Source organism: Pleuronectes platessa, chromosome 17 (assembly GCF_947347685.1).
Source record: "Pleuronectes platessa chromosome 17, fPlePla1.1, whole genome shotgun sequence".
NCBI lineage: Eukaryota > Metazoa > Chordata > Actinopteri > Pleuronectiformes > Pleuronectidae > Pleuronectes > Pleuronectes platessa.
This window is the reverse complement of record NC_070642.1, coordinates 11,170,427-11,242,515: the sequence shown is the minus strand read 5'-3', so window position 1 is coordinate 11,242,515 and position 72,089 is coordinate 11,170,427. Positions and strand designations below refer to the sequence as shown.

At 41.8% G+C, this 72,089-nt stretch overlaps 1 protein-coding gene across 1 annotated transcript; it reads left to right on the top strand.

Annotated features, from left to right (window-relative positions):
- Positions 1-32,510: 32,510 nt before the first annotated feature.
- On the top strand, positions 32,511-60,662 carry syndig1l (synapse differentiation inducing 1-like). Its single transcript, XM_053445728.1, has 3 exons — positions 32,511-33,023; positions 52,812-52,949; positions 60,504-60,662. The coding sequence occupies exons 1-3, from the start codon at positions 32,511-32,513 to the stop codon at positions 60,660-60,662; spliced, it is 810 nt and encodes a 269-aa protein (XP_053301703.1).
- Positions 60,663-72,089: the final 11,427 nt, after the last annotated feature.

Genomic DNA, 72,089 nt, shown 5'->3' with positions numbered 1-72,089 from the left:
AACGCGGGGGAGATTCGGGTTTTTGAGAGAGGCTTTCTCTGAAAGTGGCAGTAGTCGTCTTCCTTCGCAGTTTTATTGATGTCTTTCAGTGAATCTCTGCTGAATTCTTATATAATATAACTGGAAATAGCGCATTGTCTACATTTGATACGGAAGAAGAGAGTTGCATAATGGGATGGAGGAAGATTTAATCTATTAGAAGACAGAGAGGTTTAAAAGACAAATAGCATGAGCAGCTGAAATAGATAAAAGGAGGTTTAGGAGCAAATGTATTAGCACACACTCCTCAGAAAGTTATGATGTGGGTATAAAAGGTGTTCAGGGTGGTGGGCAGCGAGTGACAAAGCTTCAAAGGGATGAAGAAAAGAGCAAAACCGGCTCTGGAACATTCAGTCAAAACTGACTGAAAAAGCGCTGATTTCCCTCCAAATGCACCAAAATGAATCAGCTGTCGAGCTGAACAAAATGTCCACCCAGAGGCTTTCATTTGCCTGAATTCAATTCTGTAAATCTGCTTTGTATTTTGAAGCACAGGAGGGAAAAAAACCCTCTGAGGTGGTGTCGCAGGATTAGTTCTTTGAAAGCCAGACATTTTTTTTCTTTTTCGAAACAGGTCTTAGGTGTTTCTGCAGCTCAATGAAAAGTTTTATATTTCTGCTGATATGGACGACACATCCACCGCTACAATGGAGCTGTGGTGTTTCTCAACTCATCCTTTATCACGGACCAACCAGGCAAAAGTCAAAAGCCTTAAAAACCAAGGGAATACAAAATGCACTGCAGTTTTGATGATCGGAGAATGAAAGAAGTGTCCCCAGACGCTGTTTCTATTTCAAATATCATTTCACCAGACATATGAAAAAAGGATTTAAAGGAATATTAGTCCATCTTTGAAGCGAGACAGATCCTTTAAACGAATAAACCAAAGGAATACTTAACTATTGATCTTTATCTTTCATTTTTAGTCTCTTTCTTTGGGTCCGTCCTCGAGATTATTTAAAGTTTCAGTGTGTGTAATTTAGTGACATCTAGTGGTATAGTTGCATATTGCAGTTGAATACCCCTCCTCGAATATGGTACTTGTTCAGTGTTTTATACATTGTAATGGCACTTGGAACACTGTGAACTACCTAAAACAACAGAGACTATCTTGAATATGTGTGTTTTATTTTAACTTAGACTTTTTTGTTGGTCTTTGTCTCATCCACTAACACAGAGGAGGCAGAAATTATGATAATGTTTTGGCTTCGCTTTTGGGGATGTCATCCATCTTTTTATCCAGCCTATATGTGGCCCTTTAATATACGTGTATATATAAGTATATATGTGTATTCGCTACAGATTCACATTATTGAATAATGTACAGAGTAAATTCACTACGTTCTCTAAAAACATGCCTCTTGGTCACAGAGCAGTACTAGACAAACCATGTAAAGGAAATGAAAACACTATGCAGAATATTCAGCAAATATATATAAAATAACAAAGAGAATACAACTTTCATATGACCTCCCCACTATTATCTGTCAGTCAGCGACTTTTAAACCAGTGACACGTTTCCACTCTTAAAGTACGTGTGCTGTGCTCCTCGGAGAATTCAAACGTCAGCCGGTTTGTGTGAACTCCATTTTCTCCTCTAAAACGGCTTGTTCACACCTCCAGAGCGTCCCTGAGGTTCTCGGTTTAAATGGGCACATCGAGGCAGGACAGAGAGGAAACAAGAGGACTGATGATGCTTCGTCTGAAGTCAGAGGGAACACCGGGTTTCAAAGGTGACGCAACCGTTAGGACGGATCGGTTTACGAATAAAACAAAATTAAATATGTTTGAATAATTTTGAGCCTAAAATATAATCAGTAATGTGTAAAGTCCTGATTTTACTTTGACCTTTTCACACAATTCTTTGAAGGAAAAAAATGTCCATCTTGTTTTACAGCACACCGAGGGACATATGGTTGAGATGCCATGTTTTTTCATGGCTTTTTTTATTGCTGGTCCTGAATTCTTTTACCTCTTTTCCACACATTCTTATAAGGAAACAGGGAAACTTCTGTCATTCCTTGTTTTACTAGTCTAAGTCAAAAGCATGCTTTCCTTTTTAACAGTACAAGAAGCAAACAGGGCTCCTGCTGAGTAGAAGCAATGCGACAACTTAAATTGTATTTTTGGTTCGAACAAGGGGTTTTCATGTCATGTGACCACATCATGTGACATCAGGTCTCAGTCTTTCTACTTCCAGCATGCTAAGGGGTCTCTCCTAGAATTCAATAAAATGTTGAGTAGGTCTGAATGATGACACAACATGGGTATTTTTAAAGATTGAGACATCTGTGAGTGTGATACATGCCAATTTACAGGTGGGCTGTATAGTCAGTGATAAAATAATCCTGTATTACTACGATTTTTATTTTATTCATGCTTATTTCTTTAAATTTTCCGGTAGTTCAGGGGCCTACTATGTTTATTTTGTCATAGCCGAGTGTAATCTCAAGTTTCAAGCAGCATCCGCACGACTTTGTTCATAACACGTTGAGGTAACTGATGTTTCCTTGACTTTCAGTAAAGTATCTATGTAGGTGTCCATCAATGAGCACATTAAAAATAAAATATAAAAACCTGTAAAGTAGTGACATGCTGTGAATTTGCACTTGAACCGCCAAGGTCAGAGAAATGTTGAGGGTCAGGATCAAAAGCAGAAAATAAATTTATGTTTTTCAGCGCACCTATTCATCAGCAGCAGAGAGGATTTGAAATACAAACCAGTGTTCATGTCCCTAATGAGGCTCATCTGCAGCTCGCAAAACATATCGCAGGGTTTGTACACGATGAAAAGACAGAAATGGAAACAGACCACTCTCCCTTTCTTCTTCGGTGTTTTGTTCCACTTCTCCCATGGGTGCAGGACATTTTGTGAGCAGGTGAGCCTCGGGGAAGATTCCAGGGGACGCTCGACTGTATGGCGGCTTCAAGGAGAAGTGAAAAGTGATTTTAAAGGCAAAGCAAACCACAGAATCAGTTTTCATTGTAGTGTTATCCTCTAGAGGTGGTACATTTGAAAGTAGACTAAAGGCCAAAGGTCATTCTCTAATTGAGACACATAACGGTAACGATGGTCTCTCAGCAGCTGAGAAGTAGCCACATGGTTGTTACTGTCTTGTTGTTACTCTTCCTCTGTGATGAGAGGTTCATATTGTTTATGAGTCATTTTCTTTCTTCGTGTGATTTCTGCTTCATTTTAGCTTGAAGTCCGTTTTTAGTTCCTTATTGGATGGATTTTTTTTTTTGTTATGATTATTTTTTTGGGGGTTATTTTTGCTTGATTTCTTTTCACTGGCTCCATTCTAGCTTGATTTTTTTGGCCTTTGGATTCATTGATCTTCAAACACCTTAGTTTGTCTTTTGGTTTGATTTCAGCCTGATTTTGGTTTGTCCTTTCACCTATTCTTTTGCTTTCTTGGTTCAATGTTAGCAAATTATTAATTCAATCCTAATCTTAGCAAAAAAGGTTTAACGATACAGTTGGTTCATTTCAACAAGAGTTTAGTTGTTGGCTCAGTTTTAGTTTGTTTTCTAACCTTTTTTCTTGATTAGATAGTTCATTATGCAGAAGCTTGTTTTGGGGCCTGCAAACAATTTTTCTCCCCTGATTCTATCATAATATTCAGCTTTATTAGTTTTTCAGTTCATTTTATTTTCAGTCTTATTTGTGCCTTAACTGCAGATTGCTTTTCCTCTTGATTTTAAATGCTAAAATATAAACATGTTCTTTATAAACTTTGGCTCTTGTATGATTTGCTATTTCTTGAGTGCAGAACATTTAAGAGTAATTTAAACCTCTGTAATTCATAGTAATATCTGAGAGATGAATATCTTCTGCAGGGCATTTACAGTAATCCGCAGCGAGATAATTTATTCATGCTTGTTTTTCACCGCGATCACATTTACACGGCATTTGCTTCTTTCCCTGAAGTAATGTTGTCATACTGTGTAATTATCTTTCTTGCAGAAACGCTTACTAATTCATTTTTCAAATATAAATAAATCACCAGCTTACGTTCAATGTTTGACTTTTTCCTTAGTCGTCACATTTGTTCGTGTGTTCATCTGTCAACGTCAATGACACAAGTTCAGAAGCAAAAGCGTTTTGCAGCTGGATGCCAGTTGTAACGTTCCTCCCGATGAAAGCAAAGGGCCCCAGTGGCTCAATTTGCAGTCGCCTGTGAAGATGAAAAAAGTACAAGTCAAGAGGGAAGAATAACTTCTGATTTGCTGAGTGTGTCTGGATTCAAAATGTCACACTGCCGCCGGCTGCCAGCATCCCATTTCATTCCCTGCACTGCATGTGGTCACCAGGGTGGCTTTAGGGGCCGGCTAAAATAGTGTGGACACTTTTAAGAGCAGTCAAAGAACTATAAAAATTGTGTTATACATGCATCAGTGCCGGCGCTGGTGTTTTTTAAGCCCTTTCTGAAAGGATGCTCCAAGGTTACGCAGTTCAGTTAGAAATCCAGCTCTGACATCTGAGGATGGTTTTCCTCGAGCCCTTCAAAGGTGATGATTGACGTAAGCAGAAGCTTTTAACGTAATAGAAGACCTACTTTTCCTCTCGGCAAGCATTTTTCCAACAATGAAACTTTAACAGGGTGCAGGTCACAGTGATCCTCCATCGTTACTTTCTGCATGAAATGTTCCAATTGTCGCAATGACGAAAACCTCATTGTTCCCTATTATCATCTGTTCCGAGGAAGAGATGTTTGCGGCTCTGTTTGTTTGTTGTTCAGCAGAACATCTGAGGTCAACACAATGCAATGACATTTCCGGGAAGCCTCTGAATTACTTTTTTAGGGTAATGTAACCAGTATTTCCTGAATAAATGCCTGCTTAATTTTAAGTCTTTGTGTAGAGCACTCCGTCGGTTCATGAAGTCAGCGTCTCCTGTTTGTGTGACAGAAAATGTTAATATGGTCCAGGGGTTTTCTCTTTGAATAAGCATTATCATATTTACTTTTTGCTGATGCCACTTACTGTCCGGCTGTTTTATCTGTTTCTTATTTAAACACTGACTTCCTACATCTTCTAGAATATTATAGTGTTGGTATTGTATCTTGCCCAAGGACACTAAGGCATGCTGAAGTGGAACACATGGGATCAAACCGCTGACCTTCTGGTTGGAGGACAAACGCTCTGTGATTTTCGACGGCACTACTATGGCACTGGGCGACTTTTGGAGACACGTCTGCATTTGCTCAAATCCATTTCAGGTCTCACTTGACGCAAGAGGCTAGACACCACTCGGTACCTCTCTGTGAGACGTGAGGCCCACACTGAGATGGGAATTACTCGTGGCCCGAAATCAGAGCTCTGGAGGCTGCTCCTCGTGGAGAAGCATCAGGACAGTAAACGAACCACGCAGCAGGCGTCACATTCGAGATCGCACTCCGATTCTGGGATGTCATGAGCAACATCAGCTCCCGCAGAACGAGACGAGCTGCCGTCGCTCAGGCTCAGACATCTTATTTCCCCTCTACAGACGTCAGCCCCTTTTCACATCTTCTCCCTTTGGCCTCTGATGGAGATTTGATGAGGGAATTACAACTGTGAAGTGTTCCACGCGGCTCTGGACACTCTCAGTGAAAAGAACATTTGCTTAAGTACTGCGCTTAAGTACAATCAGTGATAACTTCTACTTTACTTGAGGATACTTTTTTTTATGCTGCTTTATACCTATTTTCTTTTATATTGTTTTTTCTACTTAGAATGCAATACATTATTATACATTGAATCTAACCTCTCACCAGAATGTAGAATTTGTCAAACTTGCTGTAACGCGGGTACCTATAAGAATTAAATGCACCAATACCTTATTAAATTGTTAAACTACATTATTTCATTAGTGTATTATTGTATTATATAAATAACCCAATAATATAACGGGGTTCATTCAAGATTCAAGATTCAAGATTTTTATTATCAAATGCACAACAATAACATTAAGCAGTCGCTGGCAGTGAAATGCTTGAGTCACAGGCTCTCTTCTAGCAATGCTCAAGTAATTACAACCTAAAAAATAAAATAGAAATAGTATAAAATAGAATATCAAAATTTAAAATAGAAAATAAAGTATATATATCTAAATATATATAAAAAAAGCTGAGGAGAAAATAAAACAACAAAAGTGCAAATTGTGCAATGGTGCAAATATGCAAATATGTCACAGTGCTAGTTTGGTGGAGTCATTGCAGTTCAGAGGAGTTTAAAACTTGTATGACCTGGGGGAAGAAACTGTCATAAAATAATACCAAAACATAGAAACCATTACAGAGCCTGGAGTGTTTCAAGTAGCCTAAACAACTCACTGCGAGATGTGTTTTTAAGTAATTTACTCATTTGTGTCAAGCGTCAGTCAACACTAGATGTTTTTAAGCGGTGACTCATATGTCCAGGTTCACTCGACTCATTCATCCACGACTTGACCACAGTAGGTAGCTCTGCTCGTTTCGTTGTCAACATCCATGGTCGCTCCCTTCCATCGTGGTCGTGTTTCCTCTCAGAATCAAGAGAACACAGTGGTGAACATTTTCACATCAATTCTCCAACAGCTATTAAGTATGTGCTGAAGAAACATTGCATCATTAAGCTGTGGGGGTTAACCATTAAAATAAGAAAGGAACAAAAAGAAACCCAGAAAGTCTAAGTACATAACAAATTGTTTTGAAAAATGAAAATCTTTTATCTTCTTTCCTGTGAGTGCACGCCACATTCCCTGAATAATAATGAATCAGTAGTAAAAATAAGAGCTCACACAGTTATGCACATGTTCAGTAAAGCATATGTCACTGCCAACTGATTCATTGTGGCTCCTAGTGGATAAGAGTGAGCGATTGGAAGACTGAAGAGCCCGTCACTTACAGTAGGTAACACTTTCAACCGAGCCCTGAAGTGTTTTCCTATCTACAACCTCCCTGCAGAACAAAATATGCTACAGACCCATGTGACCTCTGATAGTATAGGAGTACTTAACGGTTTTCTGTCAGAGTGCACGTTTATCCAAATCTATTACTGCTACACAGACATGTCCCTCACCTGGGAAGCTCTGACGACCTTAGAAGTGGACGGGAAGCTCTCTCCTCAACTATAAAAAGATTCCGGCGAGGCTACACTTGTTTGGCCGAGATAGCAGAATGCAAAGGGGGGGGGGGTCACAGCTGTGCGCCCTGACTACGCACGCTCCACCAGGGGGTCAGGCAGCAGCCGCCGAATCCATTAGCACATTACACGGCCCTCTCAGCCAGGAAACGAGAAAAAGCCATTGAACATCCCATTTCGCCGTGCCACACGGACCAGAGTGGCCCCCTAATGCAGCTGCGATAAGGTGGGCTCCCCGTGAGAGAGGGAGAGGAGAACAAGAGCGACGGAGTGAGTGAGTGAGTGAGTGAGGGGGGGGGAGGACGGCAAAGAGAATATAAGAAAGAGAAATGAGGAAGCAAATGAAGCGTGCTCCACTGATGATCATTCTCTTTGATGGCGTATGGGTACGGCCTCCAATAGAGCGCGCATTCATTAGGGAGAGAGAACAGAGTGTAGCTCTCCCTCGCACGCCCTCTGAAAACAGGCCGAAAGTTAAGATAACAAAACCTAAAGGGGGCCGGCATCACTGTTCATCCTGCTCCATCAGCACTATACTCCGTATTCCATCCTCGTCCCTTTTTTTGTATTTATAGTCCCTCTGAGTCTGTGGGGGGGAAAGTAAAGGTGCTTCCCCCCATGGGAGAACCCTGTTGAGAACGTGCCCTGTATGCTTGAGTTGAATGAGGACACATATTGTATCCTCTGAGAATTTTTTTTGTGGATCTTTGTGGGTTTCTGGGTCATTGCGGGTGCATGTGTTAATGCATTTGTTGTGTACGGTGAAATGTCTGACTCCCCGCGCTCCTTCGCGTGATGATTCTAATAGGTTCATGCTAAAGGAGCGGCCTCTCGATGAAGTGCCTCATCCACTTGCCTCCGCTGACGTGTTCTCCTCTTTCATCCACCCGGCTCGGTTTGGCTTTCGATTTGTTGTCGCTCCGCACGCTGTGACGAACATTTGTGTGAATACGTAAAAGGCTTGATGTTATCGCGCCAACAATAATCCGAATGGCCTCTGAGGCAAATGAAAGCAATCCAATTAATCAACTTTTTGTTAATTCATGTTTGTGTGTGTGTGTGTGCTCCTCTGTGTGTGTGTGTGTCTGCCAATGGTTCATCAAAAGACAGGCTTACAAAAGCTTCCACAATGTGTGCCTCTTTTATAATTTGCTTGAAATCATTAAAATAATATCACTTGCTCATCTCGCTCCTCGTCTGGCGCTCGTATCAGATGGTGCTGATGGAGGGGGGGGGGGGGGGGGGGGGGCAGTGGGAGCCGGCAGGGTAAGGGGGGTGGGGGGGGGGGGAGTATTTGGGGGCTGGAAATACTAGTGGAAACATCTCACTTGCATCTATTTTTGAAAAGCATTTTTTTCAAAGAGCGGGAGAGTGAACCCATTGAAAGCGGCAGGGGTGCGGGCGCGCTCAGCGATTCATTAAAAGTGATTTGAAAGCTTAGACAAATTCCCTGCTATCTGCCCCTGCAGACGTGAAATTCCTTTGGGCATATTACATTCACTTTGGGCGGATGTAATATATTGGATGCCTCGTCCAATAGATCCGCAGATGGACAAAGAGATGGAGGGAAGCAGCAACAAACTGTAATCGCTTTTAATATACCCCTGCCCGTGATACGAAAAGCCTGGCGTGCGAGCAGAGGTGTGAAAATGTCCATTGAGCAACACAACCATCAAACAGGACCTTTTTTGTGGCCCAGCCTCTAATGAATAATCCCTTTCGGTGTTATGCTAAAACATTTTTAATCATTATGTTTGTCTCTCCAGTGAGACCTTGCGATTTAATCATAGCAGAAAACATATTTGGCCACTGTGTCACGCCCGTTAATTTTCATCCAGGGACGCCGCCACAGTTTTATGCTAATATTCCATTAAATGAATCAGTGGGCTGCACTGTGTGTGAGCAAGACTCCTGTCACAACATGTTGCTATAGTTACGAGCTTGTCTTACCTCCATATGGATATTTTCTAAATGGTTGCTTTGTACGAGCAATTAGAATCGTGCTCTAGTTAGGTGGGCTAACTGATTGATGAGATATTCAGCATTTTTTCATTATTTAATTAAATTAAATGAATAAGTAGTAAGTGTACGGTCTTGAACTGGATTGTATCAAAACTGCAAATATGAGCTGCTCTCTTGAGAATTTCCACAATTCTTTCAAATCTATTCAGATAAACGTGGGCATCATTTTAAGAATTATTACAGAATGAACAAAGGTTTGAAATAAACGGCGAGGCGAGATTCTTTCTTCCCAACACTGCCGGAAGAGTGAAACACTGAAAACCCTTGTAGAAGGTTGTTGTTGGTATGTGGACGTGTGTGTGAGTGTGTGTGAGTGTGTGTGTGTGTCTGCCTAACAAACAGACGCTGCTCCAGCCTCACCTTCACATCTCAAACGCGGCACACAACAGAAGCTGACATTTTCTCTCCTAAATTTATCTCAGTGCACAGAGACTCCCGCCTCTTGTTCCAGACACCGAACACCGGCGGCTCACTCATTTCTGCAGAAGTCTGTCAGTTCCCATAACATGCCCCCTGTGGTTCCGTTGAAATGCCAAGTAATTGCAAAGGTACACTGCAATTACAACGCCTCCTTTGTCTTAATCACACACTTGTCAGACGGAGACAATTAAAATTAAACTTTAAAGGCTCTCTCGGTTATCGGGTGTCCAGCTGGACTGAACAGGACATAACAAGAAAATCTGTTTCACCTGATGAGGCTTGTGAACAGGAATCTATAATATTCTCCTGCATCATATTCATAAGCATCTGTGTAAAGTGGAAAATTAAAGCTGTATTAAAATGTATGGTGCTGCCACAGATAATATACACCCAGAATCAATTTGGAAGTGTGTTGGCAGCTGTAAAGTATCTGCAGTTTTATTTCCTGCAATTACCCCTGATTTATCGCTTAAATTACAATTCATGAAATACCTCCCCTTATTATTTTTTCCATTCATCTGTGAGCACTGGTTTCATGCCGACAAACATGTAGCGTTCAATATTTAATACATGCTATTAGCGTTGTAATGTGCTGAACTGTGCTCGAGCACAAACAAGCGAAGGCTTCAATCACTCTAAAGCTATTTCAAGTTATCGATTCCATTATTCATTAACTCGCCCTGCGTAACATCAACATGGGAATTCAGACTGTGAACAGGAGGATGCAGATTATTGTGAGGAACAAAGGGAGAGGGAGACATGTGACACCGCTGTCAGGTGAGTGACTCGCGTCAGTGGCAGCTCCTGTGAGAAATGTGCGTTTGTAATGAAAAGGCATGTCTTAAAGGCAGCGAAGTCACAAAGACGACCCAGACAAGAAAACAAAACACTTCAAACCCCTGACGATACAAACGCTCCCTCTCATAACAACTCATTCTAAACAGATTCTAATAGACCCTGTCAATCTCCCCATCCGTCACTCAGAGACGCCTGCAGGAAATGTGCCTTCCACTGGAGGGAAGCTGCATTAGAGACAAAGGTGTGCTGACGTCCCCATGCGCCTTTGCGGTCTTTATAAACGCTGCTGAGGAGATAACAAGCTGATTCAAACAGTCAATTTGGTTGACAATGTTGTTCTATTTTAAAACCGCCTCACATGTAAAGCCATATAAATGGATCGGCCTGTTCCGGGCTTGTTCGTTTAGCCTGCTCGGCTTTGCACAGCATAATGGAGCCAAAATTGCCTCTGCCTGCTCAGGGATGAGGATTTTTTTTTTTTTTTTGGAAGACAGCAGCAGAATGGGATGGTGTTAACGAAAACAAACAAATAGACAAACATTGTGTTATTTTTGGCCCTGGTGTCTTTCATTACCAATATTGTGCTGATTTGGGAGAATAACTGAACAAATATGATGCAAACCCATAAAAAGCCTCAGCCCAAAGTGTTTTTCGCAAGCACGGCACAAGAAACGCAGAGTGGTAGAAAAGGTTTATCCAAAAACGTTTATTCAAAAAGCAGAATGTTGTAATTTCAACAGATGAACCCAAGTTGTTTTACGTATTGGGCAAAGTGGAAGTGGAAGCCGCTTGTAATGGTTCTTCCTCCAACTATCCAGAAAATATTGGCAGATAGAAACCCTAACATCTTGTGCATTTGGACATGGATTCTATAAAGTAGTGATGAAGGGATGGAGCCTTGGTATCAAGGTCCCGCCTCCAAACGCCCTTGACCAATCAGAAATCAGTCTGAGCTGCCAATCATGCAATAACATCCCATTTAAGTAATTTAAACGTATTAAAACTTTATTTGGTAAGTATTTTGACTTTTTAATTTTCTCCATTTCCCATCTGCTAACATGGCGGAGTAAGAGTTTATGACCTAAACAGCAGACAACCACCAAGGGGTGATCAAGGCGCTTTCGCTTCACTACACTACATAGAGACTATGCGTAATGCTAACATCAACATGCTAACCTGCTCACAGTGACAATGCTAACGAGCTGATGCTAAGCTGTGTAAAGGTTACCATGTTCAGATCTCAGTTTAGCGTGCTAGCTATGCGATCCTCATGGCGAGAGTAGATAAAGAGTCAGGAGATCATTAGGACTTATTGTCCGAACACATAAAGCCTGAAACTCTTCCTAGTTGCCTTAGTTTCAGCCATTGGATGAGAAATATCAACCTTAATTTGTATTTTCTCTCAGTGCAATTCCACAGAAGGCTATTTGTGTATTGTACATCACTGCTGCTGGCTATATTAGCATGAGATTTGGTGCTAATAGTCAGAAAAGGATGACTGATACTGATATAAACATTATTATTACCTAGAATATAAATTCCTATGTTCTTATATCCTGACTCAGGCTCTTTTAAACGCCGGTGAAAATTTCCAGTTACGCACAAGAAACATATCAAATCTGAAGATCTATTGGAAACTTACAGCAACTATTCTTGCTTCCTAGAGGATATACCGTTTCCGTTTTGGATTCCCCTATATTTGTGTATGTGTGCAGCAGATTCGTAAAGGACAAGAGTCCCAAGAGTTAGTAATGGATGGAACTTTTATTCTTTGTTTCTGCGTACCTTGGAAACTACTCTGGACACATTTGGAAAGGTGGTCTCAAACTTTCTACGTCTATCCAGGTCCTGCACACCAAATTAGTCGGGGGGTGTGGAGTTGCAGCACTCAACTTCATTTCAGTGATTATCTTTGACATACCTGCAGTGGAGTGGTGAAGGAATACTGATAACCTCTGACTGTTATTACACAGGAAAAAAACAACACGCATGAATAAATCTCCCCGTGACAGGACTAATGGTACAGCTGTATTAATCAATCTCCCTCTGTTAAAAACAAACGGCAGATTTATAATTTTCACACAGAGCGGCGGCCTGTCTGTCTGTCTGCTGAGGCAAAGGTGATATGAAAATTACTGCAATTGATGTGCATTCGTACACAACGTACAGACTTCCTAAATACCCTGTGCTCGGTCTGATGTGTTTTCTATTCAACAATTAAACAAAGTGTTCAGTATTGTCTTCTTGTCTCTCTGCCTATTTCTCTTTGTGTACAGCAGAGGAACAAAACTGCATTTCAAATGGAAAAACCTGCAGCACTGATTAGATCCAAATACCTGAAAGGGCAGCTGCACACTAGGGGATTTTCAAGTTTTGAACACACACACTGGAAGATTTAGCCACTTTATAGGAAACGATTTCCCATTGTCAATTCCAGAGACTTTAAATCTCAGACTCGCAATGTCTTTTTCTTCTACTTCAGGTTTTTATTGCAGTTGGCATAACTGAGTGTTCCCGCCAAATTCTGAACTGGAGCTTGGCTCAATCGCATGATTAAAAGTGACTTCGGAAGATAAAAACAAACATGGAGGAGGACAGACGGTGTGTGTTCTGTTTTTCAAACTATGGATCTTGTCATGGCTTAGAATGCGTGTACATTTTGCTGCATGAGCTTGAGGTGAGTTGGAAATGTGTTGTTGTTTTTAGTCACAGCTGTACAAGGTCAGGTTGTTGGCGCTATCAGATCAGCTCGCTCTATCGCTCTGTCTCACTATTATGTCTCACTGTGACAGAGCCGATTAACTATATTAATATATTGTATATAATCAGAAATATTCAACCCCCTCACCTCAATAGACATTATAGTGATGTGGATGACAGATAATGACAATAAATGACCTCATCAAACAACAAAGGATATTTATTGATACGTATTTTAGTTATTTTGACAACAGAAGTTGACTTAACTTGGAAGTTCAAATGAAAAATGTAACTCTTTCAACACATGTGCATGTGCAGTATTATTCAACCCCCCAGCTTCAGTACTTTGTGGCGCATCCTCTAGCTTTTATGACTTCTAAAAAATGTTTTCGGTAAGTGCGGACAAGCTTCTTACACCTCTCAATTGGAATCTTTGCCCATTTTTCAACTGCAAAAGCCTCTAGATCAGTGATGTTTGATGGCTTCCATGCTGCAACAGCCTTCTTTAAATCCCACCAAAGATTTTTAATCAAATTTGAATCTGGTGACTGTGAATGCCACTCCAGGACGTTCCAGGATCGTTTTCTCAACCAAGCTTTGGTGGACTTGGAGGTTTTGCTTTGGATCATTGTCTTGCTGGAAAGTCCAATGATCACCAAGGTTTAATTTGTCAACAGAAGGCATCACATTCCTCTTTAAAATGGCCTGGTATTTCTGTGAATCCATGATGCCATGTACACAATAAAGATTGCTAGTTCCTGCCGCAGAAAAACAGCCCAACATCATCTTTGACCAACCTCCATGCTGGACTGTGGGGATGGTATTCTTCTGGTCCTAAGCCTGGCCTTTCACACGCCAGACATACCGCTGGTCCATACGTCCAAACAGTTCCAGTTTGGTTTCATCAGTCCATTGAACTGTCACCCAAAACTCAGTAGTCTTATCCAAATTCCTCCTGGCATATTCTAGTCGACTTTTGATGTTCCTTGTGGTCGAGAGCTGAGTGTTTCTTGAAGCCGGCCATGAAGTCCTTTTTTATTCAGTGCACGTCTTATAGTTGCCACTGACGCACTTGTACCAGCCTTCATCAGGTCATCCTGTAGGTGTCTTGCAGTCACACAGGGGTTTATCTGAGTTGTTCTGACTAAGTTGCTGAGGGTCCTTGATGAAATGTTGGGCTTTCTTCCACAGCCAGGCAGGTTTGAAGCTGCTCCATCAGTTTTAAACTTCCTTATAATGTTCCCAATTGTGTCTCTTGGAATATAATTTTTGGGGGAAATCTTCTTCTACCCAAGGCCTTTCAGGTGTGATGAAATAATCCTCTCTCTCAGCTTTTGTGGAAGCTCCTTTGTCTTTCCCTTGATTGCAACTCACCTTGAATACCTTCATGGGTGGGGTTTATATATGCATCACAGCTGAAGCAAATGAAGGATCTGTATAGAGTTCCCAAAGGCTTAATAATGTTTCAACTCAAGTTTAGGACAAAATAACTGTCAGACAGCTTTAAAAACAACAATATTATATAGGGGTTGAATAATTGTGACATGGCTATCTTAACAAAATATACTGCTACACACAAATACTACATCATGCATTTTCCGTGTTGATTTTCTGTATCACTCAACTCATAAAGAAGTCATCCGAAGCAGAATCTTGCTCAAAGAGCAAGATTCTTGGGGGAAATCTTGCTCAAAGAGCAAGATTCTGTCAACTTTAATTGATAAATCCTTAAAATCTTTGGGGGGTTGAATATTTCTGATTGGAACTGAATATATATATATATGGAATGCAGTTACAGACACTGAAAAGAAAGAAATGTTCCATGCTAAATTATTATGAGCTCTTTCATATAAAAAAAGATTTTCCTGCAGAGCAACCACATGACTCTTCAACCTTCCACCAGCTTGTGCTTCCCCCGCCTTTCCAGAAAAGGTATAATACATTCTGCGTTATGCATGGACAATCACAAAGTCTGACAATTTAATTGAATTTATATGAAAGGCCCTGACAGCCAGATGCTCTGATCATGGAATAGCAGATCCAAGTTAAGGATTTTTTCCAATACCCACTACCAGCTGAGTCAGGCATTGACCGTCTCTGTAGCGAAAGGGTGTCATCATCCTGCAAAGTGGGAGGAAATTCATTCCTCCGTATAACCACCTGTACTCGTCCATATATTTTACAAAAACGATCGGGTTATGTGAGACGAGATAAATGAGGTTTTAATTGAATTGGGGAATTAACAAGAAGCATATGTCCTCAAACCTATTTGTTCCTATCAACCCCATATTTGATTTCATTCAGCTGTTAAGTACGTGCTGAGAGAACTGTGGCGACTCCGTGGAGCAGAAAATCACAGTGCAGTGAGGAGATGTGAATGTGGCATAGTAGTGTAGTGTAGGTCGCCACATTTGGATGAAGTTCATAGTGATAACTCTGCAAGACCTATTAAAAAGGTTTCCTCTAGAACAACATGCAGAAGCCCCCTCAGGCAAGGAACAAGTCATTCCTCAGTTCTTCCACCTACTGTCACTTTTTATTGTTGACATGCTGAATGTCATGTGCAGAGCGTCTCTGGTGCAGAGTGAAGTCAGTAAACTTTGTGCTCATCCTACCTGGTTTATCTGTAATGAATTATTTTACAGTCAAGGTTTTTTTATAAAAATGAAACTGAATTTGCTTTATTATCAATTTTAGTTTTCAATGATTCACTGAACTGGTGTCATTTATTATGTCGGCTATGTCAGAGGTTTTTTAAGTTCAAAACCTTTAAAAATAAAAGCTCCATGTATCGCGGTTCTAAATCTCACCAAATTTGAAACTGTTCTTCCTCAGACCATTAAGAAAACACATACCAGTGTGAAGCTGATTAGACGAAGGGTTCGCAAGATAGCCTTTTCACATATAGACAGACAGAGACGTTTGTGGAAGTAGTCAGTAGATTTATACAGAGAAAGACTGTGTGTGAAATTGTCGTTGCTATCTCAGCTGACACATCTGCAAATTTTTGCTGAGATAAGTGAAATGTTAAAGTTAAAGAGAAAACTCCCTGCAAGTAAAACTCACATGAATTTTTTATTAATGTCAAAATGACTTCCGAGTTAGAAACCGCCAGAGATAGAAACCGGTGAAGCATGGTCCTCGTTCTGAGCCTTGTTTTGTAGTATTTCTGGTCGATCCAGGAGTGTGCGTCATTTTGTGTGTTTCGGGCCTCGGTCTTGGCTGCTGATTAGACTCCCTTGCCTCCTTCAGCACTGACCTGTGAATAATTCTCCTGCAGCTCCTCATTGTGCATTCTGAATCATTTCTTCAGATGTCTGTCCACGCTGAAGGTGATTCCACCTTAACTGCTCCGTTCACAATGCCTGTTAGATAGCTTCTTCTTCTTTTCATTTACCGAGGATGATGAGTCGAGCAGGTTTGAAACGTCTGGAATTTCGCTTTTTTAATAGTCAAGTTGTTTCTTTTCTGGAAACAATGCATATGCAGTAATAGAAAGGGAAGGGCACAATGGGGAACGATATGCAAAATAGTCAATAATTATGCCCGAGACTCCATTTAAATAGAGATGCAGTACAAATACATTAAAACATTGTCTAGTTCAATCAAGCAGCCCAAGAAAGAACAGCACCACATCCGATTGGGGTGATCATATTGACCAATGGCAACATAGAGGTCAGTATTATTTAACAATATGTGGAAAATATTTCCAATGAAGATCAGATGTTGCCTCTTTAAGTGCTACTTACATTTTAAAACAGCTAGGAATCAGATACTTCCAGTTAAACAAAGAATTGCAAACAATGTGACGTTTTAATAGTCAGTTTTCAGTCTTAGCCGATAGAACAGGTCCAGAGATGTTATTAGAAACAAGGTAATTTAGCACAGTTAGACACTAAACATTAAAGGACTTTTAATACAAAGGTTTGATGAGAAAATTGTTTAATGGCGTCCATATTTTCTGGATGTGGCTCTAGAAAAAATAGGTTGTTCAACAAGCACATGAATTTTGTATTTTATAAAAACGAGGCTGAAGTCATATTTCAAGCGGGGAAAGGATGTAAAGCATTTAACACCTGTGTCCACCTGTATCAACAACTACCAACACAACAGCAACAATCCTGATCCTCTTCCCAAAGGCAACTGGTCATCACCCTTCTCAGACTACTGTAACGTATAACTCCTGCTATAGGAATTATTTGTGCCAGAGCTGCTCTTAATTTTTGTTCAACACAAGATGAAAAAACATCTCTGTCTACATAGAAGAATAAAACAACTAAAGAATAAAAAATGCCCCAATGGTCAATGAGGTTGTTGCACTATGTGATAAATGCTAGGAAGGCATCAATCAATACAACCATGCTATCTCACCATGCTTTGAAATGTGTTCCGGCCCCTAACCCGGAGAAGATGATGGCACCCTGGAGAAATATTATCTGAAAGTTGAAAGAGATGATTAGAATTTTCCGCAGGGAGCTGCATTAAATATCAATTTTGCCCTTTGACTGTCATTTGGACACACTGCACCACTGATTACCCCGGGCATCCAGGTCTGTATCCTCTGCTAATGGGGAAAAACTGATGTGATGTTCATTAGCTGGGCCGAGAAATCAAAGGTACACAGGCTCTAATTAAACAGTTGGAAATCAGGTATCCAGGTCAGAGACATCCACAGGAGGCCTGGCTCAGCAGTGAGGACAGTCCCACAGTCTGAGGCTTGTTATACTGACAGAAACCCTCTTTATCTGATTAAATGCAAATATACTCTTTGTGGTTTTGATTTTACTTGTTGACCTTGCCGATTCTTAAACCCAGAATAAACACGTTTTCCTGATCTTTAAACGAGCTAAAAGACGGATAATCTTCTCTGGATTGAAGAGATTAAACCACATTAAAAAATTTTAGATACAAATATTAATAACAATAATAAAGGTATTTTCTAACTGATAATGCAACATTAGCAGGTACAGATTCAGGAAAAGAGCCAGGGGGTACTGGCCCAAGGTGAAATCTGACTGTCACATCTACCTGTCTGTAGTTTATTTAAATGTTTATAAACTAGTCGTTTAGTAACAACGATCCCAATAAATATAACAATTTGTTAAGAACTTTTATTTTCTGAGCTTTTTTGAAGAGCACAAGAAAGACAATCTTTGCTACATATTTAAATTTAATTTACTCAAAATACATGGTAAAGTTACCAAACATCATCTTTCCAGTTAGTCGCTGCAATTTGCATGGTTTTGTGGGTATTAACAAGTTAAAACAGTTGCGGTCTTAATACTACATGAAATCAGTGCGTATTCAATGATGTGTGGCTTTGCTCAAAGCTACAGAGCCAACAGTAAACAAGGAATGACTTCAATGTGCACCTTACTGACAGAGGAATTGCATGTGGCCCCTTTATGGCCCCTGATTTAGAAAAACCCTAGATCCACCACTGACATAATTCCATAAAACACTTTGCGGCTGAAGTCATCATAACGCAGGGCAGAGAATTCGCGGGGGGGAGATTCCTTCCCCTCTACTTGTCACTCAGTTTTCACTGGTGGCTTGGTCATGTGATCGTAGAACAGACACTTGGGGTTATCTGGGGTTACACCAGGCATTGACTTGTTGGTCGTAAGCAGGCGCAGCACAAGCACAGGCAGGTGGTGGAATCAAAGGAGCGGAGAGAAATCCTTAATAGGACACCCAAAGGCTGGCAGTGATGCAACAGAGATTGAGTGGGTCCTGATCAAAGAGGGGGATGAGCTGAGAGCGGCCATCAATGGAATATAGTCCCAAAGAGCTGCTTTAGTATTTTGCACTGTATCTGGTATATTAATAAATATTAATGTGGAATGTGTGCACAATGCCAGACTGATATATAGCCCGTTGCTTTCATAGACATTCGCCATAGTGTATACTTGCATGTATGCGTGCACATACGCACATGCAGGCGTATACAAACCCACATCCTGCGAGGGGAAGACTGGAGTCATGCCGAGAGATTCACCGACAGGCCAGAGCCACGTCCTCCTCTCCTCTTCCATCATTGAGACGAATCTCCTCAATGCCAACACTTTCTTGTTTGGCCATAATTTCAAGTGACCGGCTGCTTTACCCTTATCAGTCATGAGATTATGAACATATGCATAAGGCTACACACAGGAGAGGCTTATTACACTTTTGATTAAACAAATCCGCGATTACTTAATTCTCTTATCTTGAAACGTATTCATTAGAGCAGCTGACGGTAAAGATTTATTATGCACAGTTGAACTGAGCGAACCATGTTCACTGTTCACTCCGACAAGTGACTTTGTGGTTTGAGGATTAATCTTTTTGAGAAGGTACATGCCTGAATAAACTTGACTAGATTTTTAAAGTTCTTTTTTTGGACCACTTTTATGTCTACTTCCACTTTTACTCACCAGAATTCATTCATCTGAACACATTTGAAAAATACATCAAAATATGAATAACTTAGACTCTATGTGTAGAAATAGCTGCATATCCTCTACAGCGAATGATTTTGATTTGATGAATAAGTCAAGAATTAATTACAATTTCTATTAAATGTACATTTAAATATTTGTCGCACTTTCGATCAAGGATAGTATTACAGGGGCGCTCCAATGAAATCCTACTTTCGTGAACTTCTCTTTACTGAAATAAAAGACGCCCGCTTTCCTTTTGACAGCCACTATGTAAACTGGACACTGGGTGTAGTGTTACTCTGAGCACAGTGAAGTGAACCACAGTGATGATTTTTAGCATTTGCATATCAACAAAGAACAAATATATTTCTTGTGGAAAATTCCATAAGGGGATTTCTCCAGGTACGGTGGCTTCCTCCAACAGTCCAAAGACAAGCAGATTGGGTTTTGGTTAATGGGAGCCTCTTAATGGAATAGAGTGAATGGTTAACCCTGCGATATGCTGGTGACCTGTACAGGTTGTATGCTGCCTCTCGCCCAACGTCACCTGGGGTTGGCTCCCTCCAACGAGACACGAAGGGGTAAAAATGTAGATCCACACAAAGACCTGAGAAACTTTTCAAATAGGAGGACTGATTGATTTCCAATGGCAGTGGGAGGGGGGCAATCAAGCGTAATTGAAGACTCCTCTAAAGCAAACTGTAGTCATGAATGTACTTTAGAGATGGAGCTGGAGTTGAGAGATACTGTACAGTCTCCGTCTTTCTTGACAGGCTCAAAGCTTTCTCCAATAATCTGCTGTGACTGCTCTCTTATTGAAACGAGAATAAAATTCGCGACACATTTCAAAGTCCATTTAGAGCAGTGTGTGTTCAGCACAAAGGAAACGTCCGCTCTCGGTGCGCTTATTTTTAGACCTTTATTTTATGAAATTTTCTTTTGTTCTCTGTTTCGTTTGGTGGAGAGAACAGGAAGCTCTGTGAAACAGAAGCTCTGATCTGCTCTCATTGTGATTGTGAAATCCAATTAATGCATAAACAAAGTTAAAGTAATCGCTAAAAGTGAGTGGGACTTCATTTAAATTACTGAAACGAGTGCTGTGCATTTAAATGCCCTTGAAGTCCCTGGATGAAACGCTCAGTTGAAAAATACTCAACACTTTCTGCTGGTTTTCTTTGTCTGCTGAGTTCAGAGAGATGACGGTGGTGAGTTGACGGCACGCGGGCGGCAATTCTGTTTCTGCAGCACCAGTGGCTCTCTGCTGCAGCTGAGCATATGTGACTGATGTTACCTACTGATCTTACCTTCAGTGGAAGGCTTAGAGGGATATGGAGACCACAAAAACATATTTTTTTCTGAACCACAAGGTGGTTCAGCTTAGTATGCCAGATGTGATCCTTCAGTGCTTCTGCATTCGCCACATTAAACACACAAAACTATAATTAGACTCTTTCAGCTAATACAAAGACACACCACTTCAGCCACTGTAAATATGTACAGTTAGCTAAGCAAATTGGAAACATAGCCTACACACACTCTCAACGGTTTTTGTGGTTCTTAACAGGTTTTATTCTTCATCCGATCAAATAATCCATTGAGTTGTTTTAGTACATATACAATAGATTATAAGAAGATTGATACATAATTCATCTACTTTCTCTCAGAAGATTGCTAGGAATTTGTGGTGTTCGGACTAGCAGTATCCCTGTGTCGTGCCATCAGGGCGAGCAGGGTGAGCAAGGCAAGCAGTGCCTGACCTGATGAAGCTAAAAGTAGATATGAAATATACAATGCATGAGCAATGCATATCCTTTAATATGATCTCAGAACAGTTTTCATTTTGTCATTAACTGCCCACTCGTGGCTTCTGACTAACAGCCATGGCAACTCATTGTCTCGGCCATTTTCACGGCAGCAGCATGTTTTGTTCATGCAGGTTGAGAACAAAAGCTGGGATGTCTGTTGACCTGTTGCACTTATTATCATACAGCACGTGCCTGTTGAAACCGTTACTCCAGCGGTCTTGCCTTGCTAAGCCTTTAGAGGCAGCAGTAGGAGGTGAACAAAAATTGCACTGTAATGTATCATCTCTGCAAGATCTGCAGTAAGTCTAAGAAGTTGGAGACAATCTACAGTTACAAAAGAAGTGCAGCTGGAAGTTCAGTGTGTGTAAGCAGTGAGTGGGCAAAAAGAGAGAGGGTGTAACGACGAGTTGGAAGTTAGCAGTATTGCTGAGAACAGTAAATAAATGTTCCAACTCCTCAAGACCTAAGCCCAAGTTCATATACCCTCTGCTGTGAGATACCCTTGTCTTCCTCATTCTACTGCCCTGGTCTTCATCACAGCTATAAGATGCCCGGGTGTGTCTAGATTTATTCACAACCTTAAGGCTTCATATACATTGAATTTACAATATTGTTGGTGTAGTAACCTGCATTGAGATGGTGTTTTGTTTGGGTTTGGGGGTTCAACAGCTTTGCCTTTGTGTAAGTCACCTCATGCCACTGCAACAACTGAAGTGAACAGTGTAGGGTATCAACACCTACTTGGGTTGCGTCTGTACTTGACATTAATTGGTCTGTAGACGGGCGTACATCTAATTCTGCCATGTTGACAACTCGGCTAATGTATTTGAATAAAGTGATAGAAAAAAAACCTGAACTGGTCTACTTCCATGATTTCGTTGCCAGTGTTAAATCATTATCGTTTTTACTATCGGAAAAATTAACGTCCATGTGGTTGCCTCCATTTCTTTAATGGTTTAATGGTGTCTCAACCTCCAGCAATTGGTGTTTTCAAACTGCAAGCAATCCAAACCAAGGTTAAATTTGATCTGGACTGAGACCACGTCTTTCGGTCTGACAAAATGTTGGTAATTTGCTCCGGATCGTCGTCTGATGCATCTTTTACACCTGTTATTTTAGTTGTAAACTGAAAAGTCCAAAGGTCCGGACCAAACCAGGCAGGTGTAAAAACGACCTTAGAGTTGTAACCCTCTAAATGAGCTATTAATCTATAGTGTGAGTCAAATTTATTTGTGTAGCACATTCAGAACCAGCAGGAGTTGTAGCACAGCGCTTGAGACATAAATTTTGATGGGCTACAGTGGGCCACAACGACCTAGGTAAACATTTTCCTCTACTGTCATCTGGATCCACTTTGTAGAAGTTATGGCTCCTCCAAACTTTATTCTCACATTGACGCTCATTAGTATTCCCCCTGTTCCTCTGCTGAGAGGTAAGAGTGACTGCAGATGTTGTAACTCTGAGCACGACACTGTCGATGAGTCTTCTACCTTCTAAATTCATTTGGGAGAGGGTCTCAGAGGTGACAGATGAAATCATGAGGGGGAAAGAAGACGTTAGGAGCGGAGTACAAGGCACCTCAGGTGTTAAAGAATTCTCTCCGTGCGGCTGCCATTATCCCAGTGTGCCTGCCTCCTCTCTGAAAACCAACTGTAAGCCGCAGAGCCCAGGGATATTAAATTACTGCCCTAATGTTCTGTGCCATAGGAATTGGAGTCATCTCGACACAACAAATTGGATCTCGCAGCTCATCTACAATGCAAGGCATGCCCATAGGTGTGGCGTCAAGCTGAATGACCGCCTCTAACAAGCAGAGGAGGATTTGTTTGAGATCTGCGGAGCGACAGGCGGTTCAGTGGTCAGGCCGGATTCGGAAAAATGGAGGAGTGACGGGAGGAAGAAAAGCTGTGTATGATATCCGTGATTGATGGGTTTCTGATGAGGTCCTGAGTGCAGCTGGCCAGTGGATCTGAATCTATTTGTCAGATATGATTGTGGTGATATTGAGTTTGAGAGAGAGATAGGGGGGGGAAATAGGGAAAAAGAAGACAGTGGATGACAATGTGGGGGGGGGGGGGGGAACATAAAGACCGAGAGGGGGAGGAAGAGGAAATAACAGGCAAGAGTGCAGGGTGAGAGCAGAGAGTGGTTTGAAGGAAATGTTGAAATGGAGGTGCGATCCGTGTTTCAGAGCACTCAGGCTATTACAGCACCTGTCAGAGCCTTCGCCCTCCTTCCTCTCCCCTGTTGTCCACCCCTCGGCCATCCTCAACAATGATCAGTGCCGCTACATTTTCGATCCCCTCACTTCCTGACTATTTGTCGACCTTCTTTTTCTGCCCTCCTTGTTTGCAGCGCGGTTCAAACTCCAAAAGCACAATATATTGTACATGAAAGGAAAGGAGGCGTCGGGAGCGCTGATCCCTCGGTGGAAGCTCGGAGGATTTATCTTTAAAGATCAAAATGACAAGATTGTGGTCAGGACTCCACTTATGTGCTGTTTAAGACGATTTAGATCCCAGATAATGATATGGGATTTCAGACCTGGTGCCGGGAATACATTTGAAGTCCATTCACTCAAATGAGCTTCTTCATCTGCACATTAACCCTGTTGAAGCTGCCTTGAACTTTAAATGACGACCTTCTTCTTAGGAGTCAGAACATTAACCGTGCCTTTTAATGAGTTGTCGCGTATAAGTCATATACCACACAGTACATTTTTACACAGATATTTACATTCAGCATGGTCATAATAGTAGGACACAGGCTTTCATATACGTTTATCGTTTATGTCTGAGCTCGCCTTTTTAATCATGTCTGGTTTCTAAATATAAAATACACCAGTAAAAAGACATTTATAGAGAGGAGCCCTTCAGGAGACTGCTGGAGCCGGAAACTGCTGCACTCCTCACTTTTCATTTCCACACAGCGTCAAAAGAATTCGTCCAGAAACTATTACAGATATTTGTGGAACTTAATTCCCTTCACTCGCACTCTTGCACAATAACAGCTTGTTATATTCCAACTCCAGATTACAGTTAAGAGCATTTCAATTGCATTAGAAAGGCAGCAAGTGTGCAGACTATTCATGACGGTCCGACAGAACTTTCTCCTCACATCCTACGGTGTGTTTTTTTGTGTGTATTACCTTTTTGTACAATACAAACAACAAAAAAGTGTTAGAAAGGGCAGGGGATTTATAGTGTGACCCGCCCATAGCTTCACGTACAGGACGACTGGAAAATGCAATACTTGGTTTGTCCCTATCCTCTCAGGGGTCCCACGGGTGCAGCTCCTAAAATAAAGCCCCTACGGCGACAAGCATAATGATCCGTCCGTGTCCTGGTTAAAGTAAAGAAGGGTTGCAGCTAAATATTTACTATAAATGCTGAGAGGGAATAAACGGAGTGTTCTGAGTTGTGTCAGCTTTTATAAATCTGCAATTATTGTCATCGCGTCAATGATTTTTATTGATGGCCTTCATGTTTTAGAACCAAATAAACAACATTCAACTTTATAGTCACATGATAATAATTCTGACTGTGTTCATGTGGTTTGGTTGGGTTTGACTTAAGGCAGCCAAGCAACCCACTGATGTTGCCAACATCTGATTGGTGGTTTGTGACATCACCACAGACACACACTCACACACACACACACACACACACACACACGCACACACACTCACACATACACACACACACACCGAGACATCGAACCCCATTCAAGCTCTATGCTGAGATTGAAAGAAGTTAGAGTGACTAATTTGAGCTCCACTGACCTGTCAGAGTGCCTTCTCTTCCACTTGAACTAATCAAATCAGTTGGCTCGTGCAGACATTACCGGTCCACTGGTTCCCAGAGCAGCTCTCTGCCCTGTCCCCTCTCATGAACTCATGAGAGGGGACAGCACAGTCGAATCCCATCACTGCCCAGTGTGATGACGACTGGGTGGTACTTATTTACACTTGTTGTTTATTGACACTTATTAGTTATGCTTATTGAAGCGGAAACTGGTTTTGTTTAGTCTTGTATTCAATTGAAAGGATATTTTTGGACAAACATATACATTTAATGGTGCTTTCCACATTTCACACATAGCTACTATATATCAACAATTTACCAACTACCCCCTTTTTAAAGATTATTTAGATTTAAAAAAAATATTTGCACTACATTATATATATATAAATTTTAGTGCAAAATATTTGCACTACTACATTATATATATATAATGTAGTGCAAATATTTTTTTGAAACTTCTTGTATATATATATATATATATACAAGAAGTTTCCGTATATTGAATGGCTTTTAGACTTTATAATGAGACTATGAAGAATGAAATCTGAATATATGAGTCGAATGTTTAAATATACTGAATGAAATCAAGAATGACTGTTTGGATACATTGATTCAATGTTTAAATATTATGGAATGGAACTTGAATATATAGAAATAAATCTGAATATATTGATGGGATGTCAGATTTTATTCATTCCATATATTCATATATATTCCAACTCTAGTTACACCCCCACACACACACACACACGCAAATATAAGTGTTCAGTGAAAAGTGAACGCATGTATTCAGGGAGGCTGGACTCTCCTCCTCCTCCTCCTTCTCTTCCTCATCTCAATCCGCGTCTCTGAACACACTGAACCTCCTCGCAGCAGGACACGCTCCTTCTCTCTCTCACGCACAACCACACACGTACACGCGCGGATAGGAGGTGGTCGGTTTAACTTTTAGGAGGCGCAAACGTTTCGGTCGACTCTCAAGGCAAGCGGTTTTACTGGTACGGGGAGAGAGACCTTGATATTTATAGAGGATAGAGGGAGAGAGCGGGGTTGGGAGGCAGTGACGGTGGGTGTCTCTCTCTCTCTCTCTCGGAGCGGAGAGACCCGTTCGTCACTAAGTGTTCGGCTGTTTCTTCAAATGAGAAAGTCTGAGAAATGTGATGTCCTGTTCGGCGGACGACTCAGCCACGATGCACAGGCGGGGACGCACCGGTGTTTGCAGCCGTCACATCATGTTTGGATTGTGGAGAAGTCAAAGGTAGGTAACTATCAATACAGATTCGCCGATTTAGTATTTAGATGTTTGTTTTGTTCACAGTTTGCGCTCTGCTCCCTTTCTAAGATGAAAAATGCGAAATAAATGTATATTTTTTATTCTGGGGAGTTTTTACGCACGACAAACACCTATATGTGTGTATTTTACGCACGTGTTCATCGTGGTGAATAGAATAGAAAGAACTGTGAGCATGTGTCGCAATTTGTCCACTGTGATGGAAGAGCTGGAGGAATGTTGTTGATGATAATGAACTCCGCACAGTCTCCACCTGCGACTGCCGGAGCATCAATCCCACATCCCCATGTGTGTGTGTGTGTGTGTGTGTGTGTGTGTGTGTGTGTTTGCTTCAGGCATGAACTCATCAAGTCTCTGTGTGGGCTCTCTGCCTCAACACTGCACACAGATCACAGATTACATGGTGCATTGGGGATATTTCTCATCCTGTAAACAAAGAAAGCTGCGAGAGGAGAACAAAATAGCAATGATCCATGAAGGGGTGGTTCAGTGTCTGCACGCAGTGTTTGTCTTAATCTCAAGAATCTAAGAAACAAAGTAATTTGTTGAGGTTAATCAATATTTTGGTAAATATGAGAAAAACACGATAAATGAAAAGATGCATGGAGAACTCAGTTTATATAGCCTATGTGTACACACACACATACACACACACACACACACACACACACACACTCATAGAGAGAGCTATAGACACCCACTTTTTTGCTCCGATCTACCCGTGGTGCCCGCAACAACTGGGACAGCAGAAGGGATAGTGATGTCAGGTCTGATCGCTGCGTGAACTGCAGCCCTAGTAGATGGAGCTGAGTCGAGAACGTGGCTGGTCCACAACACACAACCATTATCTATACCCCTTTCAGATTAAAGGGTCACGAGGGGCTGGAACAAAAATGTTATATAGGCTATATAAATGGTTACTATTTGTTATTATTTTATGATATTAATTTGAGACTGAATCCATGACACATCTATTTATCCATCCATCCATCCATCCATCCATCTATCCCTCTGTCTATCTATCGATCTATCTATCTAATCAAATCTAAATTCTGGTGTTTTGCCATCAGATCATACTGGAGACCATGTTCAGTAGACAGTGAAGCCAACTTAGTGTGAGCCCGCCTGTCACTTACAACAAACCACTCTAGCAACAGTGTACATGGCTGATATTGACAGGAGCCCCGCGCTGAATTATTCAAGCATGTGGCTGAGATTTTCAACGGTGGATTTACACATCAAGGGACACTTTAAAACATATGACGGAGATGTGGAAATGACAGAGGCAGGTGCTCTGAGTGTGGGGGCACGAGGCGCCTGAGGAGTCCTGACTCCTGGGTCCTCGCTGAGGGTTGAATGTTTCATCAGCTCTTGAGACAGACGTGTGGACAGACCGCTCGGAGTATCAGCAGTGGCTGCTGACACAGGAATAGAATTCAGATGAAAGTGAAGTGGATCATGACATTTTGACACAGAGGATAAAGGATCAGAGGACTCCGAATCAGGGGTTAACTGACAAATCTGCTGTAGGATGTATTTGCATTTTAGTTGATGAGCTCTCATGCATTGTCCCATTGTGTGGTCATCAATAACTACCTGCCGTCGCCTCATTATGCTTATTATACGCCAGCCCTTGCTTCCACTATTAGATTATCGGAAGATGAAGTTGTTGTTGTCGAGCAAAGCGAGCTGATCTCCTCGTGACGTATCCAGGAGAAAGCTGCAAGAGACATGGCCTGGATGAAGTGGGTTGGTAAACATGGCCGACAGCTAAGACACATTGGTATTCCGCTGCATCCTGCCACGCTGGCCTCGAGGCCTGGCTGATAATACCCACTCCCGGCGTCAGGGTCAGAGGTCTGGGCTTGATTGGCAACCGGCTGACACAGGGAAACAGAGTGTGCTGACTGTAGTCTAATGGGGTTGGAGTGCACAGACGTATCAGCGGGGCTGGCATGTTAGCAATGCCGCAGACAAATTCCCACCCACCCTCCGCACCTGGATGCTTACAGGTTGTCCGCCAATCTATTAGCCCCCTTGTCAGACACCTCTGGGCTCTGGTACACGGCGGCACCGCGGCGCACACGGTTCCTGCGCTCGTGCCATTTCTGTCGTGCTGGATTGTTTTCCTCGCGACAGCGCTTGCTCTGCCTCATTCGCTTTCAGCAACACCTCCCAGCTCTTTATTCCTCCCAGCCGGTGCAGTCTGCCTGAATGCACTCAACCAGAGAATCACATACAAGTGTGATCTCTCTCTCTCTCTCTCTTTCTCTTCCACCCCTTCTCCCTCTCTGTCTTTTTAGGAGCCGTTTCTTTCCTCCAACAAACACATCCGCCCACTCACACACACATATATTTACTCGCAGCCATACATGCACAAAACACGCACGGAACCATGATTATTTCTATAACATACAGTTTATCTGCTCCGATTACAAGATGTACTACATTGCTGAGCTCGCACTCTTATGGCTTATTCTCTGTTAAAAATTGCCGTCAACCACAAAAAGTCCTGCTCTGCACCGGCAACGCGGCAGCAAACACCCAAACGATTTGTCAGAGCATCCCTGAGTAATGACGCCAAGAATAATCCGCTGTCAGCTTGTGGCACTGGTGCAGAGTAGCTCTACAGTGTTTGCAACAGGACAGTACTTCAAAGAATACTTAATATGGCTTTATGAGAGCCACCGCTTGTGCTTCCTCCGACCCTTTCAAAGAGTTTATTACCATTGATCTGGTCTCTAATACCTGGTCTTTTTGGGAAAAACCTTAATGTAGAGAAAATAGGAGGGTCATTTTTGTCTGAGCCATTTTGAAATCCTGTGTTGTTTCTCCCAGCATCAAATCTAAATCGTGAAATAGAAGTAATGTGTTCTATTCCAGACTGTCTCAAGTGCTTTTTGTTAATCCCAGCACTGCTTCAGTATTAATGCGGCAGTGATTTATTGATGCTATGTGCTATTTGTCTGCCCCTTGTAACTTAAGTGCAGCTTTAGGAAATGCAAATGCTTTCTGACGTTTTAAAAACTCAGGGACATGTATCATCAAAGTTGTCGTTGACACCTCATTAAAAAAGCCATAAATAGAAAGCAGCACAAATTAAAAAATTTCAAAGAACAGATGAACTCCATGTCCAGAAAATATGTCTTCGTTTTTCGCCAAACCTACTGGGGATATCGCAGTTAAGATGCAGCGACAAACTATTACCCCTGGAGCATCCAGGACGGTTAGCCGAAAGCAACTTTGGCAGGGCAGGCGCCACCATTAGGTTTTAACTAGAGTGTTGGTTTGAACAAAATGTTTGTTTTAAATATTTTAGTTCGCCTTTGGGTCAAGTATGATCAAGTTGGCTGGGCTATCTAGTCGATTGTTTATGCTGCATGTGACTTTATTCTGGGAAAACATCGGGTCTGGGTTTTGTTTGGACACAAAAAAACAAAATCCCTGTCAGTTCGAGGTCGGACTAGTTCGTTTTCTTACAGAAAATTGCGGCCCCAGCCACGCTCCAGTTTGATCCCGGGTCAGAGAGCATCCCGCCCCAGAAAAAGCAGCAGGGTGTCACACCTGACAGCAGCATCCACTGTAGATAACAACCTCAAGCACCTGGTCATCTTTCGTCTTACACACGAATTTCCTCACAACAAGGAAACTCACACTTTCAAGAACTGCATGAGTGTGCGTTGCCTGGAGCTGTTGGCGGACCAAAGGGCATGCTGGTGTGGTACAACAACATCAGCACAATTCAGGCGCAGGAGGTCCAACAGGGAGGAACCACCAAAACTTTGTTGGCTCTCCGGTGCTTACTGAGCTGCAGGAAGCCTGGGAGCGTGGCATGTGTTTTATTCATGGGGCAGAAAACATGAAAAGTATAACAGACGAAAAGCCAGCATGAGGGAAAATGAGGAAAGTTCATAGAAAAAAAATAAAAGTGTACAATGAAAAGAGTGAGAGAATCTAAGAAGCAAGTGACGACTCCATAAACAAAATGTGACTGGCTCTACCTTTCTTGTTTTATCAACATCCATGAGTTGTCCTCTGAGAAATCAAGGGAAATGTTGAAAAGCTCCCTATCTCGCTAAGGGAAAGACAGTAAAAATAAATTCTCGGATCTGCCCCAAAATTTATTGGGCTCTTATTTGACCCTTACCATATTCTTCCAATAAAATGGACAGGGATGAATGTATTACCTCGTTGGTGGAGGTCAATAAAGAATTAAAGAAGAAGGTTAAAAGTGAAACCTCTATGGGACAGAGCAGAGTTAAATGTATATAGTTAAAATGTTACCACACTGAACCATGAGGTGATTTTCTGTTAGTGTCCCCCTCAAGCTGTGATGCAATGCGACATCTGTGTAGTCGATGTCCTTATTCAATTGGCGACCATTCCTAGTCCTGTTCCATGACAGAAAATAACAATTTTAAAGAGACAGTCTAAATATTTCCTTACGCTGGATCTTTAAACGCATGAGTAACGTAGAAGATAAAACGTTGAGCAAAAATAACACACAAATTAAAACTTAATTAAAAATTTGATTGAAATTGTTGTTTGCCGAATACGAATCAGTAGAGGTTTCTGACCACGATTACACAAAGGATGAAGAAAATATCAAATCATCTGCGAGATGATCAGTGTGCAAGTTATTAACCTGTGAGCCAGACAGATATTATCCACATCCCATCGCCATAAGGCCATTTTGCATTATGTTTAATCTTGTTGCCTTCAGCTGGGAATAACGTAGTCTTTTACTGGGTTTGGTAATATTGCAGCAAGCCAGCCAAACACGATTGGGGTCAGGACCCTGATAAATAATCTGCTTTTGGCATTTCGATTTTAAATGGAGATTAATCAGACAGAGGTGAAGGGGGCCAAATGAGAAGCAGGGAACTCTGGGTTGTTTCTGCAGAGCGTAGAAACAGCTGGGAGGGTGTTTTTGAATCATTTTGATGGTTACATGTAAAGTGTGTGACAGTTGGTCTATCCTCTGTGGGAGCAGAAATCCTTAGTATTCCACTGTATGACTGGGATTCAAATGATATTTTACAGGATACTGATCGATATTCAACTTACTTAAAATGCAATTTCCAAGATTAACCATGTTAATGATGATGTGCATCTCCTGATCTTGAAATGTCAGAGATGTAACATGGTAACTTCCCCGCTGTTGCTCTCTGATCATTTCATTTTAATTAGGAGAATTGTATAAAAGCAAAATGTCAACAACAACCAAAAATCAATCAAACCTGAATGGAATTGATCCACTCACTAATTCACCATTTTGAATTAATTGGCTCATGATATTCAAATTGTGAATCCTCTCATTCCATAGAAAGGAGGCCGACTGGGTCGTCTCAGTCAACTCATCATCTTTAATTCATCATCCTCACGTTTTAAGCTCTGCTATCTGGGCTTTTCTGCTCAACTTCAAAATGTTTTGAATCTTTTGTTCACATAGTAATGAAAACTTAAGAATAAAGCCTTATACTAACATGGATGTGGAGGATTAAAGCCCTCTAAGCTGTATAAGTGTGTACGACAGCGAGGCTTGTGACACCAAATAACAATTCTAGCATAACAGCCTCATTAGCTGCACAGAAGACAAGTGTGCATCGAGACAGCGAGAGGATAATATGCAGAACTTTTTTGAAGTAGCTGGCAGTATCGCTTTGATATGTTGTTGTGCACGGGGATATGTGTGTGAGTGTGTGCTAGCTCATGTAGCCAGCGTGTGGAAGGAAATTAAACTTAATTGAATCATCTGCGGGGGGGGGGGCAGCCCTTGACAAGCTAGACGTGGTTACAGTTGTTGCCGCTGAGGGAGCGACAGCTAAACTTTGAACCTGTCTGAGCCACTGTTTGGTAAATTGTCACCAAACTGTTACCTGCTGGTAGATGTCGAATGAAATTCCCCCTCCGAGTTCTAAACCCCCTCTCCTTGTTGCTTTGTGTCCTCTGCAGGTTCCACAGTGCTGAGTTCTGAATGACATCAGCGTCTTAACTGACATCAGCGCACGTCACCGAGGAGCCTACTTCACCCGTCGCCCTTCCATATCCTCGTTAAAATCGCTGAGAAGCTCCTCCTGCTGACCTTTTGACCGCCGCTGCTATGGAGAACCTCAGTGAGCTCCAGAACCCGTTGTTGGACAAGAACAGTAAGCACGTGGTCAACGGCTACGGGGGAGACTTCCCTAATAACCAGTACCAGGAAAACATTATCAATTATTTCACTGGAGGTGGCGAGGGAGGAGGAGGAGGAGGAGGCGGAGGAAAAGTGAACAACAGCAGCGTAGTTAGCGGAGGGGGTTTCAACACCAACGGGAAGGTGAAATCTCAGCAACTTTTGGACGCCACCTCGCTGCATCTGGCAGTAGAGGCCTTCTACAGGCCCAACTTCATCCTGTACAAGGAGGACAGCGGCAGCATCAAGGCTAAGGAATACAAAAGTGAGTGCTGCGAGACCACCTTCACAGAGAAGAAGGCGAAGGAGGCATCCAACACCGCAGGGGCGGAAACACCTGGCACAGAGGACCCTCAGGCAAAGCTGCTGGAGGAGGGCGAGCATGTCAAGATTCAAACAGTTTCCTACGAGGTGGAGGAAGAGGAGTATGTGGAGTACGAGGTAAGAGAGAAACCAAGGAAACTTGCATTTGATCAGAATATATTTTTTGTAAACTTTGATCATTGTAATATCAAGGATCTTAACCCAGAGTTTTCCCTTTCGGCATCATCCAAAACTGTGCAGACCATCAAGGTTGCTTAAACTCTCCAAAGAGACACATACAAATGGATTTAATGATGATGTAATTTATTCAGAGGTCAGGGAGAAACTCGTGTGCTTTTGGTGTTTTTCAATGAAAGGCCCATTCGAGGTTGAGAAGTCACCCAAGCTCGGATACCTGTAGTGCTCTTGGGTTATCAGAGAGAAAAGAGCAGGCCGGCTTGTATTCCTGTGGTGTTCCCACACTTGTATCGCCACACCAAAGGATTGGTCTTGATGCCTGGACCACACTGACATTTTACCAGCCACAAATCCCATTTGAGCCACTGACCTTGGCTTCAATTCCCAACTGTTAAAATTTATCGTTAGATAATAATAAGTCACCCGTGTCTGCCTCACAAACACACAGAGAGATATTGGGTGCTACAGCATTAGCAACAGCATTTTTCCCCTCAGCTGGCACAAAGCTCTCTAAAGGATTTCAGGGATAGGACGGATGGAATTGGATGTCGAGTTTGTCCAGTTCCTGCAAGACCGAAGGGACTGAGGGACTGAGCACACACCTTCGGATCCGCTAGAACTAACCTGGTTTGGTGTGGTAAACATGGAGATGCTAAAATGCGAAGTGACATGAATATATATGCAGCTGCAGCTGGCTCACTCTGCAGTTTTAGAATTATAGAATTATAAATATAGAATAATTATTGAGGGTATAAAAAAAACTAATTAAAACCATATTCATTTCAAACCTCAAAGGAGTGCACAAGAGAAAAAACATGCAGATGCCAAAGAGCAATTCACCCGTAAATGTGATGAGGTTTTCTCCACATGTAAACGTAGTGCTTACTGTATGCACACAAATGGAGAGTTAGACTTTATGTTATGCACCAACTGGAGGCACCTCTTAGCCGTTCAAAGGTCAAGGGAACACATTTCCATATTGTTTTATTAATATGTTTCCCTTTCACGGACGAACATTAATAAGAAAGAAGCATCATCAGGCCCCACTTCCAGCGCCGCCACGCAAAGAGGAGAGAACACAGGGGGACTCATTATGCAGCCTCCATGCCTTCGACCACTGCCACCACAAAGTGTGGGATGTCTCCGCCACCGTCTGACACGATGCAAAGACCTCACACAAGAAAGCACTTCTGCTGACACACACATCCTGCATGTTGGCGTTCTACCAACACGCACAAAGACGTATGTGTTATGTAACCTGAGCCTAAAATGCTTGTTAGAAAACACATAACAGTTTATTTATTATTGATCATTATGTATTTACTCATCTTGCATTTTGCATGCTGGGCCTTTGGGGATTTCAACTTACAAATTGAGGGGGAAATATAGTTTTGTGTGTTTGTTTAGTATAATAGCGAGTGGATTTTTCTTGCAAACAAAGAAAGGTTAGGTTTATATTCACTTACCGGACAAAATTGAAGAATTGACTGCATTTGTTTCCACTTGCAAGATTTCCATCCATGAATGCTAGTTTGTAGCTTCTTGGCTAATTTTGTGAGCACATCGCTGCGCTACTTAATGTGTCAGCGCCACCTACTGTTGATCAGCAAAACAATTTGTGGTAGAGTGTAGACTCTGTCACCGACATGCTCGCTCTTGAATTATTCAAACAGGAAGTCAAGTGTATTCGCTTTGCTCAATATCACTACTAGTGGTCAAAACTGTAAGTGTGTTGTTAGCACTTGACTGTAATCAACAGCTATATGTGGCATTTACATAAATTCATGGTCAATTTAGGTTTTCAAGCCTCTAAGTGCTGAAATGGAAAAGGACTCTAACTTTCATTGTGATATAAATATTTCTGAATCAAAAGGAGAGATTGTAAAAGCTGGGTAACGCTTCACTGTTACTCCCCTTGATTAGCGTGTTCAATTGTGTTTGTGCATTTGAGTGTTTATTAAGCTACTACATAGATTCACCACATTAGTTAGAGTGCGTCTGTCGCCTGAAAACCTTTGTTTAAAAGGTTTGGCATTTAGTTTTAGTTTGGAAGTACAAATGTCTGTGCGTGTGTTTGTGTGTCCAAATTGCTGTGTGTAAGCACTTTATAGGAAGCGCTGTCTTTGAGGAAAAACTGTAACTTTTGCACCGGAGAGAAGTCTCATGTCTCTGCTTTGATTACGGGTAGAGTGCGACAGTTGTGCCGCTTTGTGCGACATCATGAGGACCTGTCAGCTCTACAGCAGTGGTGTATGAAAAGGCAGCATTTTCTGCTCTGAAGAGCATGATGGGGATATTTCACAAAATATTCATTATGTATTTATACTGCATGTGCAGTGCTTTTCTTTTTTCACAGTGACTTGATCGACAAATTATTATTAAGGCTTGATCAAACCAGCAAATCGCAAGGTAAGCAGATTCAGTCGATCGAACTGATTGAATTAATTGAAATATTTGCGGCACTGCTCACCCCCCCCCCCCCACCTCTCAAAAATCTCCACAGCTCAATTTTGATTTTAAAATTCCTAATCCCTCTCTGTCAAGTCAGCCTCTCATTATATGAAGCTTCTCCTTCAATACTTGAATTGATATTTCAAGAAAGAATCTATAAGGTGTAATGGCCTTCGACAGTCTGCAGTAAGAACAGAGTCTGTGCCCCGTAAAAAGGTGTTTTTGACCAATCATGTTTGGAATCGACTGTCTAATCCTCAATCATCGTAATCCGGCGACGCAGGATGATGGAGTCATTACAAATTCATATTATACGTGTTATCTGAAAAGTTTGCATCTGCGCTTTGAAACCAGAGAGAAAACCTGTGACGATCGCAGAAAGCTCTCTAAAAGATTAGAACACCGTCCTTAAAATTAAGCTGCCTAATAGAGCAGCAAATATGCCAAAATAGTACAATATTACCAAGCACACAACTTGACCTGTCCCTTCTATATAAAGATTATTACTGATCGAAAAAGGTCAGAGTTATTATCGGCCAAGAACTGGCAGAGGACTTGGCTTGGAGAAGTGACAGAGGAACCTTTAGAGGTACAGAGGGTTACGCTCATCCAGTTACACACAATATGAGAAACACGGGGAAATAACGAGCTTTAAATCATCACCAATTTCATAAAAGGTCATTAACTCCAGGCGGTACGCGATGTGCTCGTCTCGCATTCCCTTTTACTCGCAGATATTAAAAGCCTGTTGTATTTAGAACTCGTCAAAAAGGAAGTTAAAAGGAAGAATAAAGTGTTCTGTTCAATTTTTTCAAAGAGTTATTAAATACAGCAGAGATTATCCAATTATCAAAGTGCATGAGTAAATTACAGATAGCCTCCGAGGAGAGTCAGTAAAGTAGAGGAGAAATAAAATGTTCCTATGCTGTAATACCTGTCAAACCTGAAATGCAAACTAGTAGCTGTTAATGATATTACCTTTGTTTTACAATTTTTTTTAAAAATCTCTGTACAATTTAACCTCGAGCTGTCATTTAGAGCTCAGTAATCGCTGCAGAGGACAAACCTCTTTAATCAAGACACCAAAACAGCCAATTTTCACGTCCTGTTTAGATTAACTCAAGTTCTTTCTACTAAAATATGTTTTTACCTTTACAATACATTTTTCTTGTGATGTTCCTACAAAGTATATTTATAATTGTTCCACTTCCTTACTTTTGAACAATTAGAGACAAAAGATTGTGTCCTCAAGTAACTTCGCTTTCGGTCTTTCTCCTCCTCTTTTTCATCAACTTGTTTTTTTGCAGTGCAGTTGGTAAGCAAGGACATCGAATAAGCAGAGCACTTTCGCTGCAGAAGTGCCCTTGAGCAACGCACTGATTCTCTCCGAGTTGCAAGTTCACATATCTGCATTCTGAGCTCCAAGCAGGAGATAAAAGCGAAGGGAGATTTTGCCTCCAAAGGCCGACGAGCCCTGTACATTCCGTCCTCTGTGTCGGTTAACCAAGATAATCTGACTTTTTGTTATCAGCTCCAGTCTTAACAAGTTTACAGACAACAATACTGGAGGTCAGTAAACTGGACCCACTCCCCTCTTTCTCTGCTGTCCTCCTATAGTGTCTCATCTGCCATTGGAGACATGTTCACACATCGTCATCTACCCCCCTAAGAATCGCTCCTTTCCTCTGACTATCAGATTTACTGAGCCTGTCCACAATGCTGCTTTATGCACTAATGTCTAGTGCAGAAAAATATGTAAAACTGTATCTATAATCACTGGTGCAGTGTAGGTTATCCGAGGACGTAGAAGAAGACATGTCAAATCGGTGTGCAGGCTGACTCTTAAGTCCATGTTCTGCAATGCAATGTTCGCATGTTTCTTCAAATTGTATTAGTATTGATCCTATCACATGATCAGATCACACCTTCAATTTGAAACTGCCCTTCCTTGGGCCCTCAACAATACACATGCCAAGAGCCAAGCAAGATGTGTGTTCAACATAAGCCGTTTTAAAGACCTAACTGAGAATTGGATACGGAGTTTTCCCAGGGTCTGTCTTTCACACCTGCACAACACAGCGAGAGGTTCTCTGCACAAATACCTTCACAACAGCATCAAATCCTCCGTATAATTCAGACGAGAGGTGGAGCAGCAGGCAGAGGCAAGAACTGATGAATTAACTCTGCTGCGAAAGAACTGCGGAGGCCAGTGCGTGTCTGAAAGCAGCTACACAGAGAAACAGATGATACCACAGCGAACCTTGGAAGACTAGCACCATTTACCAAGTCCTCAGCTATAAAACCTGGGTGTGGTCTTTGACCTAAACCTGAGCTTCGAACACGAAGCTCAGGAAGGTTTTGCAATTGTATCTTTATTGTTTAAAATACATAGCCAAGGTTCAATCTTTTAGCTCACATAGAGACTTCGATATTAATAATTCATGCCCTTATTTCCTCTCACATTGACTACTATAACCCCCTCTATAGTCGCCTTACTCAGAAACCAATCACCTGTTTACAGTTAGTCTATAATACTTGGCTTTTAACTAAATCCCCCACATTTTCTGTAAGGGCTAAACAAATTCAGTTATTGTTATTATTAGACAGTCAGAGATTTCTGGAAATATTAGAAAGATTCTGTCAGAGGATCTCACGAGCATGAAATTGTAATTGGACAGATGTTGTCAGTGCTGCTGTGGCCAAATTTCCTGATGGTTAACAGGCAGCATTTATGAGACAAATTTGCAATTTGCTTTACTTCCTCTTTCATTCAGTTGTGTGACAGGAGAATCTGAATAATGTCAATAACAACAACACAAGTCACGCTCTGCTGCACTGACACACAATGGAAGTGATCATGAAAAATAGGCAGTGACAGAACTGAGGGTTTGTTTGCAGGAACTAACAGATGAGGAGGAGGGGGAGGGAGAATGTAGTCATTTTTCTGATTTGTGTGTCAGTTATGACAGAGAACGTGTAACAAATGACCTTAAGATGCCAGTCTGGACATTCATCACATTATGCAGTTATCTGCTAAATGGACGGTGATAGATGCAGTGACACAGACCGGGCTGAGGGGGGCCGTGGAGCTGCCTGCTGAATCGTAATAAACTGGGAGGCTCGACATGTGGCGTCTGTCTGGTAGATCTTATATCTTCTATATGTGGACCCGCCTGGCAGTGAAGGAGGAATAAAGTCACAGTACATGACAGACCTGGGTCTGGTCATTACTCTAACCTACTCACCTCCGCTTGTTATTTGTGGTGGATTAGCCTTGGTTAATGAACCAGCAGGAAGTGATTCACCTGGATTTTAACCAGATCCCATTGCTGCCTTTTGTCATCAGTTGAGTGTTCAGTTATTGTTTAATACACCCAAGAATGAGCCCTTTATATTTAAATAGGGTTTATTTACATGGGTAGAGGGTCGTCTCTACGGAGGGCGCCATGTTTTTTACAGTAGCCCAAACTGGGGGAAACTAAACACCTTTAGAGATATTTATGACAACTGAAGTCCACCACAGGTTCTCTGTCTTGTTTGTAAAGGGAGGGTGATGTGAGAGATATTCAGCAGCAACATACAACTTCACCTCTAGATGTCACTAAATTCTACCCACTGAACCTTTAAAGGTGGTGTTGGTCCCTGAGCGCTTCACCCATCTACACTCAACCAACTACATTATGAATGCTGGATGGTTCATATTTTGCTCTACTGCAAAAAAGCATGCATTCACTCCGGGAACATGAATCCGGTTTCCCTAAGTGAAATTAGTTTTAAATCAAAGCAAAAACAATCATACTACTCACATTACATGAGTTTATTCAATAACATCATGAGAAATTAGTGTATAACACTAATGTGATGCTACCAAGTATTGGAATTACCTTTAACTTTGTGGGAAAACGAGCCTCAAGCTGTGACTTGGTCATAAATACATTGAAAGAAGATGAGTAACTTTTACTGTTTAACTCTGTGAGACTCAGATATACTTCAGAATGTTGATGTTAACTGGTAGCTAATGAGAAGAAAATGCATTTAACAGCTGGAGTTGAATAATGACCGCCATAACTAGCATCCAAAATGGGACGGATATTATATGATAGTGACTTGACTCTGCTTATCTTTGATCTGGCAGTGATTCACTCTGTGTAAATTTCCAATTATTTCCCCCCCCTTAGCACTGGGGATAAGATCCGCCAATTCTATTTGTCTGCCATCTGTTGCACCTTCTCCGGTGCATGAAATTAGCATTTATCATCAGATTCCATATTGATATAGTACTTTGAACTCGTAGTACTCCTGCTCATGAGTAGTATTCAAATTAAAGTGGCCTCCTCATAGATTTTCTGATTGTACAATTCTTCAGTTTTTTAAGTGCAGGTATCCGACTGCTACAATTAAGGGGGCGTGGATGTAAAATAATAGACTTTTAAAATAAATATACCTCTAATTGCCCTCTGCCTCCTCTCTGCAGGGTTTGAGCTCAGGGTTGATTGAAGAAGGGTCGTCCATTCCCACTGAATCCGAGTGCACATGAGCGCTTATGCCTTCATTAAATCTAAAATGTAGTCATGCTTCGGTTCAGCGCGCACATATTGTTCATCCTCTGAAAGGTCCAGCACTCAGTATGAGCCCGTGTGATATACTCTCGTGAAATCTTTCGGAGATATCCAGTTTCTAATTTAGCGGCAAATGAAATACCGAACTCTTGAATCATTTCAATTCACCACTATAAGTGGGTCTGTCCAGTGGATTCTACAGTGTTGTCTCCTCAGCTTACGGCTGATATTCATCCCTCGGTTTGGTGCGTCTCCCTCTGAGCTTATTGAAAGTGTCGCTCTGTGGTGCAGAGGAAAATAAATTGTGACATGTCAAAAGATAGAAAACTATTGCTGAATAAATGCTGTGAAATTTGAGAAAAATTCTTTACTCTGGTTTCTGGATTTCATAGATCACACTCACATGAGTCTATTAAACAAGAAACAAAAATACAAGAAAATATTAAAGATCCACAGTTAAATTCAATCGTTGACAATATATGAAGATGGACAACATGGCAGCTCCCCAAAATTAAAGCCAAATTATCTCAATCGCCCCCTGGTGGCTGGCTGCAGTGTAGCTCATAAATACCTTTATTGAATGAGACACGGGCCAAACTGAAACACCAAATACCCGTCAAATAAAAAAATGTCAATGATGTTTTCTGTCATTTAAGGTAGTTCTTTTCACACCAATGTATGTGAATGTTCATTTTCCACTAATTGGTTATTTGATGCTATAAAAACAGAGTGAAACATCATGATTGACAGCTGAGATTGACTCATGATTGCTTGTGCCCATGTATCACATGACCTTGCCACTGCGGCTCCATCCCCCGATCGCTACTGCTGCGATGACTTTCTTTATATGAAGTCTATGATTTCAATAAATTCTGTCATCTACTTAAAATGAAAAGTAAAGGATGATAATAATACCAAAAAGGAATTTCATGATGTCATTATATTTACAACATTTCACTTGTACTTTTCAGTACTTTGCCTCAAACTGTTATGTCACCATCATCTGAATAAAGGACCATGCTGTCAGGCATTTCAAACATCCTTCCGCCTGTTGTTTAAGAAATTACATTAATGAAATGTCAAGGATTTTTTCATGAGCAGCACCTGCTGAGAATTCCAGTCCCACAGTGACACATTATTTTCTAACTATTAATTTCTGTGTTGTGCAGCGTGAGGGGCAAATGTTTTTATTTTAATTATAATTTAATTATAATATTTTAATTTTATGTTGTCTTCTGAAATGGTGTCGGAATAATAAATCTAAAGGACCTCTAAATTTCTTTCTCTGAAGCGCCTCTGAAAACATCACAAATATTCAATCATAGCCTGATGATGTTCATGTGCAAATTGAATTTCAAATTTCAGAAGGTGCTAAAATTCCTCTTAATGTCAACGCTTCTGTAGCAGTTACAGTAATACCAGTGTCAGGTGAGTAGCACGTCATTATAATGGCACATCTGTAGTGTGCGGCCCAGTGTGAAATGAAGCCATGGCAACCTGTCTCCGTCAGCAGTCGGCTGTTCTGTGCTCGCTGGGATGGAGTGGAAGAGAGACGGCCAATCAGACTGATTCAGTGCTTTTCAATAATCATTTGACGTGGCCTCCTTCACTTCCCCTTGGCACGTGTTTTACACATGGCGCCGTACGTCACATTAATGGCCACTTGTAGAGTGAAGGAGGCCGGGTCCAAGGCAGGCAGAAAATGAAGCAGACTTGTCCTTGAGGAACTCTAATAATTGAGAATAATAAAAGATGATTAAAGGGAGGTTATATTCATAAATAAGCCCTTAAACTTTCGACACTGATTGCTTTGTTTACTTGGACTTGATATTCCATGTGCTGAGGAAATGATGAAAGCTTACAAAGCCTTTTGCTTGTCCGTTTACAGTCTAACATTGAGGTCGTATCTCGAAGAGTTCAGATTGATACTGAAGATTTGATCACTTTTAAAGGCACGACAGCTGAAGGTGCATATTTGTAGAAATAAAATCAGAGATACAGTCTCCAAAGTCAGACAGGGAACGGTTCTGTATCTACAAAAAACAAGGTCTCAACCTTACGATAGCTGTAAACATGAACTCCAGAGTCCTGACATCTTCAACAGATTGCCTCTTGAATGGGGATTCTCCTAGATGGACACTATCATGCTTATTATTCAGATTCTCCTGTCAGACACTATAGGAAAATAACTGCAACGCTCAGACGAGGGCCGTCACCTGGGTAGAGAGCATATGAGGGATAAAATAATTCCACTTCAGAAATCACATGTTCACAGGTGTTTCCCCTCGTTGCCCAAAGCTCGTGAATCTCTTTCCAAGTTGATGGCTTTGTCTTCAACATCTACGACACCCTTTTGTGCATCCAGAGATGTTGCTATTCTTTTTCTATCCATTTTTCTGCAATGCATCCGCCCCATGTTAGAAACATCAACATGCAAAGCACACATGGCAACACGCCCACTCGCTCACGATGAATTCTTATCATTTCAAAACTCTCACACTGGCTCACTCTGACATTTTCTGGACATCTTACTAAATGGCTGGATTGTGTGTTTTTTCCCCCCTCTAATTATGATAAAGTGTCTTCAGATAATGTGTGTTGTGATTTTGGCTCTATACAAATGTAAATGAAACGAAATTAAATTGTAAAAAAAAGGAAAAAAGTCTCTTAGCCACCAGAGACTTTGGCTTAAACACCAGCAGCGGTTCTTTAAGTGTGGACCACAGCTGCCAGTGTTTCCAGGTGGGACCCTGGTGAGGGATTTGTGTCTCAGATGTAATAAGTGCTCTCCTTCTGTGTGCATTATCCTGCCCCAGAATGAGAAAGGGGGCCAGCAGCAAAGATGCTATTAAAGTTGGTCATCCCTAAGAGGGCAACACATGGACAAATTCCACTTAGAAGTCACAGAGCCTCTGGTGAAGTGAGGGGGATGTGACGAAGTTCCTGTCTGTGCTTCACTATGCCATCAAAGTGAAATAATTATGCATCCTCAAATGATAGAAAATGATGTAGAGAAAGTCCGAACTGTATTCTACCCGTTTATTTCTCTCTTTTCTGCACGAGCGAGCACGTTTTGTGTCTGTTTCTCACCTGACACGCTTCACCAGCCATTTTATCACTTCTCTGTGATCACTGAAATCGTTTCCCGAGCAGCTGAGAGTAACACCTGAATGCACCATCAGCTCGGGTCTTTAGGGTTTGACAGTGCAGGTCCATCCCGGCTTTCAGGTGCTCTACAGGATGCACCTTCCTGAGCTGCCCCCCTCACAGGATACAGCTCCTGATTAGGGATATAGGTCACTGGATATTCTGCAATACATAATGCAACATAACACAACTCGAACATTTTCATACTGTTGTGGTTTTACTGCAGAAATGAAAATCTAGACATACATTTATTAACGCATTTCTCTTTTTATCAGAATATAAACATCAATATCAAATTTAGAATGGCTGCCCTGTAGCAGTTATCATACGATGTGAGACATGAGTCAATTCTAAAATGAAATACTTGCCACAATTTAGCTTTTGAATGAAGTTCTTGAAAGAAGAAGAAAGTAGCACAGTGTTGTGCCGCTGCCAAAATTCCCTGGTGCTTGTATAATCCTCTCCTGAATGGCAGCTCAGAGTATTAGAAGGTAAATAATGAGAGCGATGCCTCGGTAATGCAGCGAGTTTTGAGTAACAGCCGCCCTTTGGGGATGATTACATCTGATTGACAGACTTTGTGATTCGTGGACTTACATAGATTTGCATGGTTTAACAACGAGCTCTTTTTGTGATTGTGTAATTGGGACAATACCTCGGGGACAGTCTAAAAACAACTCCTGTCCCTCCTTCTCCATTAGTCTGGCAGGTCCAGTCACACACCTTCTCATCGGCTGTGAATAATGTAAAAACATCCCCGTATCACTCCATAATCACTCCATAAGTAACAGATCCAAACAAAAATCTGGATTGGGTGAATTCAAATGTATCAATTATTTAATAATATCCTGAGTATGTTATTAATGATATGATTGCTTTATTTTTAGTTGAGATATTTCCACTTGAGTCCTTTTTGTAACAGTTTTTACCCTTTAAAAAGGACATTTTATGCATTTAAGGAGATGTGTGTGGGAAGTGTTAGGGTTCGGGTGGAGTAAGCCCGACTCAAAGTGGGGCTCTGGTACGTTGTGTGTGTTCATGTTTTCCTACCACTAAGGCCACAAGGGCACCATAAACTGCTTTTCCAATAACATGGAGTTTACAAAAGGTCTTCTGACTTCACAGAGCAAGAATTTCTTCTCATTTTTTCAGATGAAATCCCTGATTATCTTTAATACGCACCCCCACTTCTCCTCGTTGCCTTCCAACCTGTTTGCGGCGCTCAGCATGAATACCAAGCACGACGTGTGGCGTGCCTCTGTTGTAGCCTCATTACGGCTTCCTAAATAGTGCACCTGTCAACAAGAGGCCACGAGGCAATGGGAAGAATGATAACAAATATTTAGTTATAATTAATTCACCTCAGGTAGCACATGCCCCCGCAGGCTGCAAAGCATGTTTGAGGGGAGTGCATCGTCACAAGGCTTTTTATCATTGTGATCACACGCTCTGTGACGGAGTGTCCCTCTGAGGTTCCCTGAGGGCGGTGGACCTGATGTGGCTGCCGAGCTCAGACACAATGCAAATCACAGGTTCTTGTTTACCAGCATGGGAACCTTTTTTTCTTTTTTTTTGCATACCGTCTCTTTTGTGGCCCTCCGCCCCAGGGTCGCATAAATCACAGACCCTTAAGATAATAACATAGATACATCCGGGGTCAGGGTCTCCTGCCCCAGCATAACTTAATATGGCTGAGCGTAGATACAGAGCGAGTGTATGTTCCACTGATGCCACATTAAGATGCCGAGCATGTGACTCGCGGCTCGTGACGCACGGACATGGAGACCAGGTGAACTGCAGATGACTCCTGACGGACGACAAAGCGAAACGTGCGGCGCCTTTTGTCGAAATGTAATTAAATGACCGAGGACTATTAAGAGCGCACAGATTTTAATGACTCCTCCCCGCTCCCTCTTCTAATGGCATGTTTTCTAATGGAGAATGTAGGTACTAGAGATAACTAGATAACATTGTGACATGATTTACCATGACTAGCTGTGGCATAGATGAGTGGAAAATGTCAAAACATGCAGTTAGTACCAAGCAAGGGTGGAATTTTAAATTCAAAGTATTGAGTTTTTCATACACCGCTACCAAGAGCAAAAACAGCGCCATGTTTTTCCATAATCTTTCATAATATCCCCTTATTGAGATAGTTCTAAATATGTTTTATACAGTAAACTACAGCAAAAAGTGATCAATACATTGACTCATATGTGAAAAAGTGCTTTGTAAAATCCCTGTGGAGAGGGAAGATGCATCGGTCCACTATCAGAAATGATAATGCACAGTGGTGCACTGGTCCTCCCTCCACTTCAAAGAAATTCAAATTCCAAAATATGCATTTATTATAAAAATGGAGCCCAGAGGAAAGCAAGCAGCAAATTAAAGATGAGGCGCTCAGTTCCCTGCATAATTAACATTAGTGATTTGGGGATTAATGTGTTGAGTTAAGCAGCGATGGATTTACTGTGCTCGTTCGAAATAACATTTAAAAATATAATTCGCATTTCAGAAATGTAACTATGTCAGGTAGTCAACCGGAAGACAACGTGATAGGATTATTTCAACATGGTCTCACTTTACATATCACCAACATTACCTATAATATATGAGAAAAAAATGCCCTCTCCTCCGTCTTCTGTAATTTTGGTACTTTTTCACACACTGCCATCTGAAAGAGTTCAGGGGACATGTCTCCTGCGTCCCCGTCCCCCCCTTAAGTTATGATCCTGCAGCCCAGTAATTGAATTCCCTGTTGCTGTGAAGTGGTTTGTTCCTGCATCCAGACCTTTCTCTAGACCTTTGTGTAGCCGCACAGTGAAGCAATTAACTCGCGAGACCTCGGCCGCTGGCTTCTACCTCATAAAACAGTTGAAGAGGACACAACACTAATTTCTGTGGGTGTTTTAATTTGTCTCGGTGTGGTTAGTGTCTCTCAATTTGCGGTGTGTTCGTGGTGTGGACTTTCAATTTTCCTCTGACTGAGCTGTTGCGTCGCTAACATCTAAAAGCTGTATTTTTTTCATGGTTTCACGCTGTTGGGTATATTGTATAACATGACAAAGAGACATCATCCTTACCCTACATGGGCTAGAAAGAACCTTTATAGCATGATTTGTACTCAACAGCATCAAAGACAAGTGTATAAAAGAGATTGTGATTGATTTTGATACATCCCCAAGGACGATGAGCCATAAGCACATTTCACTGTTGTCTAATTTTGAAAGGCATAACATTAACGATAGAAGTCCAGAATAAAGTCCAGACTAATGGGCAGTACACAGGATGATTTCATTCAAATGAGGCCAAGATACACAGTTAAGATGTAAAAATTATACACTTATAATTTACATCTTTTACGCCATCAGCGGGTATATTCGGGTAAACCTTAAAACAGGTTATTGGCTCCTTCCTCTTTGCCAGGATTCTTTTTGTTTCTTCCCCAGTGGGTCATGTTCGACGTCACAAAAGAAGCCCTGTCACCTCGGGCTCTTGCATTTTGCACCATATGAAGAAAAAAATCTCAATGCTAATGACGTTGTGCAGGAAAAGGCCGGGTGTCATGATCTCGACTACCAAATTAATGACGAAGACGAAATTAGTCGATATAAACCTGTCTATCTGAGTCATTTGACTGGGGATGTGAATGCTGATTGTATCCATTCACATTGTAGGCATGAGCAAGATGTTGGTGGGTTTTTGGACTAGAGGAAAAATTTAATATTAGGTCAACTATGTGCCTTTACTTTCCTGCCACGAGTAAATAATGAACAGGAATCTCCATGCTTGTCTACAGAAATCCAATTCGTAGACGTGCTTTGAAGTATCGGTTCGCACATCACAAATGAAAGCAACATCTAATAATGTGAGACACTTTGTAAACAGCAGGGCAGCTCAAACCAAACATACATTAAAATTCATGTCCACCCACACAGCATCTTCAGATGATTACCAGCATTCCAAGTGCACACAGTGCTGTGAGACATCCCCTTGACATGAAAGTAGGTAGAGAGAACACTAAGGTTGGGAGAATGGAGGACAGGGCGGAAAAAAACTGGGCCGGGGGCACAATCCTGTACGTTGTGGAGGCAATTTGGCAACTGATAAATTACACCAGCACCCCTCTTGGTTATGCTGTCATGGCAGAGTGGTGAAACCATCCATTAGCTATTCGTTACCTGTCAGCCTGTTGCCTCCTGTTGACGGGATTTACGCCCCACAAGACAAATCTGAGCACGGCTAGCAGCAGCAGCAGCAGCATGCATAGTCATTAGCTTGCAAGTACAGGGGAGTTGGTAAATGAATGACAATGCAAGTGAGCGTGCACGCACACACAAACACACACAAAACCACCACCGCCTGCAGCATGCTCATTAAAAGAGGGCTAGAAAACCTGGAAAACGAAATTCTGTTCACTTTGAATGAAAGGCAGAAGTCACCGAGTGATGGAGTAGTTATTTTAACCTTTAACTTCTAAAAACAGGTTCCTGAGAACTGTATTCAATTACACAGATTTCAGGAAAAATAAGAGAGAACAGTAATCACACTGCAGATGGATCTGTGACCTCTAGTCCTCTGGATCTCCTACAACCATTCCAAAGGTTCATGATTAACGACCCCCCCGCACATGCCAGGGCCGCATGCAGCTTCCCATACACGCCGGCCTGTCCGCAGGTGTGCGCCGCCTTCACCCGACCTCATTGTTCTCCCGCCTGACTGACTTCCTCTGCTTCTCTCGACTCCTCTTCCTCCCTTCCCTGGTGACTGAGGCCGACCGAACGGCTGGGATCCCCGGATGATGTGTGTTTTCGTTCTCCAAACAGCCAGGAGGCTGTGCAGATATTGTCAGTGGGCTCAAAGGCACGGAGCCGAGCAGGGCTGGCTCTGCAGAGATTGCAGTGCAGCTCTCGCTTCGGGCCATGACGGCAGAATGACATTATGCAGAACGTAGGCTGCATTATGTGCTCATGTGCTATGACCTTTTTCTCGCCTCGGTGCTGCATTATGAAGACAATGAAAATATATCGATCATCTTGACGAGGGGGCTTGTGTTCGCACAAAAACAACAGAGGGGCCTTGTCTTTGGGTGCACAGGCAAATTGGACAGGTTTTGCTTGCACGGTCTCATTTGGACTTTAATTTACTTGTTTTATCTTCCAGAGGTCTTCTTTGGGAGAAAATTAATCCAGTGTTTCCACTGCCATTAGCGGGCAGAGCCCCCAACACAATTCAACCACACAGCCACTAATCCCCATCATCAATCAACATGGCTTTAAGGCTGTGTGTGTTATTAGAATTAATTGAAAACTGTTTCACACCTCCGAGCAAATGCATTCCCAACACTCTCACCTGGCTCCATTAATTTCACTTTGAATACAAAGCAAAAACAACAGAGGTGCACTCCGTCGTCACTGAACCAAAACAAAAGGTTTTTGAAAAGAGTCCTTAATGCCCTTGTTTATTCGAATTATTCATGCAACACATGCTTTTGTTTTAAGATGTCAATAATTTAAATGATTCCAGTAATCTTTTTATGCTTATAGGACACTTGTAGTGAGGTAAAAATTCAGTAAGCTCAGGATGCCCCGGTGGCCTCGGAGGTTTCAGCGTAGACCATTAGCTGCAGCGTTCCTGGCTTGATCCTCATTTTTCTTCTTCATTTCCTGTCATCTCATTATTCACTGCACAACTATACAGGTTAGCAATGACCCCACGAGAAAGTGGAGTCACAAGCTCCGCTGCAGGACTAAAACAAATAGTGTAAAGAATGTCCTTGTATCTGCTTAGATAAGAAATCCAACTGGTCAAGGATAATAACTGTTATCTGTGTGTATGTGAAATAAAAGTCAAATTCCAGGAGGTATACCACAGCGATAGGAACACATGCACATATCTTAGGTTACAGTACGTGATACTCTGTACTGTATGTGATAGTGTCCAGTCCGTATATTGTCTACTCATCCATCACAGCCGTCTATGTTAATCTTTGGGTGGAGATGAGCTTTTTCAATGCTGCACCGATTGTGTGGTCATTAATAAATGATTCTGATTCTGTACGGATTACTGTAAATATAAATCCCATTAATAATACATACAAAAATGAAGGATTACTTAAGATGCTGTCCGACATGCAGTGACATTTTTTTCAGAGCACTATTCTAGAGCCGGGACCTGGCAGCTGCTGCTTGCAAATATCTCGGGATGAAAAAAAAGGTGCCGTACGTGTGTAAGACGCCAACTGAGATGTCAATTTAAGCCAGCGAGATCTGAGAGCCGCTGGTGACGAGGGCCGATGCTTCAAAACTTGAAAACTTGATTTCCCCGGAGGAGTTTATTAATTTCCTTCCTCCTGCACGCCCCACCCAGACGCCAGCCCGAGCCCGAGCATCCTGTAAATGGTCCCGGTGTTGTGGACACGTCTAAGTCGAAGAACCTCCTGCTGTGTCCTTCATATGTGAGATGTGTGACAATGGCGATGGTGACAAGATGCAGGAAGAAAAGGGTGGTCGGGACATTTCCTTCACCAGATTGCATCGCTGTCTAAATGGGATGCTTCTTAATATTCTGTGTGTTCCACTTTCATTCCATGTCCCCATCGTTCGATCCCCCCCCCCCATCTCTGATGAAATATTCAATTTAATATTGAATTCATTTTCTTTGACACAACACTATATTGTTAGCCTTGATTTTTCACATTCATTTTTCATGTTCCGCCCTCATGCCGGATCATCCTTCAAACAGGATGATGTCTGAAGGATGCGGCTTAATTGCTCGTGTGGAAACGCGTGACCTCAATCTGCTTCTTTTCATCACAGACACAGAGGAAAAGTAAATCACTATTCCTGATCCTTCCTTTGTCGTCGGGAAAGATCAACTTTCAACAAGCGTTTTTTGTGAGTTGACGTGGCCAAAATGTTTTTTATAAATTCTAAATACAGATGCTCAGGCCTGAGCATCTGTATCCCCTTCGAGTGAAAACAGATGTACGAGCGTCTTCTCTCTTTCGCTGGAGGCGTCGCAGATCCATGTGAGGAATGTTGCGTGGAGCGTGAAATGGTTTCATAAAGCTGGAGGGAGGAGGTGTGTTTGATTCATAACTATTTCACGTCTGAAATGAAGTGCACTTTCAACCGTGGCGTCTTCCTAATGCCTTTTGTTGTTCAGATGCCAAACTGTAGGATTCTGCATATCTCAAAACTAATGAGAAACAAATGGTCCGTCACAAAAAAAGTCCATGAATACGAGCTGTGACATTACACGGAACCAAATGATCCTGCGTGCAGCCAACTCCTCTGTGTTTTGTTTCCCATTACACAAATGCCTTTTTTCTCTTTCAGTGAATACAGATTCTCTCCCTCCACCCACTCGCCTTGAAAATCACATCAACCTGAACAAAGCTTGTCATTCTCGAAAAAACTTTCTCTTTTCTTTTTCCATCTGCTCCAGTCCACCTGTTTGTCTGCAGATCACAATGAGATGTTGCGATACCTTTTTTTCCGGTAATACCACGCAACAATCAAATACCAGTGCATTTAAAACAAAAAACTAGTATATATTGCATAACATAATTCTTTTAACAGTTGTATGCCACTAACGCTGTATGGAAGTGACGTTTGCCGTCATTGTTGTAGGATCTCGGGTTAATTTTGTAAAAAAAATACATTGAGTGAATGAATGCAGTAGCGCTTCTTTTATCGAGTTTCACAGTCATAACTGGAAAAGAAACCACTAATAAATATATCTAATAAAACCCTATTATTCCTTTAAATAGCTTGAGACTGAAGTCTTGAGTACTGAACATAATCAGCGTTTTACTTGTGGGACTTTCCAGTGTGACTCTTGCTCTGGCTAACGCTGCACTGGCAACGCTTTTTTGTTCTCCACTCTAAAACCAGCCCCTCCCAGTGGCAGCACTGTGCAACTGCTGATCTGGAGTGGCGACAAAAGGGAAAGTAATTGCAGTTTTATCAGGGTGAATATAATATACTTTAAAGTTGTGCTATCAGATTGGTACATGGATTTCGAACTTACCAATTACCCGACCTGGCATTATTCTGCAGCATTTGAAGCATTTCCGATGCTGGTATCAGTATCAGTACATCGCTAAATCAAATTTTTCTAAATATACAAGCCTCACTGTAAAAACAGGGTTTACCTCTGACCATAATTGGCCCAAAGGGGGGGCTGTGGGATATGACACAATGATGGAAGGAGGAAATACAACAGTCAACTGCACAGCATGAACAATGTAGGTGTTTGTATAATGGATCAGGGTGTTTTCTGAAGTTGTAATTGATTTTGATGAGGGATGTGCACGTCTGTCACACGCATCTCGATGCATCAACAATGATCCAATGCATAGGAAGCAGCTCCTGTTCCAATATGATTCGCCTCTGTTACAATGCAACGCAATTTGACATGATTAGATTCAACGCGATGCCGTTGATACAGGAGAACGTGATGCAATGCAATTCACTGTGGTACATATAGTGTAGTTACCTGTCTCCAGTCACACCTACACACCTTTAGCATCCGAGCAATCTAATGATGCTCAGGAATAACAATGAGGCGTAGTGCAATGTGCTGTAACCAGTGTCAGCAGCAGGATGTGCTCCACACTGTCAGCAGGGAGGCTAAAGTAGCCCGGAGCAGGGAGCGGCGGTGTTGATTTTATACGTCCCAACCGGAACCGTGTATTCTGCAAACCGCTTCTCGTCAAATTGTCCGTCTCTGACAGAAAAAAGTGTAATTTGATTTATCATCGGAACGTGTAGCTCCAACTCCTCTGTAATAATCCCTGAATCTCCTTGAGTCTTTTGAGAAAGGGTTCAGAGGAGGAATCGATCTGAATCACATTTGTAAATAATCACGAGAGGCCTGTAACCTTTGATTTGATTTAAAAACGGAATTTTACCAACGCAAATGCTGTAAGAAGAGATACATACCAAATTGAATGCAGTTACCACTTGTTTTGGGGATTGCATCGTGAAAATCTCTAAAATGAATAATTCGACATTTATAACAATAAGGCTATTCACCTTGATACCACTCTCATGTTTTTATAATAAATGTGAAAATATGAAAATGCAAAGATACTAAATATGAATATTAAAACTAATGATACACTGGAATTTGTATATGATCAAACAAAAAAATGATATAACGCTTAAGTATGGAAGGTGCTGGTAAATGGATTTGGAAACGCTTTACATAGGTTTATGCAGGAACTGGGTAATAACCTGTGAAGTGATGGAATAAGGGTTTAACAAATCAGGTTCTTAACAGTATCTAAATAACTGATACTGTAATAATTTTTTACCTACTATACTATATTTACTTGTGCGCTGTTGTACTTCATTATTAAAAGTGTATTTCACATTTCTGAAGGACGGCGTACGGCTCGATCACACTCAAACTGTAGAGTTTTGAGTGATGTCTTTGTGGACTTGATGTTGTCTACTGCAGCATCACCTCACATGAACTGCAATTGCTTTCGTGTACAGGGCCACAGGACGAGTTGTGTGTTGTGTGTTGTGTGTTGTGACCTGACTCTGTGTTCTCTGTGCAGACGGACTGCTCCAGCGACAGCGAGAGCGAGGACAACTTCATCGTCGTCCCTCCACGGGATCATCTCGGCCTGGCCATCTTCTCCATGCTCTGCTGTTTCTGGCCTCTGGGGATTGCAGCATTTTACTTCTCCCAGGGGGTAAATACACACACACACACACACACACACACACACACACACACAGTATATATAATATATGTAGCCTCCAATGATGTTGTCTGACACCCACACACATGAATCATGCAGCATCTGTTTTTCGACGTCTAAGATGAAGCAGGTGCAACTGCCCACGTGCACGCGGACACGTTTCCATGAATCTGTCGACATGCGGGCACACGCACACGCATCCAGCTCCTTGAATGACTCATCACCCTCAAGATTAAGGACTATTACACATTTCAAAAAAAGAAAAAAATAAGAGCCTGACAGCTGACTCGCTTTCCACCGACGCAAGGACACTTTTTACCGAGGTGCCCATCAATAACTCAAGGCCGATCTATAATGGCTGCTTGATGTTCTGTAAACAGGCTGAGAAGCGGCTTTGGGGAGAGTATATAAATCAGTCCCAAGGCTCGATCTGTAAATTCCAACAAAGGAGGTGTGTGAAATACTCCGATGAGAGAAGCCCCTTTGCACTCGTGGGGATTTCAAGGGGATTGGAGATGAACCCTATCACAGGTGTGGCGAGGTATTCAAAGCCGATGAGCTCTCAAGACACATGAAACTGACCTGTTTGAGCTGCAGTTTACACAGCAGAATGGGAGATAAGAAATGCATGAAGGCACGATTTTATTTCTGATTGTCTTCCTGATGCTGTATGCGTAAAAAGGACCTGTCTTTCTCGGCCTGTTTCTTAACTTCAGCCAGTTTCAGATGTGAACTCTGGAGATATCTGCACAATGGCGTCTGGACTTTCTTTTTACTTTCTCATATGCAGCAGGAGATCGCGTCCGCTCGAACCTTTACAAAAACCATGCGGGTATCTTGGGAGGGTGCAAATGAGGGGTGGCGCAGCATGCTGAGACAGGACATAACGTATAGAGAGATGTGTCGAGCCAACCAGACAGCACTGTTAATTCTGAAGCTTTTGCCGATATGTTCTCAACAAATAACATTGGCAAACTGCACATACTGGGCGTCTAATGGATTCCTAACACGGCTTTCTTTCCCTTCTCAATTCTTGAGGAAACAAAAAAGTGCAGGGATCCGCCCTTTTCTCGTTTCTAATCAATTCTGACTCAAAGCAACAAGAAAAGGCAAAATCCGTTTAAAGGCCTTCACACACACACACACACACACACACCCACATGTATAGTGTATGTTTAAAGGGACACTCTACACACACATGTTACAGGCGGATGAGCTTTTCAGTAAATTGCTCTGCCTTTGGCTATCTCTTCAAAAGCTTGAGCATTTAGCTGTCTTATCTGTGGGCACGAGCAGTCCAAGGCAGATGAAGCCAGTCAGTGAATTATCTTGTCAGAAGCTAATTTGATTCTTCCTGGGTAATTATGGGGAAGTGATGGTTGTGTTTAGGGAGAGTGCCGTCAGAAGGCTCCGTCCAGAGGAGCTGTCAGGAGAAGATATGGAGGGAGTCTGGGATCGCTTCATTTTATAGCTCAATAAACCACTTCAGTGGTCTTTCGTTTCATTCAATTGTTCAGGAAACCCATCCGACTAAATGAATTTATTCTGTAGGAGCGAGCACGCGATTTTGTACAGCCATTATCATGAGCTGGAATTATCTGAGCTTCGGTTTGTCCTGAGAGAACAATATATGTATGGGTTTGGACAAGATGCAGGTAAAATGTGGTAAATTTAAGATTTGATTTGACACTTGTTTTACCTTATTTAAAAAATAAGTCAACATAGCAGGAACTTGTGATGGAGTTCCAAGTTGATTCACATTCTACCATGTTCTTTAAAGTGTGCAACCTTTTTACTATCTGGTGTCAAGGTCACGGTGAACAAAACTGTGGTCTGTGAGGCAAATTTTTCGCAAATGATTGACAAAATAAAGCTTTTTGTATTGATCAGAAAGGTATTCCTCATCGTATTATGTCACATGATAAACAGGAATAAATAACAAAGAATTCAGAAAATGTCAGGCATAGTTCAAAAATTGATTTTTCCCACTGTCGCAGCATCCTCGACCACTGTGGACATGTCATTAAGTTTACTTAGATCCAAAATATATGCTTGGTACATAAGATTGAAATGACATCATCATGACATTACTTTGAATTCAAAAAATGACGTCATATAGCCTTCAGAATTTGTCTAATGGTAATATGCTAGTGGGCTTTACACATCATGAAGGTAAAAGCCTATCTTTATTTGCGTTTAATAGCTTATATTCTTTCTAAATGTTTTATGTGGGCTATATCTTGCTCGTATTGTACCAGAGAAATGTTGTATTTATAAAATAAATGCCGGTAATCAAAAGGAACGTCTTGTGAGGGGAAGTCACTCATCATGATGACAACATTATGAAAGGGCATGATAATAATTTAAAAAGTTTGAATATCGTGAACAGGATATACACAACACATTAAGGCCTCTTCTCTCTAATGATTTTTCATTTTGGTTTCCTAGCAGCTCATTAACTGGTGAAGGCAGAAACAAACAACATGTACAACTCATTTTAAATTACCTGAACTGATTTGTTTCGTGTGAACACTGATACATATTGAGATGTAATTGTCTGTGATGATGGCTCGGAATTGCATCTCGGACTCTAATGTGCAGTTTGTTTCTTCTCAGCTACTTGTTATCAGGTCGTAAACAACAGGATGTGAAAGTAGGACAACACAGCTCACTTCCGATCTGAAACTGATAGTAATTTTATCCTTGACCGGGCCACATGAGGGGCACTACAACGGATATTTAGGACTTGTTGCTTCAAACCCTTTTCTTCTCAACTTCGCATTTTGCTGTAGTTACTGCTCTCTGCCTGCGTGGGGCAGTGTACGCAGATGGATTATGGGATTTGACAAGGGCAACTTGATGAGCCAAGGAGAACATTTTTGGAAATGATTGCACATCAGCTTCACCACTTACTCCGAGGGCATTTACAAACAAACAGGTTAGCAAGTGTAATAGAGTCTGTAGACAGCAGATCGATGGTGTCTTTGTCCCGCTGGAAGGTCAAGCTTAGTCAAACAGAGAGAGAGTGGAATGGCTTCCCAAGCAGAGGAATTGAGTGAGAGCGCCACAGCTCACGAACGTACACACAAAGACGCAGACGTGCAATCATTCGCTTTTAAATGGTTCGTATCCTATTTGCCAAAGACGACAACTTTAACACTGCGCAACGTCTTTGTGGTAAAAAGTGCTGCACAGTTAAGGATCCAGCATTATCCGCCCACACACACACACACACACACACACACCCGCACACGATAATGACTAGAAAACCATGAATATCTGGGGGAAATTAGCTTTGAGCATTTGATTGGGAAACGGAATTGAGTTTCAATTACCGCCACTAATAGGGTGAGTGTTTTGTTTGGAGATGCTGATAAATGTTTCTCCCAGCTCTGAGACATCCGCGCTGGAGAGTGCAGAGACGAGAAGCAGCAGCGATTCCTGTCACGATTATGCAAATCCAGCTCCTCCGAAGTTATCTCATGGCGCGCAAGTCTTCGTAATGGAGGAAAATGAATGAGGAGTTGTGAAACCGTTATGTATTTGCATTTGCGTGTGTGTGCGGACAAGACAGGCACGGGGGGGGGGGAGTGGTTCCGGGCTGTGGGCGTTGTGTATGTGGAAGAAAAACCTGTTAACGATGCTGAATTGACTTCAGAGAGCAAATCTCAGTATGAGTCTCCATGCAGCTAAGTAGGAGATGTTATCTGGATTTTTCTATGACACCAAATTTCAGTCATTCTGTCAAGGTTGTGGAGATAAGGAGTAATCTTTCTAACCATTTTCCTCTCAAGGGGACTCAGGGAAACATACTCACATTGATAAATATATATATAAATATATAGTACATTATACAAAGCTGGTGCTTCGAAGAGAGCATGGGCGCACCAACCAACCATCCATCCATAAACCCACCAACCAACCAATCCATTTTATTTAGAGTGCCTTACAGCATCATGACTATTCACCAGTACCCCCATTTCATTTCAAGACAACAAGGAGATTAGGTTCCAAAGATTGAAGAGGGTGGTGCAAGTCCGTGCAGTGTGTATTTACTGTGTATTTGTGGCTTGTTTTGAAGACTTTATTCTAAGATGAGAATAAGAGGAAAACATGCTGTGTTCCAATTAGCCTTGACAAATGAGTGGAACGTCTCAGAAGAATAAAAACACCCTCCATGCCATCAATGTAAGTGTTGGGTTTTTTCAAATGAATGGCCGTACATGGCAACAACTTTACTATATGCTTCTAAATGTAGTTGGAAAAGGTCATTTGGCTTTACAAGAGGGTCACATACTGCTTTGTATCATCTTGAACAGTGTACAAATGCAATTCTATTGATCAGAATGAATGACAACAGGAACAATGAACTTCTGAATAAGGTTTCGCCCTCGGAGAGAGAGAGTTTATCGTTTGAAACCATTGACGGAGACAGACTCCACATCAGTGCACATGCTGCATCTAACTAACAGTCACATCCCTCTCCACCTCAGCTGTGAATAAATAAATGAAATGGGTTTTTATTAGATGACCAAGGTTTCGCATTCGGAGTTGGAGGAAGTGACCCTGATGCCAGCTTTATCTCACGCACACAAATCAGCTCCATCATTATGAGAATGGCTCCGGCATAACAATCAGTGTAATTTCATGCAAACACACTGCCCCTGCTTTTTTCAAATCACACTGCCTCACAATCAGCACAATAGTCTGATGGATGCATTGTGTTAAAGGCAGAACAAATTATGACTGGGATTTAGCAACATGGTGAACTTTTGACCACTGAATCTCATCGAGTGGAAAAAAAGATAAATCAAAAGATTAATATGTGACGACTTCTGGAATAAGAAAGAGCAGAAATTAGTTTAGGGGAAGGATGATGGAAAATGGAAAAGCCAACACAAAGCCCAGACGATGCCACGGTTAGACTTTCTGCTGTCGTGTGTAATTTCTGCTGAGGTTCTGACCTCTGATGTAAATGAAGGCAAGAAATCAAAAGAGGCCTTTCTCTTCTCTTCCTAATGTGTGTTTTTTCCTGGAAACAAGTCCATTCAAATAGTAAGATAGCAAGAGCTTTGTAAACACAGCGACAATGGACCGGATGAACACAACAAACCACTATTTACCGTCACATTTTTCAAGATAACTATATATTTCAGCCACCCAGGTTGTGTGGATTTATATAAAATATCTTAAATGTATTTCAGTGGTTTTGTTTATTGACAACAAAAGGTCCACAAGGCACCTTGGAGATTTCACTGAAGCGGCAAATGATTTGAAAGTGCTCTAATGAACGTTTATACCCAATCACCTGACTACCTCTCATATAAACTCTATATATTATCCCATTATACCATTTTCAGCTCAGTGTTTTGGTTTTATAGTGACTCAGCTATTTTGGTTCACTAATCTGTCTGTTGTTCAGCGTCAACAGGCAGCTGACAGGTACGACTACAGCAACACACATTGTGAGGAGAGTCAGACGTCCACATAAGACAATGAACATTGCCGTTTGAAAAGGTGTCATCCCACCAGGAATACACAAACCCAAAGTCTCCGCTCCCAGACTACTCGTGCTAGCAGGCAAGCTCATTAGTTCAGATCCCAGCGGCAGTCATGCCTACCTGCCTTTTCAGTCTTTTCTGAGTTTGTATTGTACGATATGTTTGGCACTCTTATTTTTAGTTAAAAGCTTTGTTGCTGTTGCCTTATGGCATCAACAATGTTCTTGAGGAGAGCAACAAGCTATTGATTAAAAAAACTAGTTATGGCTGTAGAAATTCTTTATTTGATTTGTTATGGTTCAATCCTAAACTGAAAATACACCTTGAACTATAAAATAGAGTTCTGTTTACAATCTCTGTTATTATTGTGTGTATTCTTGTGGTCTATTAACCGGACACACCAGTAATTATTAATATTGATCAACATATTTTTTTATTTTCCAAACACAAAAGTCCAATTGGAAGCTAATGCCTTCAACATCATATCAGCTGGATATTAAAAAAAGATTCATGCAGCTATAAATGATTAACTTAAGTAAAAAAATTCATTACTCATTTAATTGTCATCAATAAGTCATTCAAGTATTCTATTTATAATTAATACTAAATGATTTGAATCCAGTTATCACTATTAATGATCTGTTAAGACTTATTTCATTATTTTGTTGAGGGTACTTTTATGAATCCGAAATGTTATCACCAACAAAAGTTAGTGCTTGAGTCTTACGGCCCCTTTAAAACGACGGAAGAGAGACACAGGTTTTTAACGTGGAAGTGCCTTCCTCCGTTTTTTCACTGGTTTTAATCACCTGCACTGTTTCTCTTGGCGAAGAGGAATCCTCCGCTGATAACGACCCTCACTAAAAGAATCATTACCGAAGGCAAACGGCTGCGATGACAGCACCGGTGCTACCAACAACTCCCCGATCAAACGCTACTTCACAATGTCACACAACTCAGTCTCTCCCAATTGTTTTGAAAACGACACATTACGGGTTTAATCATTTACTTATGAATTAACTAACAACAAAATACTGAATAATGCATTCCAGTATTCATACTTGTTTTTCTTGTCACGTATTGATTGGCTCTGCTGTTGTGCGCGCTGGTGCAGCTGTGGCTCTTGGGGCCTTTTTGAAGCACCGGCCACTCAAGAGTCATCAGAGAAGAGAGAGATGTCAGGGCAAAGAGGAGAGCAAGGGGACTGTGGTGCTGGTGATGAGCTCGATGCGAAGGTTGTTTCGATGCGATGCACAGTTCAGAAGATGACTAACATCAACAGAATGTGTTTTGTTTTGAAGATTACAAATTCTTTACAGCCCAAATAATTGTAAACACCAGTCAATTTCATGCACACGGTAGAATATTTAAGTAAGTAAATCTTTATTGAGGGAAATTGTCTTATATTAACTGTTTTCAATGAGCTGCTGTCTAACAATTAAGATGTCAGTTGTTATCCACTGTGGTCATATTACAGTAGTGGAGGACTTTTTAAGATAATAACACAACACCACAGAGAGGACCTCAATGTACTGTAAAGCTGCACTAAAACCTTAAATACATGGTAACTGATTCATGGTAATGGTAATGATGCCTGAAAAAACGAGGGTGGAAATCCTTCGTGCAATAAAGCAAAGTGGATTTATAAAGAACCTGCTTCTTTTGCCTGATTTTACTTGAAATACACACAGCGAAGCAAACAACACATGTTTTTTTCAATGGCAGATTATGACGAATGAGCTCTTCCAGTGTGTCGTTCATGATTCCGGGCGCTTGGCTGAGATGATCATAACAAACAGTTCTTGACATTTTCACACTAATTGCCATTTTTCGGTCCTGCCAGGCATGTCGAGCTCTCCGGGGCCACGCTCAGCCACTCGGTCAATGGGCCCATCGTCCTGCTCAATTTCCCTTTTTTCCCAGCCACAGAAATAACAGCTTCTGTAATTGTGGCGCTCTTGAAGAGCGATGTTGTCTGTTCTCTCGGTGTCCGTCCAAACTGTGTCTGACTCTTCTCCTCTCTCTCACCCTTCCTCTCCTCCAGACCACCAAGGCGGTGAACAAAGGTGACTTCCCCATGGCCAACATCGCCTCCCGGCGCGCTCTGTTCCTCGCCGCCCTCTCCATCACTATAGGCACTGGTGTGTACGTGGGGGTGGTGGTAGCTCTCATCGCTTACCTTTCGAAACCAGGACACATATAGCAGCAGACGCGGCTGCTCTCCACGCGCCTCCGGGGAGCCCAGGAAGAGAACAACGCCCTCTGGGGAACTGCATTGCTCCTGCAGACTTTCAAGGAAAGCTTTTTGAGGATGTACGTTTTTTTTCTTCCTTTCCGTTCTTTCCAGCCCTTCTCTCCCTTAAGGCTCTCTGTCAGCCAATATTAGCCACAGTGACTGGGGAGAGGTCAAGATGGAGGGTAAGAAGAGGGGGAGTTGGGGATAGTCAAAGTTTTTCTGTTAAAACGGGTGTTTTGAGTAATGGAAGTATTCAAGCCCAGTTTGCATCCCATTGACTTCAACCTTTTCGGCTTCATCCACTTTCTGGCTGGTTGCGAACTTCGTAGGCGTCCTACAGAAACGTTTCGGTGACAAGACTGAGACAATAAGTCCTTCCACTGAGGCAATTCTTAAAGACACCAAAATCCGTCAAATCGATGTTATTGTTATTGAGCTGCTGTTAAAACTGGAGTCCTGTCCTTATCTCACTTTGCCAACCAGGACTGTCTTTAATAGACCATAGTCAGCCCCCATCAACTTCTATGGCTCCATAAGTCTGACTGTCACAAAGTGGAAGAAAAAAAAAAAAGTGGCAACAAAAGGAGGGCTTTCATCCCTAAAGAGAAAAAAAAAATACAGAACTACTGATAATAGTTTCCATCTATAAGGATCAAAAGTCTGAGAGGGTTGAAAAAAAAAAGAAGACACAGATCACATTCAGCCAGGAACAGAGGCTGTTTTCTTACAGAACCATATGCACTGGCATGAATCACAAGAATCTCTACGGAGCCGCAGACCCGTGTTTTACCTTGAAGACGATGACGTCCATCCGTTCAACACGTGCCCTGAAGTCCAACAAAAAGCTGTTTGTGCCCGATATAGTTTGCCTACATACATGCAACTGTGCTTTGTTTTTTTACGTTTGTCGTTTTAATGTCGCCTGATGTTCAAAGTCACCTTGATTAGTTTAATTTGAAAGGAATCTTCATTTATGGCCTCGGAAGTAAATCACTGATGTGAGGTCGGCCGTATGGTCAGAAATTCCGGGGGGGGGGGCGCCGAAACTGCATTCGGGTGTCACTCACAGAAAGAAAAAAAAAATGCTGCCTCTGGTAACATGGTATGAATCGAAGTATCAGCCAGTCACAGTGGGCGTGGAGGGCCTACTGTAAATCAGGTAGATGGTATCATTAAAAGGAGGCCTCACATATCCTCGGGGGCCGCGCGCATAAACAAAGTGTCGGCAGCCTGACAGCTTTGAATGTAGCTATAATAAATTATTCTTTGCATGACTCTGCTTATGCCGGCGGTACCCTGCAACGCATGACCGAGAGGATTTGGAGCTTTTTCGTCAGATCATATAAAAAGCTTGAATTCAAATTGATCAGTCTGTGAAGGGGCTCATATTTCGCGCCAAAACTTTACCCCCTATTCCTCACGTCAGCCGTTAACCAGAGTAATTCATGTTGACGGAGCATCGGACGTTTGATGAGTTGTGAAAACAGTTTCGAGGATTTTTACTCGAGTTGAAACCCACTGATTATGCTTGTGTGAAGGGCTTATTAATGACCGAGCATTTGATTTGCTTTTCTCGACTGTAGACTCCACACCTGGCAGATGCTAGTTCATGCAGTAAACCCTCATGAGGTGACAGTACGCACTTAGTTTTCCCTGCACACTTCCTGCATTAGTCATACCTGACATTTATGGTGCACAATTAGTTCCCCTGTAATGGCTTTTTCTGAAGGGACATGTACACTCTGGAGCATTGCCCTTAAAATAGCACAAGCACATTAATTTCACTAATAAGCCACTTTTGCCGTCACCGGTTTCTGTCGGAGGCTGCGAGTAAATAATCCATTTACAAATCCTCGGCTCTGTGAACATTTAAAAATAAACATGCAAGTCAGTTCTCTGCTAATGAAGATTGAATATTGACTACATTCGCCACAAGGGGAAGTTCCCGCTGTGCTTTGCTTTTAATAAACCTGCAGCTAATACTTGGAAAAACATTTTCTTGCCGGCCTGAACATCCAATCGTCAAAAGTCAATTGGAGCAGTCAGATAAAAACCATAGCTAGAATGGTATCCAGTAAGGAGGACACCTCCACCAAGGCCCAACAGTCCCCTTATGAAACCACATTTAAATTCACCAGTCCCTTTAACTTGACAGATTTCTTTCAATCAAGATCCAATAATTTTCCTCTTAGAAATGAAAGAAATTGAAAATCTTACATTGTCAGTGATCTTCCCCTTGATCCGGATCGGCACCCAAATGTTATTTCTTCGTCCTTGAGTCAAACCACATCCTTCCAACAAGTTTCATTATATCCCTCCAGTAGTTTTTACTTAATCCTGCTAAGTATCTAACAAACGATGAATGAATGAATGAAAAGGGTATTTAGTTGGATCCCTGAGATTCATCTCATTGAGTTTCTGTTCATCTGAAGACCCCCCCCCCCCCGGTCATTATACTGAATGTCTCTGAACACACGTCCCAGCGGTAACTCATGAGCGACTGATTCCAGTTCAGTGTATGCACACATCATGACCATCACTGTAACTATAAAGAAATGTTTGCTTTCATATCTTGGAGAAATCTTTATTGCTGACGATGGCGATGATGATGATGATGATGATGATGAACATGCTTTGTGTTATGTAGCGTGTCATTAAAAATGATGTGTTTCTATCTGGCTTCTTTGGCAACCTGGTGTTGTTCCGTGTGTTACAACAGTATGTTGGTTTCAATGCAGTTGTTATTTCCTTCTCATTGTGATGAGCTGGTGTGCAAATCCACACGCAAAAATTTGTGTTGTGCACTTTAGCCAAATTTAACTTCTTTTTTTTAATTACATATATGTTTTGGGATTTTTATTTTTCAATCTTGTGTGAAGGCAACATGTACATAGTGCAAATAAAGACATGTTCAAATGTAATGACAAATAAATCAGAAAGGAAGGATGGCCTTTCTAAAACGCAAAACTGTTTTCCTCTGTGAGTTTATAACGTAAAAGCTCAATATTCAGATTCACATCTCCTGAAAAACACAAATCCTCCGCAACCCGAGAGAACTGTCTGAGTAATTGAGATGCTTGAGTTCTCCTTAAAAACAAAAAGCAAACACAGACTGAGTCATGGAGTGTAGGTGTTTTTTAGCCAGAAACAGACAGAGGAGGAGCTCTGGAGTTTCTGGTTGCAGTGTTCTCGGTGCCTTGTGCAGGGGAACTACACTTCTCTCTTTATGGTTATTGAGCTTGTAAATGCGGAGCTGCACTCAACTAAACATTTCACGCTGGAACAAGAACAGGGTATACTGACATTACAGTGCCTTTGAGCCAAAGTGATATTCGCAGTCTAACAGGAGCAATTACGGTTCAGTGTGTTGTGATTGTCTGGTATTTACCTTATTATATATCTGTGATTCCAAACCTTTGTGGTCTAATAAACCAACAGCTTCAACAAAACTGCTCAAGTGCCCTCCGACGGACAAAGTGATGTGTACTGGATGAACTAGCCTATTTTAAAAGGTATCCATTACTCTTCGCTACCTTTTTTAACTATCTAAACATTTAGCAAAACAAATGAACAATTTATATACTGCCTTTTGCTAACTATTCCAACTGTCTATACACTTTACTTTATAAAGGCCCAAATTGACTGTGTTTGAAGATGGACGTCACGTCTCCACTCCCTTCCTCCATCCAGAAATGAAGCCACAATATTCTGGATACTAACGCTGCCATCTTTAAATCGCGCTAATACACAACCAATCGCGAGTCAGAATCAGTCGTCAATCGTGACCAGTTTTTGTAGGATAAAATAACTGATTAAAACCAAATATAACAGAAAATTAACATGGAGGAGGCAGGGTTTTTTACCTATACTGCAGCCAGCCACCAGGTGGTGATCGAGACACTCTGGCCTCACTTTTGGGATACTGTCATGTCATCCATCTTTATAAACAGTCTTTAGCGAACTTATCACTTTAAGTTCAATGGTTTAACCATTTATTTTTGTTTTTTCAACAGTTGCTAACTATTGCTAACTTCTTACGAATTTCTTCTGCTCATACGTTTCAACAGTTTTTCTTTTTTTCTTTACTTTTACTATTATTACTGTCACACTATTGTTTTTTAATAAATTTAGCTAGTTTTCAAAGTGTGTTAGCTTTACTTAGATATTAATTCCATGTGGTCCATGACTTTTAGCTGTTGCTGTTTCTTTATCCATTTTGATAATTATTTAACTACTTTGTCCATACTTTCAGCCGACTACTCGTTGAACTTTGGTTTAAGTTTAATCTAAACCAAGGAATTCAGCTCAGCCCATGAAGGATCTACACCCGTGCACATTAATCCTGATGCGTCAGAGCTCACTCTGAGCTGTAGTGGGTTTAACCTCCCTGCTGGTGCACATGCATCGGCAGTGGGTGCGACTGCAGCAGCAGCGGCTGGGGAAGAGTTGTCATTACTGACGTGAGTAAGAAGTGAGTCACACGCTGATGCCTTTGTCAGTGAACACGCTGCAGCACAATAAATAATGGGATGCTTGCCTAGTCATCAGGGGTGAAAATGCTCCTACAAGACAAAACAAAGAGCATGCTCCCCTTTTTCCTTCTCACCAGGATATGCTAAACAACTGCTGCTCAACACATACCCACACACACATACACACACAGACACAGACAGATCGAATTCATTAGGACTATAGATCAAATGAGGACTGGTGTGTTTTCCAGCGTTCATTGTGTGTGTTAGCCTGAGCAAACAAGACAGTGAGCAGGAAAATATTTGGCTCGTCCTCTGGTGATGTCTGATTTGTGCGAGAGGGATTTCATAGGCGCTCCATTTAAAGGTAATTTGTAAAATTGTAAATGCTTGAGGAAAACATATAAAGTTGCAAATATAATAGCAGGCTTTCAACGGTTTGAGAACGGAGTTGTTTCCTTTTTAGATGTGACTCGAAAAAGCAGTGCTGAGTGTCTGACTCTCTCAATTATCTGTCGATGAGTCAGCTTTTTATGATTTCAACAACCATTTCTCGCCTGAGTTAGCGGATCATGCCAAAAATGATCTCAGGAGAGAAATTAGTCTGGTCTTCTCTGCTCGCTTTCGTGTTTTGAACTGGAAGCTGCAACCCTCTTCAGTGCAGTCTTTCTCTGCAGGTGCGGTTCTTGAGAATGGGTATTGTATTTCACTCAGGTATGGGGCAATACCCAGGAAACATCCACTTTATGAGCTCTCACACTTGCCCACAAATGACGAAAACTGCAAGTCAGGGGAGTCGCAGCTTTCAGTTACGTTGTTCACGCATGGATTAGGCAAAAAAATAGTTACCACACTGTGCTACAGTTTGTGGTTCAATTACAGATATGTGGCATCGCTGATAGTTTCCTGGGTCCGATTATTTTCTTAGCCATCACTACAATGGACACATTTTATTTGCGATGGAGGTGATGATGGTCAGTGGAAAAAGGCCCAGGGCTGTAATACAGGGTAATCGAGAGGTTTTCAACTCCGTTCAAATGTTTTTGATGTTTTGTTTCGTGAGATAAACTACTTCCGAGGCATCCTTAGAGGATTTCAAAGCGGCGAGAAAGCCGAGGAAAATAAAAAATGCAATGCAAGCGAGCAGCATCCTCCCACCGAGGTCACCCCCTGTGATATTTCCATACAGCTATAGACACAATGCAGATTGCTTTTCAAAATAGTCATACTATTCGATGTGGGGAGATTTATGATTAAGTTTAAAAATAATAGTAAGAAAAAGTATTTTCCTTTGGACATTAAAAAGATTTTTGGACAGACTGCAACCTCAGATAAACAGGCTTTGCAAAATGCAGGTGCTGATTTCGAGCGTCCTTCCATGAACTATGCCTCTAATTCTTTGAGGGTTGCAGCATGAGCTGGAGCCAGTCATAGCTGACATTTGGTGAGAGGCGAGAGTACACCCTGGACAGGCCAACACACAAAGACAGGATAATTCACATTCCCACTCCCACCTGCGGGCAATCCAGATCTGTTTATGTAGACCTCCAACTAACCTGACCCAGAGGAAGCCGCGGGAAGCCGGAGAACAAGGACTCCACACAGAAACACTCCTGGCAGAATGGAGATATCAATTCGTAATTCCTCTTTTACACCAAAATAAGCGAGGATACGTGATTGATTCCTCCCCCCCAGTGCGTCATGTTTAACGTCACAAACTCTTACCTCACTGTCCTGCCAAATTAGCAAATTCATATTCATGTTGCAGACAGACGCCAGATGTCCGTGGGTGTAAGTCAGTTTTTGACCAGTGGAAAAAGGGCTTAAAAAGCAACTGGAGAACGAGCTGAGGGAAGTGGACACACATGCGGATGTTACATTATCTCAAGGTTCTTACTGGCTCCCCGTTTCCATAGCAGTCGCCGAGGCTACAACTATAGATAACAGATCATTCACGGTCATGAAAACTTTTGAGTTTTAAAACTTTTCCATCTCCAAACTGAGCACTGCTGTAGACCTATTCACCTCTTCCTCCCTATCCAGTGTCTGTATTTAAACAGGATATTCCTTGTGGATGTGTGGGCTTTCGCTTATCTCTTTCAATTAGCAAACCTCGATGGAGAGAAGGAAATAGTGTCCCTGCTGAATAATACTGATGAGAAGACTGTGCTGTATTTGTCATCTATTCATGAGTACATATAGCTGGAAATATCCAGACTGAGTGATGTGCATCAGTCCTCAGTTGTTTGTTTGGCAGCACATGAGTGAATATAGAACCTGTGTGGAGCTGGTGATGCTTTTTTAAACCTGTAAGTTTGATTTTTAGGCATCAGAATAAATAATATGAGAGCTCGTTTATCATGAGAGTGAACTTTTGCCGGCAGAGAAACGAACTTGTGGCAGTCTCATGTACAAGCATTAGGATCAATGTTTACATTGCAGCAGCAGTTTCTTTATGTGGGCTGTTGAAGAGCCAGTGAATAATACGGCCCCCGGATGAGACCCTCTCATACGGAGAAAAACCTGGCTTTATATAAAAGTACAGCTGGATCCTAGAGCACCGCACGGCTCCACCCATGACTCTGCACACCTCTATAGGCGCTGCATTTCCACAAAAGCACTTTTAAATTCATTGAAAGCCGGCGTTTTCATGTTTTCACATAACTCCGGCTTTTATCTCGCTCCTGCTCTTGTCTGTGTAAGCGAGGGGAAGAAGGGGGGGGTTGGAACTAAATTCATGGGTTCTGAAGCCCTCAGGAGAGAGACAGATGTAAAGATTTATTTTATCAGCTCAAAAGCAAGCAAAGAAAAGTGGAGTCAGAGTTGGGCAAACACGAGACTGTACAGATGAATCTATGCATGTAAAGCTATTCAGAGCCGGTCAAAGCATGCTGCCGGCGGGAATATCTTCTGTTGGAAGACGATATAAAGTAGAATGCCGAGAAAGCAGTTCTCGGCGTGGATAGCAGAATCATATTGCGAGTTTTCAGCTTAAGTTATGAAGTGAGCGTTTTTGATGTCTTTGTATATTTAAAGGTTGAGAAATATTTGTGTTTAGCTTTTTTTGAGTGAAGAAGATCGAGACCACAGTCACATCTGTAAATATGAAAGCACTGCTATAGCTGCCAATTCTTTAGCTTGGCAAGTCTGGAAAAATAGGGAACGCTTTTAAAAGCTCCCGTTCTGCTTTGTAAAGGTTTCAAATGAGACAGGCTATAACAAGTTAATTGGATAGTTTTAGAGGTCATAACATCTTTTTTTATTTGGATACTAATACTGATACTAACTTATATTCCCTAATGTGTCCAATGTTCTATGCTAAGTTAGGTTAACTAGCAGCTGCCTGCAGCTTAATTTTTTACCGTCTTTCTCGGTAACAGTAACAATAAGTCTAAAGATGCCACAAGATGTGAGTACAGACTTAAACATTGTGCGATGATTCATGTCTGAAATACAACTGATTCATATTCTTACACTGCTGTTCAAACACACACACACACACACACAAACTCACACATAAAACACGGCCAAGAACAAACACACAGCCATTTTAAATCTGTTGCCAGGGGCCAAACCACATCACTTCATGTTTTAGCAGAAGTGAAAACTAATCTCTTTTTTCCCTCTATATTGGCTGTGTGTGTGTGTGTGTGCGTGTGTGTGTGTGTGTGTGTGTGTGTGTGTGTGATTGTGTGGGTGTGTGTGTGTGTGTGTGTGTGTGTGTGTGTGTGTGTGTGTGTGTGTAGGTGTGTGTGTGCGTGAGCCTAATAAACATTTATGCTCCAAACAGTCACGACTGTCTGTGAAATTCAAAAGCCATCCTCCTCAGGCCAAAGAGGAGCAGGGTGTGGATGAAATGTAATAAAATGGACGTCTCAAAGCAACGGGCTCAGAGTGGTACTGTGGGTGTCCGCTGACAGATGCTGGTCCCGAGGAGCTGCCTTCAAAAGCCCCTTTTCTCTTCCCACACTGGTGATGAAAAGGACTTAATTTAGACTAAATTAATGCTTTTAATGACGTGAGCACGGGCGACAGATGCAAAGGACTCAATGTGTGACCAGTCAGATTAAGATGCTTTTTCATTAAAGGAAACATTAAAAGAGAATCAGCGCAGCATTTAAAGGGGCTTAGACCTCGTAGGTATGGAAGAGCTGCTGCTACTCGCAAACAGCCATTTGCCTCAAGCAATGATACACTCCAGGGGAAGTCTGTGGATCCATTGCTTTTATGACTGTATAGCACCAATTTGCACATGTAAATCGAGAGCAATTGAATGTCTACAAGGCAAAACTGACTTTCCAATGCCAAGGTTGCAGGAATATGACCCCCGACTGAGTGAAGACAAGTCAATTATTTAGTTCCCTCTTCTTTTTTTCCGCATGACTTTTGCAGATCTTCACACACATATAGTCATTAAATGCCACAGTGGTGTGGGAGTTAATGACTTGAGAGGCTGTATGCTGGATATTCTCACCTCCCTGTAAAATTACGTCGAAAAGATGATATGCAAAGTGCTCAAGTGATAAACCTGTCCGCTTCCTGCAGCTCCACACAGTCGACTCGCACGTTAATGATTCGTGAAACATTGCAGTGTTTCAGATGAATGACATCTGGACCTCCCTGTCTTCAGTGGGCTCACGCTTGAGTTAACTGCATCCCGGCGGGGGTCGTGGATGAGGCTCTTAGCAGTGTGCGGCTATAGGCATCGAGAAACATAGAAACACTAGAATTTTGAGTAATGCTACTGAGGCTGCACAATTCTAGAATCATAATTTTCTTACTTAGAATTAAGATGACAATCAACATCACGTTCATTTTGCAAACTTGTCCTTAGGACAAACTTTTCTCCACTTTTCTCTCATTCTTTCATGATTTTCTTTTACTCTGCATTATTCGTCGTAGTGCTGCGTTCTCATTAGTGTGATGGCAGTTCTCTGGAAGCTGGTGAAAGGAGAACGCAGGCAGCAGCTGACATCTCACACCGTAAGGGTTCACTGCAAGCTTGATGTACATCAGAGACCCGGGATGAAACAATGGCAACGTTAACAGTGTAACATGAGCAATTGTCAACCCCCGAGTCTGAAGATGTCTCCCACAGCATCCCAAATTATCTCCCTCATCTCACGTCACCCATCTCAACAGCACGTCCACGAAAGCGAGCACGCCTAACCTTTACGTCTAGCCGCTGATGTAATACGCAAATGAATTGGAGCTGTTGCCCGTCTGTCTGGGCATCTGAATTAGATATGAAAGTCCATGAGCGTAGACACTACAATGTACTCCTAGTTGGCCCTTTATCTAGAACCTGACCTTGGGCACTGCTTGGAGAGAGAAGGGAGTATGCGTGGAATGGGTCGGGCTGTACTCTTTGTTATCTCACAATTAGCTGAGGGAGAGAGCAAAGATAATGCAGCATTTTAAAGGTGATTCATGCTCCATCCACACAACTATGTTATGATTTGAAAAAGACAACTCTGCTCCAGATACGCCAGGCATCCACGCCACTCTGCAGTTTGAAAGCAGCTAAAAGTGAGAAGTTTGGAAACGCTGCTTGTCCCACTTAAGCTTGAAATTTTTTTTTCGAAAAACGATTACACAGACAATCACATCTGCAGTTAAACTCTGCATTTTACATTGATACACCTGCTACATGCAGAAGAGAGGAGCTACTATTCTAGCATTCTGCGTCAATGTCGTGTCCAGCAGGACGTGCATGCCTTCCTGTTTACACCTGCATGTGCACGCCCGGTGTACAAGAGTGGTCACATGATATGCATTGATTGACTGATACAGATCGGAAACACTTGTTTGAGCAAATCATTTTACAGATTGAAAACTCCAGTAGTAGTATGGATGAAGACTGAGATTCTTTGGGCGAAAGTAAGAGCGCTTTTTTGGATGCAGCTTATGTCCCCTATTAAAATGCATCAGAATCAATTGGCAATGAGATTGCATATAGATAGAATCGAGATCACTTTCAATGAAATGTGCGGCCCACCCACACTGTCTTTATCTTTGACAATACACATTGGCCCGATTGTAACGTCCCCTGCAGCCACCGCATCCGCAGTCTCCTGTTCCTCTGCACTTCACTCATAGTTTCCTCTTTCAAATACGAGTTTCTCTCTAAATGTTGGCAAGATTCAGGAGGCCAACTCTATCATTGCAGCCTCAGCTGGCAAGGCAGCACACTGAGTTTCCTTGGATTACTTTCAGGCCTGAGATTAATCACTTTTTATTAACATAGATATACCCCAGTTCATAACTCAAGACATTGTTTGCAGGAGACTTCACTTAAGGCTCTCCACTTTTCATTTTTTTTGATTAGCAGCAGCGCAGCATTCGAGAGAAATGTGATTCACGCAACACACACATTTGAGGAACCTGCTGCCTTGTGTGCAACACAGAACGTTGTTTCTACTTAGACTTCATTTCAAGGAGACATACTGTACTGTAGGTTGGTGAGTGGTTTGTCACATTTGAATCTGTTTTTTATTTGAATAGCTCTTAAAGCTATCGACTGTGTCACCGCATTGTGTTTGTGCTTGTAAGCGCAGACAAAGGCCAGCAACTCAATAGAGCTCACCAGGATAAACGCTGCTTCAGTGGCACGAGCACGCTCAGATCTCACAATGACGAGATAAAAGGGGGTTAGCTACCTGCACGAGTCGATACGTGTGTGACCGGGGGGATGTTTAGCCTTTGAGCAGAGCCGGACGTGAGTGCCAAAATCTGGCAGGTGGCAATGGGGGGGAAACCTTTAAAGCAGGGACCGCTCTCTCAGACGTCTCGACCCAGTGAATGGAGCGATCATTCCCTTGAAAGGAAGAACACAGTAGAGCTGTACGTGGAGTAAATAGTGACAGCAGCAGGAGGCAACACGTGAGAAAGTGAAGGAGAGAGAATTGTCTGGACAAAGGAG

Coding starts and splice junctions, on each gene's coding strand:
- syndig1l (XM_053445728.1), top strand. CDS start 32,511: ATGGAGAACCTCAGTGAGCTCCAGAACCCGTTGTTGGACAAGAACAGT. Junction 33,024..52,811: donor AGGAGTATGTGGAGTACGAG/GTAAGAGAGAAA, acceptor TTCTCTGTGCAG/ACGGACTGCTCCAGCGACAG. Junction 52,950..60,503: donor CATTTTACTTCTCCCAGGGG/GTAAATACACAC, acceptor CCTCTCCTCCAG/ACCACCAAGGCGGTGAACAA.